We start from the raw sequence: 72,089 nt of genomic DNA on the forward strand, positions 1-72,089 counted from the left end.
TTCAAAGAGAAATGTCAAATGGCCTCAAGTACAAAAAGAGTTCTTGGAAGAACTTTAAAAAAAATTTTTTTAATCAAATAAGAGAAATTAAGGAAAAATTAGAGAATGGGGGAGATGATCCAAGAAAATCAAGAAGGTAAGATATACATATTCCTGGAGTTATATAAAGAAGTTTCTCTCCAGGTGTCACAGTCATTTAGAGTGCTGGACATAGAGTCAGAAAGATCTGAATTCAAATCCTACCTCACCTATTTAATAGCTGTGTGACCTTGGACAAATCACTTATCCTCTATTTGCCTCTGTTTCCTGATATAACATCCAACTCCCAGAGTTGTTACGAGGATAAAATGAGATGATATTTGCAAAACATTTGGTAAAACAAAGTTCTATATAAATGCTAGCTATTGTTATTATTACCTCCAGGATAGTATAACAATGTTGCTTACCAATCATGGTTACAAACATAGTTTCTTGTACCAAATTATGTTGCTTATTCCTGGAGGAAGGATGAATTGAGTCTAATATACCATCTTTTAAGTCCTAAATTTATCTCCTAATTATATCCACTGAAGTAATGAAAAATGTAGCTTTAGATACTAACCATATTATGCAACTGCCCAAAGGCTGAAGTATTATTTGGCTTTATGCAGTTTTTTTTTTATTTCTAAGATTATTCCATTATTGTACTTAAAATCTAAGTACCATGTTAACATATTAAGATATGGTTCCTACTTCTTGAGAGACAGTCTATAAAGCCCTAACTGAATATGTGGGAACATCTGAATAATTGGAAATTATTCACTTCTTTTAATGACCTTAATCTTTTCCCTTAAACAAAGGCCCATATTTGTAACACCAGTCTTCTAATAATATTTTATGGCTGTAAAGTTCAGAAGCAGAGTATCCAGAGAATTTAAATTTCAGATCACCAAAAGGGTAATGGATAGGTGCGTGGTAGATTAAATAAAAAAACAAAAAACTACAGTATATTACCATCTAGGAATTGTACAGGAGAAGTAGTATAAAAGCTATCATCATAGAAATGTACAATGGAAAATAATCAAATAGTGAGAGTGGTAAAAGACCCTTTAACACGAACTCCACTAGAACTCACACAAGGTCAAGAGAATTAGAGGAAAATATCTAGTATGTCAGGCAAACCCCATGAGAATGATATATGGGAGAATATGAACAAGTTTCACACAGGATGGGATAGCCTGATAAGTTATAATAATAGCTAACATTTATATAGCACTTTCTATGTGCCAGGCATTGTGCTAAACACTTCACAATTCTTATCTCTTTGATTCTCACAATAACACTGGGAGGTAGATGCTGTTATTATCTCCATTTACAGGTGAAGAAACTGAAGAAAAAGAGGTGAAGTGAATTGCCCACGGTCACATAGCTAGTAAGTATCTGAGGCTGGATTTGAACTCAGGTCTTCTTGATTCCAGCCCTAGTGATCTATACACTGTGCCTCCTAACTGGCTCTATAATTTTATAATCTAAAAAAAATTAGGAAATACTCATATCAATAAGATCACATATCCATCAAAGTATCAGAGTATATATTGAGACCTAACATGTTAGATATAGGGCAGCAGTACAGGTAGACTGGGATGTATACAAATGTTTGAAATTTTTGGTTGGCCTAATCCATTATAAACTAGACAGAATGTTTTGTGATTGTAGAACCTTGGCCATGGAAAATCAAGCTAATCAAATCTTTCAGTTATTTTGATTATGCTGAACACATGTGAAGGCAATCTGAGTATGTGTACATCTATGTACATGCTTACATATGTGTGCAGAAACATGTGCATCTATTTATAACAAGTAGCTGTTCAAATTGAAGTTTGCTTACAGGATCAATGTACTATGAGGACCAAATTGGGAATTCTAGAACACATGATAGGGGTGGTGCTATAACAAAAGAAAATGTGGGGTTTTCTAGTTATAAAGAACTTTTGAAGTATATTTAGAATATACATACTTTATGATAAAAAAAATCATTCAGGTTTTGTTCTTTGTTAACCTTATTGTAAATTTTCTCATAACACTAAACTCTATCACCCTCTTCTCCCCTCTACCTCCTACCCCCCCCAAAAAAAAGAAAATTGAGAGGAAACTAAGGAATATATGGGAGGTTCCCCAGATTGGTAGTCAAAATAAGCAGTTTCTACTCTTTGCACTAGCACTGTATTACTTTGGTCATGATATTTCTTCCCATTCCAAATCTAAAACTGGACTAACAATCACTATTACCTAACTGAGACTCATTAATATGAGCAGAAAAGCAAAATGTAAATTAATCCTTGGGATTAAGTTAGGTAGGGTTTTTTCCTTAAGTTTTACCTTATATGGTTAGAGTATGTGATTTATTATTAATCACTTCAAAAAATATTCTAGTGGCCCCACAGCAATAAAACACAGTAGCCAAAGATGATATCCATTGCATTAAGAGGAAATGGACAAAAAGAGTTGGGTTGCTGAAAAAGGCATTTATATATTAGCGACAGAGAATAACCTGAACAAAATGTTGGAGTCAAGAAGAGACAGATGAGAGGGAAAGGAGACACAAGTACAAAGAAATAATGAGAGAGATAGTAAATCTGTTACAGATCATAGATTATATACATACTACCCTTTCTTGCAAAGATGCTGTTGTTGAATTCAATCACAATTGATCAAGTCATTAAAAGGTTGCATTTGACAAATCAGTTATTAGAAGTTAAAAAAAGGCAAAACAATTTTATGAACAGAAATTATAAGTGTACACTTGACTCCCATATAGATGAATATGAAGAAAAAATAAATGAAATTACACCTTTAAAGTCTGCAAAGCAGGTACTGAGATGCATGTAAGACCACCCTGAGAAGAGTCTAATGAAGTTGCTGTCCGTGGTACTAATGTTTCAAGCATTTGTGGCGCTAAGCATGTTTTCCCAATAATTGGCATGGGGAAAATCATAAGATTTAAAGCTGGAAGAGACCTTAAAAATAATCCAGTCCCTCATCCCTTGTTTTACAAATGAGAGACCTGATTTTCAGAGAGTTGAAATTATTTGCCCAACAGAAAATACCAGAGACAGGTTTTAAAATTCAGTTCCCTAACTTCAAATGGAATGGTTTTCCCACTCTGATACACTACCTCTTAGAAAAAATATCTCAACCACATTGATGTCTTTGCCTGTTTTTTTCTTACTCCCCAAATTTGACCTCATAGTCCTCATTTCTCCCAAACACTTCCTAGAGTAATAGCTCACATTTACGTAGACCTTTATTGTTCATATAAAACAATTTCATATCCATTGTCTTACCTGATCCTCACAATAACTCTGTGAAGAAGGCAAGAAAATAAAAGGAATTGAGACTTTACAACTGTAACTCACCCAAGGTCATGCAGCTAGACAAAACTAGTCAAGGAATCCAGCTTTTCTTACTCCCTTTACACTGTCATACTTCCTTTCAAAGCAAAATCTTTACATTGGTGTCCCTACATGAGGAAAGTATATTGTGACAATTCAACCTAGATCATTTATTCCCAGCTCTTTTTATTTTGTTTGCATGGTCCATAGAAAACTAAGGCCTAGATTAAAATCCCAGTTACAAGGAAATAGCAGCCTTAATGGTCACATTAGTACTACTGGGGTTCATTAGATGGGATGTCCCAGCAGCAAACTTTAAATCAGCAGCATTAAAATCTTGGTTTCCTCAAGAGAAAAAAGAAACAGCAAAGAAGAGAGTGAAGAGGAGGATTATAGATTTAGAGCTAGAAAGTGTTTCAGAGGTCATCTGGTCCAATCACTTCATTTTATGAAAAGAAAATGATTAAGTATTTTACATTCATGTGAGTTGCAAGAAAGAAATTCTGACAAATACCCAGTTTCTGTGTCTTAATCCCATGAAAACAATCAACTTGTCTTTTAAATCTTCTCAGTCAACACTGAAGAAGTTGTCCTCTTCAGTACACTTAACTACATTGTCATTACAAGCCAAAGCTCTCCAGATGGCCCACCCATAAGTATATTCACTATTATATTTCTTCAGAAAAATGAAATTTTGATCCCAGGTAGCCATAACCTATCATTATCTTCCTATCCTAACTGCACAGACAGTATTTTAAAAAAATATTTTAGGTAATGCATACATTTATGTAACACTAAACCTAATGAGCTTGGAACTGGGAGATGACTGCCATATATACTGGTTCAAAAAAAAAAAAAAAAGTCCTACCAAACACTTGGCCTTTATACTCACAGCAAATGAAAGACTGCTCAGCTGTTTCATGACAGCACCACACCCTGCTTTATTTTTATGGCTATATGTTTAATTATAATTGCATAAATTCCCCTGACAATAAAAATTTAATTGCTTGCCAAAATGGTGGGTTTAAATAGGTGAAAGTGGAAACAAGGAAACATTGAGTGAACACATTGAAATTCTACGGTCCAAGATTTCTTTTCATAAAAATATTCTTCTTCTTAGGCTGCATTTTCTTTTTTTAATGCATTATATCCACCTAGTTGTATCCATACTTCAAAGTAAAAACACATACACATACAAAACAGGACACTCAAGATTTTTCAGTGTTTCTGGCTGCCAGACACGCTCAAATGAGAAAGCTTCTTCACTTGATGCAAGACTTGGTTTCAGGAAAGCCTTTGAAATGCCAAGTCCTTCCTGAAGAGGGTTTGTCCAGCATGACAGGTGCAGAACTGTCACCAATTGGTCTTCTACAAAAGGGAGAACTCCCGGAAAGGAGGAATTTAAACGTATATTGCAAATATCTCACTAAACTTTCAGCAGAAAAATCCGTCGTTTAAACCACAGAGTGGCGCCAGCGGAGCGAATCCCAGGAACTAGGTTTAAGAGTAAAGCTGCTGACTGAGACTGATACAACAAAAGCAATCGAGCTGGCCTGCTGTTTTCTCTTAAGAAAGAAGGGAGCGACTATGACTACTTGAAGATGGGGGGAGTGGAAGGGGAGGTGTTTCTGCAAGTATTTCCAAAGTCTTTGGGTTCCTGCCTTGCATTTGGAATACGAACTTTGGGCGGAATGTTCATGGGAGCACTAAGCTACAGTCTGTTCTTGGGTCTGGGTGGTCCACCTGAATCGATTTGCGGCGCATGCGCCTCAGCATCCACCCCAGCCCTCCCCTTCTCGAGAGTGTGGTCGCTCCTAATTGTCTGTTGTGATGTCATCGGCTGCCGGGTGAAAAGACAGGCAAGTTAGAACAAGTTCAGCGCTAGCCTGGAGCGGAGGTGGAGCCATAGGGGGGTGGGGAGAGTCGGGCACTGTCCCAGCTGGAGAGAGAAAATAATTTCACTCTCCCAGACGCGGATTCCCATTACTGCAACTAGGCAGAGGTGGGAAAGGTTTTTTTTTTGCTTCGGCACTGCCCAGGTGCTCCTGAGTACTGGAACCCCTTTTATTAGCAGAAGCGAGGAAAACTTTCGCTTATTAGATTCACCCCAGAGTCCTCATGGGGGTGGAAATTCCAGCAATTAGCTAATACTCTGGACTGCGAAACCACGGGTCACTGAGGTGGAAAAGGGATTTGGGGGGGGGGGGGGGGGAAGCCCAGCTATCAGCTTTGAGACTCAGTGCAAGAAGACCGCAGGAATAAAAGAAGGGGTGAAGCAACCCTCTCCAGGAAGGAGCAAAGGCCCTGGAGTGAAGAAGGGAAGGAGGAAAGAGAAGTCTACAGAGTGAACCTTGCAGTATCCAGTCGAGACAATTCACGGGTTCTGAAATGACAGAAAAATCAGAAGAGGAAAGGGGTATTCGCCTCGACAGCTATCTCGACCTGACAAGTGTCGCTGCCCGAGGGCAAGTAGAACGGTTGCAGGAGCTCCTGGCAGCTGGAGCAGATCCCAACGGAGTCAATCGCTTTGGGAGGCGGCCCATCCAGGTACCTGGGGCCATACTGGATGGTCGGTAGAGGGCGGGAGAGTAGCAGGAGCTTGGCCTTGGGATGGTTTCGTGAAATACGCGGTACGTGGGGCCAGAGAAGTCGGGTGCTGCAACCTTTGCCCGGCCGGGTACTAGTGCTTTGCCTGTAAGATCCGATGAAACGCATTATTAAGAGAAATGAATTTTTTAAAAATATCTGGATAGTACACATAATGCACCACATGACTTTTTTAAATAGCTAAAAAAAAAATATCCAAGATGTCCTCTTCCCTTCCCTTCTCCCATTCTGAAAGCTCTTTGTGGATTTGCTTTGGGCCATTTTTTTGTTTGTTTGTTTGTTTATTGACTTTTACTGATAACACACACCGGCTGGAAAGTAAATGAACAGTTCCTCAATTCAGAAGGTATGCAAGTATTTCTACTTCACAAAAAATAATCAGGAATACTAATACTAGTTTTCAATTAAAAAAAAAGTTAATGGGGCGTTTATATACGGGTATGTTATATGACAGAATCGGGAAAATAAATTATGCTACCGAGATTTTTATCGGTATTACATACAGCAGGGAGGGTTGTAGAGACTGCATGCTTATTTGAGCGATTATTATGTTTTCAGACACATTACATTTGAAAAGATTTTAAATGTAGGTCGAGCCTTGTAATGAAAGTACTGCATGCTCACCTATTTTTTATACTCATTATTCGTTAACACTACCCCGCCTTCCCCCCAGACTTTAAAACGGCATTGAGATAGAAAACACCTTCAAAGAAAGCTTATTTCAACAATAACTTTTTTTTAAAAAAAATCATTCCTACTTTTTCGTCAGTATCCCTGTGAAAACATTTTGTCTATAGAGGAGCAAACAATTACATGCGTTCCCCTCCCCAATACTTGGAGTCAAAGAAAGTAGTCCGTTTCATTATTGTCTTTTACTGTACTATACTGATTTAAAACTGCCGATTTTAAAAAAAAGTTATCATTCCCTTCATATGTATTTTATAATATACATATAACAGAAGGGCAATAGAAATACTTTTTTGTGTGTTCTTTAAAATCTTAAAATGTTATCAGAATTTTTATTGCATGCTTATACTATATGATTCTGTTGAAAAACCAGTTTTTCCTTTCCAGTTCTCCTTAATTATTATGCCCTTTCTGCTTCAAAGTATTTCTACTATAACTTTGAATGGTAGAAGCTAGTTTCATATGTGTGTGCACGTGTAGGTATGTATGTGCGTTTATGTATGTGTGTATATGTACACATACATATAGATACATAAGTGTGTATGCTAGAACTCAAGTTCTTTAATTGTCACTTAAACATATTTGTTTCCATTTCACCTGACTCCACTTCAAAAAAAAAAAAACCCAACCCACATTATTCTCCATTTGGAAAGTTCCTCTTATAAGGAGTTTATTCTATAAGTCACTTTAAAAATATTTCTGTTTAAAAACTGGAATTGGTCAATCTTTATATAGATGTGTATGGGGGGGGTTGCTGGTAATCTAAAGGATTTTACTGCTAATACTCCAACTTTCTTTTATAATAACTAAATGACACTATTTTTACAGGGCAAAAATACTCTTTGGACATGTATATAACATGTATAACATGTTATACATATGCATGTATCTTTTACATGTATCGTTCCCAATATGAAATTTAATTTAAACACTAATTGTTTAAAACTTTCATGTTCAAATCATGGTTTTCATCTTTTAAAAAAACTGTCAAATTCTGTTTTATAAAATTTTGTAATTGTAAGAAATTAGTAGTTTATCATTTCCTGACTAAAACTTCATCATTTTCTAGAAAAGGTTGCTGTACTAGTTTATCATTATTTGAAATGGGGGGTGGGGTGGGAAATGATGTATAAAGTTGACAGCTGAGAAATTTATTTTAAGTTATTTTCATATGTGGATTTACATAAAATAGACAAATATATACTACTACTATGAAAAATAATTTATGAAAAAATTTCCAGGCAAATAGCAAATTTGTAATCGTGTGTGTATGTGTATGTGTGTGTGTGTGTGTGTGTGTGTGTGTGTACACATATCTCCACTGGCATAAGTTAGACATTCACATCACCTCATTGACCACACTCCAATTATCTTCTAGGTCATGATGATGGGCAATGTCGGAGTAGCAGAGCTCCTATTGAAGCATGGAGCAGATCCCAACGTCCCCGACCCCACCACCCTCACCCTACCAGTCCACGATGCAGCCCGAGAGGGCTTCCTGGACACCCTGATCTTGCTTCATCGTGCAGGAGCCCGATTGGACATTGGAGACTCCCTAGGCCGCCTCCCCTTGCACCTAGCTCAGCAGCAGGGACACCACCAAGTCACCTTATACCTTCGAGCAGTTACAGGGGATTGAAAGCAATGATGAAACTGATCCACCCTTGGGACTTCTTACCCTTTTCCCTTTGGCTTCCACAGCAGCTCCAAACAGATTGAGGAAGGGGTACCTGGAAGGTGACAGAGAGCAGCTTTGAACATACTCCCTTATGCACCTTCTCAGATGGGATGACAAGTTTCTAGTCAGAGACCCACCCAGCAGAAACTCTCCCAGAAGGAAGAAGGTGTATTCATACTCTAGTTATACCCTCAACTGTTTCCTTGATTTTCTCAGTTTACAGTAAAAACAGGAGCTGAGTAGAAATGGAGAAGCAATTTTTTGGTCAGGATTTCCCATATGAGGAGATAAGAACAGTGTAGAAAATCTGCAAATGTGAGACTTTGTAAATATATAATTTGTGGTGGGAAGTTAGTGGGATGGTGAGTAGAAGACTTTTTTTTTCTCTGAAGGTGAGGGAATGGTGGTCTATGGAGTACTGTCTCATCCAAATAGGCATCCCTGGTGGAGGAACCTGTTCGAAAAACCTTCACTAGAGGGTCTGGCAGTACTGTAGGAATCCTCCCTGGCTTAACTGGAGTGGCCTAGAACACTGGTAATATTGGTACAATGTGGAAGGAAGGAAAAAGTTTTAATGATGCAGTTAGATTTTATTATGGGAGAGGGATATTCTCCTGAGTTGCTAAGGGAGCCAAAGATGGCAAATAGAACTGGTGTGCTCACTTTTGGGGGGTCAGATTTATTCAGTCTGGCTTGTAATGGAAGGGAAGGGAAGGGAGGATTGGAAGTCACAGATTTGCCCATAAACTTTAAAAACCACAAGATGCAATGATAGATGGCTCTCCAAAATGTTTTGGCCACTGTTCGTGCTTTTTGGGTCCCTGAAGGTCCATATCACCTCAAAGGTTCCAGCCAGGATGAAATAGCAGAGTGAAAAAAAAAAATGTGAGCGTTAGGGAAATGTTTTCTAAAGAGATTCTTTGAAACCCAGGCTAACTATATTGGGAAAGTGCCACAGCACCATGTAAAGAAATCAAACTCATGCCTAAAACATCCATGTTAATTTTACTATGGTGATTAGATATCAAGGAATTCAATACAGCATCCTGGGAGGTTTCTATTAGAACTACATTAATTACAACCTGTTTACTAGTTTAAACTGAGATAATGGATCCCTTTACAATTCTTTTAAGCCCACCTGGAAGCAGTCTGAATTCAAGATCCGAATTGGCTTTTGTGACCCTGGGCTAGTTAGACTAATCTCTTAGGGCTCTAAGCAACTCTTTAACACAAAGAGAGTTGTTGTTTCCCTCACTTGCAGAGAAGGTGCTGATCTTCATGGGGCGAAGGAACTTCCTCACTGGGGAGCTTCCTAAGTCAGAGAAATCACAGATCTAGTCTCTATCCCTATCCTATTCATCTGTTGTTTTTTAAACTATTTTCTCTGTGGGCTTGTCTCAGGGGATGTATTTAAATGACCATTTAAATATTATAAATGTGGCTTAGCGCACTGATGAATTTATTCAATAAAATTGTCTCAGAATTCAGTTACTAAGTTTCTTGGTAGAAAGAAAAATTTTCTTATAGATTTGCAGAGGGATTGAAATGAGTCTAAAAGCTGTTGAAAATTTCATAGCTCTTGGAATGACCTGGAATAGCTTGTAATATGATAATTTGCCTTCTAATGCATAAGTCATAATGCATGGCTTCTAGGTTTAAATGCTCATTGTAAGTTGATTCAGAAACATAACAGCTGATAATTCTAGGACTTAGGACACAAAGTAAATCCCATAATGTTGTAGGTAGTTGGGTACAAAGTAAATGGATACAAATTCACAATTGACTAAAGAAGTATAATGATCCTGAAATTGCACCATACCAAATATATATTTTTAAAAATTTGCACATTTAGAACTGTGTTAATTTTTGCAAAGATTCAGGTTTTTTTTTAAACAAACATATTGGCAAGTAACTATGCAAAATGATTTATAAAAATGATCTGACAAGTAAAAATGCAATGACTTAACAAAACATCTATCTAATTGATAAATCTATCTCACCTCTAAGATCTCAAGCATTGTACATAATATGTTTAAATGGAGGAAAAACATTGAGGACAAATCAGACAAGAAGGAGTATAATGAGTAAGAAATTACTTATTTAAATGTGAAGTCTCTACTTTCTCCCACTGATCTTTTGGTGGAACACTTGGCAAATATCCGATTGGGAGATTCAGTGAATTTTATGGTCCACAATCTGCTTTATTCCATATTGTTATTTGTCACCATAGTGCTATTAAATAAGCACTTCACTTTAAAAATATTCATTAAATCTCAAGCAGATTTTCTTACCAAAACTTTTTCAAATTTTTCTGCAGTTTCATTAGCTTGGATAGAAGACATTTTAAAGACCTAATAATTCTCCATCTGTCTGTCTGTCTGTCTGTCTGTGTCTGTCTCTGTCTCTCTTTCTCTTTCTCCCCTCTCCTGTCCTCTCCCTTTGTCCCTCCCTCCCTCTCTCCCCCCTACTTCTTCCCACTCTCTTTCATTCTCTTTGTCTTAGTACTCCAGGCAACCCTCTAAAGCTATAAATGGCAAAGAAGGCTCTGACCTGCATTGATAGAAGGAGTTTCCTTACCCAGGAGTTCCCTGTACAGATGAAACCCTAAAACCAGTCCCTAACCCTAAATTAGGGAAGATATACTATCTAACTCACAAAGCTATGGGAGAAAAGTGCATTTTGTAAATCCAAAGAAATTATTATTAATTAGTATACTATCTTGTTATGTACTTACAAAATTCCAAGAAGCCAGAATTTAGTAGTTGCATGATGCTGAGTAAAAGAACTCTTTTGTAGGGTGCATATAAAGTAAATTCAAGTTTGTGTACAAATTATTTCATTTATAGGCCAGTAAAACTTTCTTATAATTATTACTAATGAATAGCTGAAATTGAAAGTAAAACCAAAAGAAAATTACTCCCTTAATACAATAATATTAAGCTTTGTGTTTTTTTTAAGTCAAACTTACTTTACCAAAACCAAAAAGTTTTAGAAAAATTAACTGTTTAGGGACTATTCACTGATTCAGTAACTTATTAATAACCTATAAGAGTAATTTCAAGATATTTAGTAGACATCTATAGAATAGTTTAAACAAAGAGAAGAGTATGGTTCAATTTAATTTATTAAAATTTTAATGCAAGGTTTAATCTAAAGGCTTAAAACTGAACCTATACTTTTGGTACACTTTGCATATATTACAATGGTTTTGGTTTAGATTTGCTTCGGTTCTCACGATACCCTCATTGACCAACCACTCACTAAGTAAAAATGAAAGGGATTTTGTGTGTGTGTGTGTGTGTGTGTGTGTGCGTGTGTGTTTTAAATAGGTCACATAAGTAGTACAACCTAGATCCAAAAAGTTTATGGTTCATAAATCCAGCCTGACTTCAATCCAAATAGTACTCAGTGAAATAAATACTTCTTTGATTTTATTTCACTACATATGTGCTATTTGGAAGAAGATTAGACTGGCTTTTTAGGCCAAGAATGGTTATTAAAACAACAATATAATTGCTCCTGAGTAGCCTTAAATTTTATATTTAATTCAATAAATATTAAGCAATATTATGTTTAAGACCTGAGGATATACAAAGGCATAAACCCTGCCCTAAAGAAATTTATAACCTCTTAACTTTCATTAAAAATTATTTTAATACTAAAAGTGAAATAAATTCTAATAAATTATTAGCTAGTTAATTCACAGCATTTCAAAAGGAGTTACAGAAATATATACAATTTTGAAAAGCCTTGAAAAGTTCATAATCATAAATTTTTTTATTTAGGCTCTCATGTATGTAGAGGTCAAGTATTTGTTCAGCTAGTAAATGTTACAAATTGAAATTCAGGTTCAATCTCAGAATGTTGAAACTATAAGAAACCTTTAGAAATCTAGTCTACCTCCGTTATTCAATCAGGAAGTTGAGGCCTCTGGAGTCAAATGACTTGCTCACTTAGCTAATAAGTAGCAGAGCAGGGTGGGAGCCCAAGGCCTTTCTTGAAAGATATAGATAACCATATTGGTTATCTTATATCAATCATCTATCTATCAACCTATCCATCTACCCCTTTTTGGAAAATGTAAAAAGGTGTATTGGGGTGGTCGGGAGATCTAAAATTTACCACAGTTTTCATGATTTTGCTTTTTACCAGCACATTCAATTAAGACAATCATTTTGCAAAGCACAAGGGCCAAAATTCAGCCAGGTGCATGCACCCAAGCACTCAAATGTGTGCATTTATAACCACACATGCACACACAACACACATACACACACACACACACACACACACACTCTTACACTTTAGTCTTAACAAGAATTTTATTATTTGATGAGATCACATAATATCATGTAGTTTTCATAGATCTAGTACATTGTCTCCTGAATGAAAGACTTAGTAGCAATAGTAGTTTGTATAAAGAGATGGGGGATGAGAGGGAAGATGGCTTTTGAAGTAAAAGTCAGTTTTGGGGACCTGTAATACAGTTTATTCTAATCCTAATTCACAAATCATAGATCACTAGATCTTGGAGAGCCATTAGAGGTTATATAATTCAGTCTCCTTATTTTAAAGATGAGGAAAGTGAGGTTCAGGGAAATTTAATGACTTGTTCATGATCATACAGCTAACTGGTGGCAGAGCCAGTACTTCAGTTTCATATCTTCTGTTAAATACATAGAAGTAGATTCTGAAACGATTTGCAAATTGCTGTTCTTACCTTCTAAAAAATCATCATTTGACAAAGATTCGAGACTTTCCATTTAACTTTATTTTAAAAAGGAAAAATAGTGAAATGAAAGTACATTATTTTCAAGAGATTCTCGTGATCCATTTTTTTTTATCATGAAGGATAATTTTGTTGTATAGTGATCACATTGAGACTTTTTAATTTAAGTTTCACATGTGTTGTAACTGTTTCCTTTGGAGAATTCTTGTGACAGGGTAAACTAGAAGGGAAATACTTTAAATGTATATATGTAATTAAATGTTTTCTTCTTAAGGTGACAGATCAGCCATATTAATTACATAATCTGAGTCCTCAGGAGGAAAAAAAGAGTCATAAGAGGGTCCGCTCTTGTTTTCTTCATTTCAAAATATAACCTTTAATTCCAGAGATTGTGTAAACATTAGTTAAGCCTAGGGAATAAAAATGAAGGCAGAAAGTAAAGGTTTTCTTTCATGCTTTTCTTGCCTTTGTGCATTTTCCCCATGCAGATCAAGCTGAATAAGTGATCTTTAGACTGAAAATTCAGTATTTAGTTAAAGTGGGCATTATATTATATCTCTGATATTTTATGGAGTCTTAGAAGCTTCTTATAATACTCTGTAAATAGCTCTTGTGAAATTAGTACAACTATCCAGTAGGACAGAATATCTTTGATATTGTAACTCCTGGACTGGCTTCAAAGATCATCTTCTTTAGTCCCTTAGTTCCCAAGTCTTACAGAAGCAACTTGGCTGATAGCAGAAAAATAGGGGCACACAAAGAGTCTGGATATTCTTCCACTTAAAGGCGGCTGTAACTGGGAGACAGCTACTAAGATAGGCAGAGAATAAGACCAGGAAAGGAATGAGATAGGCGTTGCCATTAATAAGTCTCAGGGGCAGAATCATACAAATATGGAATTGATCAGAGGTGGAAGTGACTTTAGAGGTGACATAATCCAGACCTCTCATTTTAAAGATGAAGAAACTCAATTTTCAAGATTTTTGAACCTGATGTAAAATTTGATACACAAATGTTATTATTGCTACTTTGAAAAAATAGAAAAGGTTTCTCAGAAATTTCAATACCTATACCATATTTATCCCTTTACTGAAAATAAAATGTTTTTTTCTGTTCATTAAGTAATGTAGGAACAGCTGTAAAATAAAAAGAACAAATTATTCTTCACATGTGAGTTGCACTCCTCCCAGAGAAGGGAATGACATGTCCAAGGTCCCACAGCTGGTAAATAATGGAGCTAGAAGTAAATTATAATTTCTGATTTAACAGTATATTTCCTGCACCATAGTGCCCTCTTGAAAGCTGTAACTAAGAAGGGTGTTTGTGGGAAAGAAGTTGGGATTTCAGCAGAATAATAAATTCAATGCATATTTGTCTCCAGATCTTCACACTGATGGGAATTCTGAAATATTATGAGTCATGTGCCCCAAGTCTTAGGAATTATCTCAAACCCCACTATTACTTGACTCACTGTACCACCTTTCATTTTATTAACTTAAATTATCACAGATGAGTTCATTCTGGGCTTCGTAGCCCAGTTTTGCCTGTTAGAGTACAGTAGTAACAAGGAGAACATTGTGAATTGTTCACTATACACAAAATGCCATATATGTAGAGATGAAAGGGATGATAGGGACCATTTTGTCCAAGCCCATCATTTTATAGATAATGAAATTGAGGACAAGGGAGGTTAAGTAACTTGCCTAAGATTTTTATAGGTAGTAAGCATCAGAAACAGAATCTAAATTCAGGTCTTCTGGTTCCAGTTTTTTCTATTTATACCATGCTGACCTCCCCCACCCTCAACAACTTTTCCTTTTGAAGTACACAGTCTTTAAAGATCAATTCAAATGCACCTCTTCCTCAAAGCCTGCCCTGATTTATCCCATAAGTAGTTAATGTCAGCCAGACGGAACCTGCCGCTAACCTGTGGATGGCCAAGAGGAGCAGAGCAAGTTAAAGACAGGAGAGAGAGGAATCAAACAAGTTTCAAAGTGAGGGAAATAGCTTACAAGCAAGGAGGCGACCTAGACACATGCCGGGACCCCACCCCTAGGTGGGGGACCCACTGAAGTGTGGGGAGATCTCAATACTTACACCAAAGGCTATGCAGTGAGCTGTAGCCCTGACAATGAGGGGGTAACAGCAACAGGGCTTCATGACCAGAGCATGAATACTTGTTATGTGCTTGTCCGAGCTCAAATACCTGGTCCTAGTCAAAGCAATACAATAATTATGTGATTTTGCCAGAGGGTGAGATCATCCAGAGGGTGAATGCAAAGGATTGTTGTTATGCCACGCTCAGGGCATAACTTGCTTGCTGGTCCTCAGCTCTGGAAAGACAGGTGTCTCCTAATATTTTGACAGTAATAACCTCCCTTTCCCTGTTTCTGAACCATGTTGTACTTTTTTACATCTATAGGTAGTATGTCCTCCCAATTCATGCTCACAGGTTGGGTTCCTCCAGGAGACAACTATCCCAGGTTCAAGGTACTCTGTAGATCCACAGTATTCCTAAAACTATAGCTCAAAAGCCTCCACCAATAAATTTATCTTTTAATAGTCAACAAGAGGATACTATTAGCTTAAAACAAAGGCATTTACTGAAATGGCATACTTTAAAAAGGGTACAGTAAAAGACCCCCTCCATAAACCTGGGGCACACTATTCCATAAATAAAGACAGCATGAATGGGAACAGTGGACACACATAGAGGTCACAAGTGAAGGGGAACCCACAGGAACAGTAGTGGAGAGGCAGACTCTATTGGACACTGAAAGATGCTGCTGCACTGGACACAACATCACTTCTTTGCTGTAGTCTCCATCACCTTTAGCTTCTCACTCCATTAGATCTCCTCAGTGGCTTTGAACTTTAAGTAGGCCTCAGGATCAGAACCATGGGAACTATCTCTTTCCAACTCAAATGATCATGGTACATCAGGAAAAAAAATTCCTCTCTATAGAGAAGATCCCAGGCCTAGAATATTTAAGAATTCTAACTTGGGCACAGAAGTTTAGAGTTTAGGAGGCAATGTGCTTGAATTTCCCTCTCAAGCTGTGTATAAGATGCCACCATAGATAGGAAAGAGCAGAAGGAAATTTCACACACACTCTTGCTTCAGTCTCTAATAGGCAAAAGTCCTTAACAACTGAGTCCTTCCTTTAAAGCTCAGTTAAGGGAAGGCCATCTTGCTTTTTATGTAGGCCATAAGAAGCATGGATGATCTATCTGTTCATCAGTTTGCCTTCATCCAGTGGTCATCAACCTATAATTCCTTCAAGTTGGTTCAGAAAATTCAACATACTTTGTGTTCAGGTTAAGTACTGTCAAATTTTATCAGTGACTCCTTTACACCTGCTTAACATATATACTATACTAATTATTTATTATTTTGTATTGTATGGTTATCTTCCCCCTACTAGGCTATAATAGGTTGTAATCTCCATGAGTTCAGGGACCTAGCTTTATGTAAATTATGCATGTTATCTAGCACAGTGTATTAGGTAGAATTCTACAAAAAAAATTTTGTAGAATTGAATTGTTACTCTTCTCTAGGGGAGAGGGGATTATGATACTTTCTCAGATGTGCAATATGTATGTGTATATATAATTCTTACATTTTCACATGTGTATATATACGTGTGTGTGTGTGTGTGTGTGTGTGTGTGTGTGTGTGTGTGTAACTGACATAGGTCCCCTAGATGATTCAGTGGGTAGAGCACTGGGCTTGGAACCAGGAAGATTCTTCTTCATGAGTTCAAATCCGTCCTCAGACACTTAGAAGTTGTGTGATCCTGGGCAAATCACTTAACCTTGTCTGTCTCAGTTTCTCACCTGTAAAATGAGCTGGAGAAGGAAGTGACACAGTTATCCCAATTATTTAATGAAGGAAAACTTACTTTGCAACAGGTGATATTAATGGGATAATAGTAACAGTAATTAGAAGATTATTATGTTAACTACTTTGAATAATACTCAGACTGTAAACTTCTAATCTTCAATTACAAAGCTGTGATTAACACTTTGTAATAAATACATATGTAGGAACGTGTTAGGAAAGAGCTCCTGAAAGAGACCTTAATTAGTTGATTTATTGAAATAACAAATCCCAAATTACATACTCAATTGTTTAATAATCTTAATATAGCCCGTTGACACTGTTCTTCAAAGCCAGAATATTACAAGAACAGAATCAGAAAAAATAAGTATGTCCTGTGATCCTTGTAAAAAAAAATTGAACCAAACATGAAGATAATAAAGAAGTACTGGACTAGGACTTGGTAACCTGGTTTTGAATTTCAACTCAACCACTAATGAGTCATCTGGCTTTGTGAAGGCCCCTTCACTTCTCTAGGCCTCAGTTTCCTTATCTGTAAAACAAAAGGATTGGACTAAATTGTCTCTAGGTTCCCTCTGAGTCTTTAACCACATACCAATGATCAATTAAACAGCTGTGTGCTTCTAAATACATTTGTTAAACCATTTTAAGGGACTGAGGCTTTGTTAGATGGTGATTTTTATATAGAAGGCATGTCTGGATTCCAGACAAACAAGATTATTTAATCTTAACAATAGACAGGTATAACACATCAGCTGTGTATTTGTGGTGTGTCGTCTGAATTTCATCCCCTTCCACGAGACAGCATGACAGTGCAGAGTGCACTGGAATCAGAAGGACCTTGGTTCAAATCTAGCCTCTAAGGTATATTAACTATGTCAGTATAGGAAAGTCAGTTAACCACGCTCAATTTCCATTTCCTCATCTGTAAAATGGGGGTAATAATACCTACAGTATCTATTTTGCAGTTTTGTTGTAAGGCACAAATGAGATGAGGTGTGGGAAGAATTTTGCAAATGTAAAAATGACATATAAGTATTAGTTTTAATTACTCATACCCCTAATCTTACCCAGCCTTTTCATAAACCAGTAAGCTTGAGTTTGGAAGAATTGGTGTCAATAAAAGAAAAGCTGTAGGTTTGTATATCTCTCTGACTGTGTTACAAAACTAAATAGAAGTGATTTAGGAATTATCATTTTTAAGTGTTATCATATATTTTTACGTATTATTATTTCCTCCCTTATCTAGGCTAGTTCGAGAGTTTTATGCATCGTGATTTTTCATCATGACCAAATAATCTGAAAAATAATGAGATTTGACATTTGTCTAACACTCTAACATTTTCAAAGTGATTTTTCATACATTATTTGATCCTCAGAATAGTCCTGCGGAACATATATCACAAGGTCTTCTCCTCATACTACTAATAAGGAAACTGAGCCTCAGATAAGTTAAGCAACTTGCTTATCATCACATGGCTACAAAATATTGGATAGAGTAGGTACAGGGACTGGATCTGTGATTTCATTAACATAGGGAACTCCCATAGGAGAAAACTCCTTCCTCCAATGCATGTCAGCACCTTCTCTGTAACTTACAGTCATGAGAATGGCCTAGCACACTTAGAGGGTAAGTGACTTTCACAAGGCCACACTACCAGTAAGTAACAGAAGTAGAACATATTGGAAGGAGGGAAGTGTTGGAATGGAAAATCAACTCCAGACCTCCTATCTCCAACTCCAGACCTCCTGTCTCCAAGTCTAATATAACAGCTACCTCTCAGCTGATAATAGTCTGACCATAACAGTAATGACAGTTTGCTCAATTCTCAAACATACCAGTTGGTAAGCAAGATGATGATGATGATGATGATGATACTTTAAGGTATGCAAAAAGTTGTACATATGCTGTAGAGAACTTGATAGGAGGGGTACAAAGTGGTCTCACAATATTTTATTCCCACCATCTATGAGTAATATATAAAAGAGCCCTAGATTTGTAGTCAGAGGGTGGAAGTTAAGAACCTGCAAGATTCTGCAAGCACATCCCCAACCCAGGCCTCAATTTTCTTGTCTCCAAAATAAGATGTTTGTTAAATATGAACTAAGGTCTCCCACACAGATCTTAATCTATGACCCTTTGAAGAACCATTCAGTGACAAAACAACATTGCCTAACTGCTCCCACTATATCACTTTTCTGCACATATCTTAAATACAAAAATGTACTGGAAATAGAAAGTAACTGTAAAATACTGTAAACCTGGGATTCAGCCACAGATTAAAGTTATGTCGTCTAGTAGTCTTGAATGGGGCAAAGAGGAGGGTGTTCCCTCTGTATTTTTGGAATACATTCCTTGTGGTCAGGGATTTTATTTATCTTTGTATTTAGCACTATGCACTCTGACTAGCAGGTATTTAACATTTGTTGAATTCTGTGTTCCTGACAGACCACGAAAGAAGGCATGAACAGAAGAATTGGGATCAATAATATCATAGAAACATCCTCTCTTAAAATGACAAATAATTTTTAGAGTTTATTGTGAGTTATCCTGGTAACACAGGGAGGTAGTGGTATAGATAATGCAAAACATCCCATAAATATAGTGTCTGTTGAACCCCAACTTAATGTCCCATAGGCACCTCAAACTCAACACACTCAAATCAGAATTCATTATTTTTTCCCCAATCCCTCTCCCAATTTCATATATCTGTCAAGAATACCGCAATCCCAGTCAAGAGTACTAATCATCTAAATGGTCAAAGGATATGTACAGGCAGTTTTAAGATGAAGAAATTAAAGCTAAAATCATGGGAAAAAATGCTCTAAATCACTATTGATTAGAGAAATGCAAATTAAAACAACTGAAGTACCACCTCACACTTATCAGATTGGCTAATATGAGAGAAAAGAAAAATGATAAATGTTGAAGAAGATGTGGGAGAATTGGAACACTAATGCATGGAGTTGTGAATGTGGAGTTGTGAACTGATTCTGGAGAGCAATTTAGAACTATGTCCAAAGGGCTATAAAACTATTCATACTCTTTGATCCAGCAATACCACTACTAGGTCTGTATCCAAAAAGATCACAAAAAAGGGAGAAGGACCCACATGTACAAAAAATATTTATAGCAGCTCTTTTTGTGGTGGCAAAGAATTAGAAACTGAAGGGATGCCCATCAACTGGGGCATGGCTGAACAAGTTGAGATATATGAATGTAATGGAATACTACTCTATAAGAAATGATAAGCAAGAGGATTTCAGAAAAACCTACATGAACTGATGCTAAGTGAAGTGAGTAGAACTAGAACATTCTATGCTGTAACAGCAACATTGTGTGATAATCAGCTATGATAGACTTAGCTCTTCTCAGCAATAAAATGATCTGAGCCAATTCCAAAAGACTCCTGACAGAAAATGCTAACCATATCCAGATAAAGAAGTAGAAGACTGGATAAAGATTGAATCATATTATTTCCACATTTGTTTTTTTGTTTTTTTCTTTCTCCTGGTTTTTCCCTTTTGTCCTGATTCTTTTTTCACAATATGACTAATGTGGAAATATGTTTAACATGATGGTATATGTATAATCTATATCAGATTACTTGCTGTCTGGGGGAAGAAGGAGGGAAAGAAGGGAGGGAGAAAAATTCAGAACTCAAAATCTTACAAAAATGAATATTGAAAACTATCTTTACATGCAATTGGAAAAATAAAATACTATTACATGTTAAAAAAAAGTAAGAGTACCAATCATCCAGGTTTGCAAACTCAAAGTCATTCTCTTCATGTCCATTCACCTTCCCAAATCCAATCTATTACCAAATCTTAATGGTGTAACCTTCATAATATCTATTCTATCCATTTTCTTCTCTCCACTCATATGGTTAGTTATACCCTACTTCAGGTCCTCAACCCCTCTTCACCTGGTCTCTTAATGAGAATTTCCAGCCCCAAGTATCTCCCCATATCATCAATTCTATTCCTAGAGCACGTCTGATCATATTTTTATACAAAAACCTTGTATACCTTATACAAAAAGTTTGAATACTTCTCTATTGCTTCTAGGATAAGATAAAAACTCCTGTTTCCCTTGGAGGTGCGGGATTGCATCCCAGTTCTAACCGTAGTCTTTTGAGCAGAAGTATAATGTAACAGAAAGAACACTGGGTTTGGAGTGGGAAGCCCTGGGTTCAAATCCCAGCCCTGCTACTTACTATCCATAAGACCTTGAACAAGTAACTTAATTTCCTTGTGCCTCAGCTTCCTCATCTGTAAAATGAACTAGATGGCTTCTAAGATCCTTTCCAAGTCTTATGAATCTGGCCTACATTTCCAGACTTATTACATATCTTTCCTTCTACTCTTCTTCAAGTTTCTGACAGCCTGCTGTTTCTCATACCTAACACTGCACCTCCTTCCTGTGTGTAGCTTTGCAGTCTTGCTCCTCATGCCCAAAATGCACTTCATCTCTACCTCCACCTCTTAGAATCCCTCAATTGTTTCAAGGTGCAGTTAAAGTGCCGTCTCTTGCATGAGACCCTTCCTGATTCCACACCCCTCCAAGTACTTGGATCCCTCCCCAAAAATCTCTTTGTATATATTTTGTAGTTGCTTTTTCCTAATAGAATGTAAGTTCCACTAAGACAAGAGCTATTTAAGTTTTCTCTTGGCATCCTCAGAACCTAGGGGCACAGTTCCTGGCACACAACAAGGACTTAATTTTTTTGATTGATAGATCAATTGATTGAGTAAAAGGCATTTCAGTTTTTCTTTGGAATGCTTTTGCTACACAGGCATCTTCCTAATTATTTTTGTTGTAAGTGCTATTTAAATTAGCTGGAATTCCCCAGCATACATCAACTGACAGTGAGGTCAGGTTCAGGATGGCAGGGAAAAAAAATAGAGATAAAAAATTTTCAACAAGGTGTAATTCATCATTCAGAGAACTAAGAATGAAATGTCTACTATCATCTTTCTACTTACAATAGTGAGGGCAGGGGTAGATATTTCTCTGAATTCATAAGTACTGTTATTTCCCCACCCAGTGAAACAACCTATAGTTCTACAGTGCACCTACTCTTTTTAACTTTTCAGAAAGTTCTACAGGTTAGAACTAACATAGTCTTACATGGATAAGCCCTGTTTCACCAAATAAACATAAAATTGGTATTATAGTATGGTAGTTCAGATTATGAAGGAAAAAAGATATTTGCAATATTCAATATCCTGACTATACAGTAATTGATTGTTTAAAATTTTTTTCAGTTTCACTTTGTGATTATAAATTTCTTGTATCTCTATATGGTACTAGCTGTTCTTTTCTGGGGAAGATATTGGAGGATTTAAAAAACATAGCTAAGAAAAATATCCTTTCTTCCCACCGTCTATGCAGAAATCCCAATAAGACTTGGTATCTCAGCTCATTTAACTCAAAACCTAGTAGAGTTTTACAGCACATGTATGACTGAGTATAATAAAAAGTGAAACAAGGTGTGTGCGTGTATACATACATATATATACAATACACATACACAAATATACATATAAATGTAAATATATATATATATAATAAAACAAGTGCTATTCAAGTTGCAAGGAGGCGGAGCATCAAAACCTTGAGGGAATTGGAAATAGTCACAATAGAGTATATGTCATTTGAGCTGGGCCTCAGTGTTTCATTTATGTATTGATAGGATTTCAAGAGAGCGAGATGAGATTGGGGTTAAGACTGCATTCTAGGTATAGGGAGCAGCACAGACCAAAAGTACAATTTTGGTGAAGCTCAGTATATATATACATGTGTGTGTGTGTGTGTGTGTGTGTAATGTGTGTATGTGTGTATATATGTATATATACGTGTGTGTATTATATATATATATATATATAAAAAATAAGTAATCCAGTTTGGCTAGACCATGACAAGAGAGGAGTGGGTATACAATAAGACAGGAAAAGTGAGGTGATTTGAGGGAAAGACCTTAAATTCAAAACTAAGTAGCTTGAAATTTACTGAATAGGCATTAGGGTGAGAAGAGGAGGGACACAGCCAAAGTTCTGTGCATACAAAAAAAAGAGTAACCCTGATGCCATGTGAAAGATGAATTAGAGATGGAATTAGTATAAGGGAACAGGACAGGTATTTTGCACCATCCTTAACAACAGCAAAGTTCTTAATTTCTAAATTAATATTCAGTGTTCATTTAAAATGACACACATAAAGTCAGGTTCTGTGTCTGGAATCTGGAAATATCACCTGTTGATCATACCTGTGGGAAAGACACTACAGTTCTAAATCTGAACAATATGTGTGTGTGAGTATACCTATTTGGGGGGAGGGGGGCTGATTGAGGGGGGTTGTCTTGCAGCTACAAGATATCAACTAGAAATTTTATAGATTCCTAGTACAATGAAAAGAGTTCTGAATTTGGAGTCTGAAGGGCCTGAGTGGCCTGGGTGCCGATCCCAACTCCTTCAATTTACATAAGTTTGACTATCACTAAATTGCTCTGGGCCTCAGTATCCTTATCTGTCAAATGAGGAAGTTGGACTCCCCTTCTGAGGTCCCTTAGAGTTCTAAATCTATGATCCTAGATTTAGGACACACCCGCCAACAGGTGATTTGGTGTGGGTGTTGGTAGTATGTACAAGTGCCGGAATTATAGAAGACACCTTAGAAACTATCGTATTTAACCATACAAAGGGGGAAGGGAGGGAGGAGTAGAAGTAAATAACTTATATCGAAGACCTCTCCTTTTTTCAGAGTGTTTGGCCTTGCCTCAAAATATCTATAGAGTATTTCCTTACTACCAGGAAGATTTTCTGAGAAGATCTGGTCTGACACCGGGACCCTGGCATATCCAAGTCCCAATTGGACAAGGGGCAATGTAGTTGGCGCTAGCCGAGAGAAGGTGTGGGATAGACTCCTAGTGCTGCGTCTGTAACTGAAGACAGCATGGGGTCTACAATTCTCATTTCCAGCGGATCCCCGTGGGGGCCGGCCATTGGACTGTGCCAGAGAGAGAGACACAGAGAGAAAGAAAGAGAGAGAGAGAGACAGAGAGAGAGAGAGAGAAACTCGATGCTGCCCCGGCAGGGCCGCCAGATACTCGGAATTTGAGTTAGGACTGGGACCCCGAAGAAAGCTATCTCACGACACGTCCTTTGGCCAGAGAAAATACCCTGTTGTTGGGCCTCCCAAGACCCAGCTGTTAAGGGAGCCTTGGTGTCCTGACCTCACCCTGTGGATTTCCCCACCCCCACCCCCACCCCTGCTTTTCCGGTTCCAATTCTTGTAGGAAAGGAGAGACAAGGAGACGTAGAGAAAAAGGACCTTGGAAAGAGGACAAGAGGAAGGGATGCCAGAGGGGTCCCGATATTCCTCTCTGTGCGGACCTATATGTTTAAAACCGAAAATAAAAATGGGTTTGAGGACACCTTCTTTAGTGTCTGCTAAAGGAGCAGAGCAGCAACACAGAATGACACCGGACATCTGCGAGCGAGGGAGGCTTGCAGGAGCTGAAATCAAGAGGGAAATGAAGAGGAGTGGGGCAGAGGAGAATCGTGGGTGATGGAGAGGGGAGAGGAGAGAGGGGTTGCGTGGGGGAAGGGGAGAAAGGCACAGAGACAGAGACACGCCTCGGTTTTCGACTTTGCCTACCTACTGTTTGTCCTTCTCATCAGTCTTTAGATTCCGCTTCTCGGCAGCTGCTGACGCTTTCTCCTTGTGCCTGCCGGAGCCAGCGCAAAAGCTCGATTTACAGCGCCCAGATGTTGGTGCCGCCTCCCCAGGTGAAGTTAATTTTTTATTTATTTGTTCCATTCCCCAACCACTGCCCTACTCCGCGCCTAAGAAATATCAGTGTTTGTGCAGCCGTTTATTTCAAACTTGACCTCTAGCTCCTGATTGGTCGATGAATACAATCTAGGCGAAGCTTTTTTTTTTTTTTTTTTATAATTGTAAGCAAGAATGAGAAATTAGCGACCCTCCAGGAGGGGTGAAAGGAAGGAGAGATGGGGGGCAGGGCGGGCAAGATAGTAGGGGTACGAAGTGAGATGGGCGGAGAAAACAGCAGGAAGGGGCGGGGGGGTTAGCTGAGACTGGCGGAACTAAAACGGGGGGGAGGGGGAAGGATAAAAGCGGGAAGGGGGGGGAATGGGAGGTGTAAGAAGAAGCAGATGAGGAAGGTGGGGGGAAAGGGTTTAGGAGGGAAAGGGGAGGGAGAGGAAGCTAAAGAGCAGCCAGTCTGCTAGTGGGGGATGAAGCGGCCCCTAAGTCTTCTCCCCACCCCCAGGTCCCCACCCCCATCTCCCAACTCTCGTCCCCACCCACCCGTGCCCTTAACTTTATCTTGCCTACTGTCCAAATTACCCGAGCAAAGCAAAGCGGATCTTGAGCAACGGGACTATCTAGAGGTTCCCCGCCCCTCTCCTTCAACTTTGCTCTGAGTCGCGCTCCTGTGTGCGTGCGCGCGTGTATATGTCTCTGTGTGTGCAGAGAGAGTCTGTAGTGCCGCAGGGTTAGCTCAACGGATCAGAGGTGCTGGGCCTGTAAACCCGGGAGAGAGAATGATGCGAAGGGTTAGAGTGACCATCCGCGTGGGCAGAGCTTGCCGATCCCACCGCATCGGCACTTTCGTGGCAAAGATAGTGCAGGCGCTGTGCCGGGCATCGGTCAGCAGCAATCAGTGGATACCCTTCCAAGTGCTGCTGATAGTGAGGAGGAAACGTGATCGTAGAAGACCAGGTAAGCAAAAGCCATGGAGAGAAGCCGTGAAAAAAAAAAAAAGTGTTGTGATTAACAGGTATCCTTTGTACGTAATTGAACAGTGGCTGGAGACCTTCAGAGAAAAAAGTCCCACTTCCACCCCCTTGCTGCCCTTTTATTTCCTCGTACCTTTTTTTTTTTTTTAATCTCTTTGAGTGTCTTTTGTTCGGGGTATATAAAGCCCTGTTCTGCCTTGCACAGGTATCCCCCCATGCTATTCCTATGGGAATTATCTCAAAACTACTCAGTAGGGAATTCTGATGCTATCTTAGTGATTTGGTGACTTCCGAAAGTCCAAAAATGAGTGGGATTCTGACCCCATTTAGTAACGGTGTATTTAGTCCTCTCGTGGTTTTCTGGGTTTGTTGTTAGCCACGAAAATTTGTTACCGTCCCAACTTCTTCATTCTTTCGAGGTGGCGCCTTTTACTAGCATTTCCCCCTCCCCTTTTCTAGAAGTTTTGGAGGGAAATGGGGGCGAAGGGACCCAAAAGATTTAACTCCCCCTTAACTCCAACTGCCCAAGTGAGACAAACCTCGAAGAATGTTCCCCCCTTTGAAACTGTACACACCAATTGTCAACCAGCAAGAGCCAACTTGCTCTTAGGAATGATTTTGTTTTAATCAGTCTGTTCGATGGTACACTCGATCGTATGTTTTATTGGGATGTCATGTTTTGTGCCAGTCCCTACGTTATAAATAAGGAAGGGCAGTTTACCATCTTAATTTGGCGATCTCCCTCTAACCAGTCAGATTACAACACTACTGAGTAAGGAATTAATATATACTAGGCCTATTTGGTCCACATGTTGAAGGCAACATGTTCGCTATCGAGGGTAATTCAGCTCATTTAGAAACTCATTTAGAAAGTAAATTTTAGGGTCCAGATAGCAAAGCTACTCACCCTGTCTTTGATTATAAACCTAAAAACAATGTAGTCAACCCAGTAATGAGGCCTATTATTTGAGTAACTTCCCATGTGGTGGCCACTCTTCCCCATTTAAAAAAAAATCTATGTAAAAATAAGAGGCAAAGTCGAATTTGGGGTTCACTTCATTTCGTATGAAAAATAAATTTTACTTATTGTGGTCTTTTTTTCTTGTGGAAAATAAAACTGAGGTTCTTGATATAAAAATATTACAGTTTCAAATCTTAAGCAAAAAAAATGTGAGATCCTCACATCCATTAGCATACATCTCTATATATAAAGTAATTTGATATATAAGATAAATTGTATCCTTTGAAATAGGTTGAAACTAGAGTGAATATAAGGAAAGGGGGAACGACAGCAAAAAATGCATTATTCTGGTGCTTGGCTTCTTTGTTTAACAACTGTGAGGTCCTGCTTCCTCTGTTGTACTTGTAAATCTGTGTATGAAGACATACAGTTATCTGTTACTGCATGCACAATTTAAAAACAATATAATTGTATTTCTGCATATGTAAATTATAGATATGACTTTTATTCATAATTTAAAATTAATGCACAGCCAATTTGTAACCTATTGATGTTCAAATAATTCCACATAAGAGACTGGGCTGCTTATGAGAATAATATGATGTAGAATAAGAAATGGACTTGTGATTTCATCTATGTTGGGAGGTCCTGGTAAGGCAGTGCTTGTCTGCCATTGCAAGTCAGAATCTTCTCTGCCACTCATTGGTCTTAGAGAGTTTTCTGGAGCACTGAGAGGTTATTAAGTGACTTATCCAGAGTCAAAAAGCCTGCATGTGTCAAATGCAGGACTTGAATCCAAGTCCTTCATTCTCCAAAGTCAGCTTTCTATCCACCACACCATGTTGTCTTTGTTAATATTGTGTGTATGTGAAAATACTATGTTAGTATTCTCAGATGTATTACAGCAGTTAGGTATTTTAGATATTTAAAATATATATATATGGATTCTCTTGGTGAAGCATTGGTGTTTAAAATTAGTTTTTAAGAGAGCATAGAAATGTCTTCATTTAAAAGCATGCATAAGATTTTTTGGGTATTTTTTGAACTTTCAACAAATACATAAAATTATAAACTATGTTTTAGTGGTTGTAGCTAGAGATTCATACACGGGAAAATTCACACATGTATACATACCCAGAGAGATAGACACTTCTGTAACTTAAGGATCTGTATTTCTCTAGGTGTATGTAATTTCTCCACTGATGAAGATCATAACCTTTCTGCCATTTAGTTTTCATGAGATCCTTTAACTGAAAAAAAAAATCATCACCCTACAGAAAACCTGATGGTAGGTTTATTGCATTTAGCTAGACTGGTTAAAATGGAACAGACAGCTCATTGCCAAGCCTATACTAAAAGAATTTCTAGTGTGCTAGGACTGACCACTTACCAAAACTATTTGTAAGATAAGGTCTTAGCCAACAGACACAGAACATTATAGTAGGGCTTTAGTGAAGGTAGATAGGAAGATGTAAGTAGATATACATACTTTAATGTATATATTAAAAACCCCATTTTCCCTGTGACATCTTGAGTAGATTTATAGAAGGTATTTTTGCAACAACAAAAAATACAGTGCTGAAAACTGTATTACATTTCACTCTATAATTAAATTACATAGGTATAAATACTAATGAACATCATTTATTTGTCATGCAAATGTATATTTCACATAAAACATTAGTTTAGATATGCTTGTATCTATATATGATATAGTAGTTTTAATAAATGTATATTATTTCCTTACAACAAAAATACAATTAGTAATAATTGCATTTTATGTGAAATGTATGTAATACAGGCATTATGCAATATGAGGCTCAGAGTTTATAAATACATAAATTCATGCCATTTTGGGAACACATTTTTTTACATTGTATGTCTCAGGTTGAACATAAACATAATAGGATCTAGTTTTATAAACATAAAATATATTTTTATGGATTGGTAATATGTCCCTGTGAAATACTGTGTGGAGACTGATACTTGTATGACCACACCATGATCGTTAAGTATAGACAAGAGTCATTGTCCACAGTGCTTAGATCACTGCTTAGTTAGTAAATTAGGCATGCTCAGGGGTAGCTAACTCTTCTTTTATGTATTCTTTCTCCATTAGAATATAAGCTCCTTGAGGGCAAGGACTGTCTTTCCTTTCTATTTCAAGCTGTTAGCACAGTTCCTAGCACATAGTAAAAGCTTAGTAAAAGTTTTATTTAATTTAACACTCCCCCTTCCCTTCTCCACTCTCCCAGGATAAGACTTTAAATATGTTGTTTTGGCCTGGAGGAACTGATGCACTTTCCAAATCACTTGCCATGCACAGTTCTGACCCTGGTGCATGGTGGTACCATGAGGAAAACCCCCAAATGGAGGGTTAGTGGATTTTGTTTGGTTCAAATCAGAGCTTTACCTGTGTGACTTGGAACAAATTATTTAATGTCTCTCTTCCTTCATTTCCCAAGAGAGGGTTGAGCTAGATGATCTTTAAAGTTCCTTCTAGTCCTAAATCAGTGATGCTTTAGAAGAAGCAATTCAATCTCTAATGGCATGTTTTAGTGTCTGTTGTGCAGGGCTGACTGAGCACTATACTTTAAAAAAAAAATTAAATTTACATAACTAATCTGTATAACAAATAAACTTTCCTATCTACTTTACTTAAGAGGAGTAAAAAGTAAGGAGAAAGGGAAAAGACTCAAAATGCTGAGAGAATAAATCCAAAATATATATTTATATGTTTAAATATATATATGTGTGTGCATATATACACATATACATATATATGTGTGTGCGTGTATATATAGAATATATATGTATATACGCACACACATACATTTGAAACAATGTGGTGTAGTCAATAGAATACTGGATTTAAAGTAATGAAATCAGGTTCAGATCTAATTTATGACCCTTACAAGTAGCTTGATCATGAACAAGTCACTTATCTCTCTATAACCTGTCGAACTCTTCAGAGGGAGTTCCCCATACCCAGGAAATCATAGAAGACGTACATAGATACATTTAGACACAGATTACTTCCTAATCCGGAGGTGGGACTCTAAACTCCCTAGTCATTGGTGAAAGATTAGGTGTTTGTTTGTTTGTTTGTTTTTTGTAATTAAGTCTAAACTTCATTCTCAGAGGCCTTGGAAGACAGCGAGGCTTCTAGAATTTCAATTGTTTTACTCCTTCGTCAGGTCTCTGTGAATCATCACTATTTTTTTTTTTTTTTTTTTTTTAAGGATCTATTCAATTCACTCTCTGTTTCCTTCCGCCCAGATCCCTAGCAACCTTTTGGACCTACAGGTCTGGAACATTATCCCTTATTTACCCCCAGATCCAAGAGCGCCGAAAAGGCTGGGTGCTGTGCTCTCCCAGTTAGGAGAATTACTTACCTGTACGTCATGGAAAAAATATCGGAGACCCTTTACCTCTCTTGTTCTCCATTTTGCACCACTCCTTTCTTGCGACATGATCAATTCTGCAGTAGCAGACTCTTCAACAGTTTCTCTCCTCCCCACCACCAGCTGCTTAACTTATTATACGTACACACACCCACAGCCTTCCCCAGGCTCTAAGCCCTGAGACTAGAATTGTCCACTGAAAGCGTTAGCTGTGATTGTAAACCTTGGTTCCGTCTTCACTCTACTCATGTTCTCCAACTTCGACCCCTTCTTAACTCCCACTTATATTTATTCCTCACTCCTGTGGCTGTCCTACTCTCTTAACTTCCCACTAAGGGCGATGACTCTGGCTTTGAGTGTTCAAAGTATGGGCATTTATATCCACACACATATCCACACAAGTATATATACATATGTATGTGTGTGAAACAATTAGCTCCCTAATGACCTTTGCAGGAAAAGAAGCAGAGAAGACTTAACAGATTCTGAACCTGGGACATTTTTTATCATCAGGTCTAGCTAGGTCTCTGAAATGATTGCAAGTGCATTTCCACCACTCTCCTGTTTTTCCTTTACCTCCTGGGATTTTGAAAAAGGAGAGTTGGAAATGGGAGAAGGGCTGATCCCCTAATAAAAGGAGACAACAAGCTATTGCTTGTTTCCTGTGATAGAGACAGTAAATTTTTTTCATTATGTCTTTTCCCATATTAAAAAAAGTTTTCTGTAGATGAAAGTGCAAAAATAAGAACATAACTACCTTGTCTACCTTGTGAGGTAGACAAGTACACATCTTTAAGAAAAGTCTTAAATTCATTGCTCCCAATAAATAAATGGCTAGAGGTGGAGAATTATGAATGTGGAACTTTACGTGTGTTGTCAGAACTGCATAATATATTGGCTAATTTTGCTGAATTTTCTTTTTCACTTTAAAAAATTGTTTGATTCAAGGGACTGGCTCTCTGGGGAGGAGGTGAAGAGAGTTATTTGAAAATTAATGATATAGGGGCAGCTAGGTGGCACAGTGGATAGAGCACCAGCCCTGAAGTCAGGAGGACCTGAGTTCAAATCCAACCTCAGACCAAACACTTGACACTTACTAATTGTGTGACCTTGGCAAGTCACTTAACCCCAATTACTTAAAAAAAAAAGAAAATTAATGATAGAAAAGCCAAAAAAAATAAACATTTTTATTAAGAAAATTCTGACAGCTAGGAGTATACCTGAACCACTATATCTTATCTGCATTTAAATGACAACTTCAATTAGGATACATTCATTTTCATTAAGCTTTGTATTAAAATCTCCAAAGTAAAAACACATTTTAAAATAATAATTTATTTTTAGTTTTCAACATTCACTTCCATAAGATTTTGAGTTCCAAATTTTCTCCCCATCTCTCCCCTCCCCCCACCCTAAGTAAAAACACTTTGTAATGAGAGTATGGAAAGATCATTGGAGTTGGAATCAGAAGAGCTGGGTTCAATTCTAGCTTCTACATCTTGCAAATTTGTGTTACATAGGGCAATGGCTTAACCACAGAGAACCAAATATATAAAATGAAAGATTTAGATGTTATAATTCCCAAAGTCCCTTCTTGTGCTTGAGACTACTGTTACTATTTAAAAGAATGTAAATAGTAAAACTTTAAAAACCCTATGTGAGTTCTAAAGTACAAAAATGCTTTTTACTAATAATAAACAACTTAGCTTGCATGAAAATTGTTCAATCTATTTTGACTAGTTTTTTAGATGTTGATCTGGCTTACAAATTACAGGAAAAATAATTCATATTGTCAGGTCTTTGTTAAAATGTTTAAAATGTTTTTCTATATTTATGTAAAAAATAATGAATTTGTTTTTTGTTTGAAAATATAACTTGATTCTTGCTCATCTTCATTACAGTGATCTCTGTTTCTGGTTTTGTTTTTTGTAAAATGCTTGGATAATTTGTTCTCCCTTACTTTCCTCTTCTGTCCTTTCCCCCCACCCCCACTCCTTCCATCTTCTCTCCCATCCCCTAACCTCAAAAAAAAAAAAATTTCATTTTTAGCTCTGGGGAATGTTTTAAATTAATGTTCTGGAAATACAGAGTTAAATGCAGAGGTTCAGAATTAATCTGTACATGAAGAGGACTGAAAAAAAAACCTCTTCTAAATAAATTGCAGATCTGTAGGGGAATATAAATAAAGTCATTCCTTTATGAAGTAAAGGTAGTTTCAATAAAATTCTTTGTCTTCACCATCACTGTCTATTCAAGGGGATAGGCTTTCTTCTGTCTTGACTATACTTTAATTATGAGAATATAAAGGAACAATAAAGACATTGGAGATTATGTGATTTTGTTTTTATTTCTTTTTTGTTTCAAAGTGTCTCATGTTTATAGTGTAAAATATTAATAATAATATTAGAGACATATAGTGGTTGGGGAAGGCCTCTGTGATTAGTGGGGAATTTTTTTTGTCAAAGGAAAGATATCCTTTATAATTATGTGTTCACTTCTTTCAATCAGGAAGATTGGATTGTAGATTAGAATCTAGATTTGCATGTTCGAAATTTAAGAAGCTGCTAAAGCTTTCCCTAAACTAACAAACAAAAGGAGAGAAAAGGCAAAACCTAGTATATGTATATCCATTTCTGTCTTACAGAATAAGTGAATTTCCAAATAGGACATGTATGGATCTGTCATTTTGAGTAGATAATACTACCTTATGTCACACAGAGAGAGAGAGAGAGAGAGAGAGAGAGAGAGAGAGAGAGAGTGTGTGTAAGAATGGAACTGTCTACAATAATGTTTTCATTTGGTTTATATAATTCAAATGTAGTCAAGTACAAATACCATCATGAACTTACATAAGAGATATACAATAAAAAAGGCCAAAAAACATGTTTACTAAATGTCACAGTAAGACTACAGAAAATGAGGCCCCAGTAGAATCCAGTACTATGAGAAAACTGGTTAGTCTTGTGTATTTCTATGCAATACACTGACAGAGAAAAAAATAAATTAATATAATGTAAACTAAAGGATTATTTACAGTTTTGAAACACAAATGAAAACACAATTCTTCCAAAGTACAAGGCTAATATTTCTTGTGATCTGTAGTCTTAATTATTCTGTGACAGCATCTCATTTAGGAGATCTGTTCTAAAAATATGCTTATGTTTTGCCCCCTTCTTTCAGTACCACCATTTTCTTGCCTCGTGATTCTTTTTGGCTGCCTGATGATCTGACTCAGCACTTATTCAATAGACTTTTCATTTCACTATTTTTTAAAGAAACAGAGTCACTCAGAAAAGTCACTTCCCCTACCTGATATTCTTTCTCATTCTGTTGAGTGTATATAAAAATATGTTTACTATAAATGATTGAAAAAAATATAACAAATACACATTTTATGCAACTGAATTATATTCTGTGTATATTTTGGATTTTTCAAGTTGTGGTTTTTTGGGGGGTTTTTGCTTTTTAGTTTTTCAAAGAAACCTATTTAAATTAGCATTTTCTTTTCAGAATAAATATTTGGGAGGTAATTTAATGCTGAGTCACAAAGCTTGGGTGGGAATATCACTTTGTCATTTGCTTGCTGTGTGAAATTGTTTCATTCTTCTTAGGTTTTTTTCTGTTATCTTTAAAATGAAGTGTTAAGGTCCCTTTCAGCTCTAACATGCTGTGATTAATGTACATTTTTACTCTCATGAAATGATTAGTTAATGTATGCTGGTGGTTTTTGTATTCTGCTTATGGCTCAAATTTAAAAAGCCACAGCTCACTTTGTTTCAGTTTTCCCTTTGCCAATAACTGATGTGTTTAGCCTAATCATACAAACAATAACATGTGACTTTATATAGTGCTTTAAACTTTATAAAAGACAATATCTACATTACCTCAATTTCCTCATCTGTAAAATGATAGGGTAGAGCTAAGGATCTCTATAGTAGAGAACAACTCTTTCATTAGCACAGTAATCCAGTTCTCAGAAGTGGGTACTAATTCCTATCAACTCATAGTAATAGATTCTTAGGAGTAAAATGCAAATGTACCTAGGAGGGTGAGCTAATCTATTGCTAATAGCTTAGTGTGAATTATCTATCACACTGATTTCTTCCTAGTGCCTAGCTGAGATTAGTTACATTGGGGAAATTTTGTTTTGATTTGGAGGAGTCAATAATGCTGGATCATGGGATGAGTAGGTCTTGGTTAGGGTACTAGAATGGGGGATTGGACAACAAAAACACAAAGTGAAAACACCCATGCGGTCCTGAGAGATGAAAACATGACAAAGAAAGATGTCATTCCCCAGAAATAAGTCATCTTGGTCCTATATCTTTACCACAAATGTAGTAGTTTGTTAATGCCTAGATTAGCAGTACACACAAAGGTGGTTGTAAAATTAAACTCATTTTTAATCATATAGGAATTCCAATTTATTTTTAGAACAAATACAAAAAGTGATATCTAACAATTCTATTCTAATGGAAAACTGCTTTATAATACTTTTAAGATTAATCTTACATTAATTTATGTTGTTTACATTACATTAATTACATTGTTTCTCTAAGTTATATAGAATATTCTGAATATAACTTCTGACTAGTATTCAGAATGATAATCCCTTAAATGATATTCTGTGATTCTAGGTTGCTATTAAGAGTAACTGTAACAAAGTAGGAAGAGCATTGGTGCTGAAGTCAGAGAATCTGGTTTCAAATCTCATCTGAGACTTACCACCAATGTGACCTTGGCAAGTCATAAACTCCCTGGGCTTGATCCAGTTAAGTTTTGGCTTGTTAAAGTTAAATGTTCTGAGTCAGCTTAGTGTCAATAGAAGCACATGCTCATGACCATTGCTGTCATGAAATGAAAAGCTATCAAAATTATTGGTTGACTTAAGTCATTTAATTCCTACTGTAGCTCTTTGGGTTGTCTTGGATTAAAGTCCCATTTCTGCCATTTGGCATCATTTGATCATATGTAAGTGACATAACCTCAATGGACTTCAGTTTCCTCATATTCATATAAACTGAAGGGCTCTTACTAGATAGCTTCAAGATCCCATCTGCTTCTGATATTTTATCATCTAAAATGGAATTTTATAATAAAAATTGTTGGAGTCCAATTAAATAAAGAGTAATATTTCATATAACTTCTTGATACTTGGTTTTTACACTATTTATTCTAAAATGGGCAAAAAGAACTAGAAACCATGGGATCCATAGATAGATTTCAGGGGCAGGGTTGTAAATTTGGATGGGGAAAAAGTACAGTTTTATTTTTACTACCCTTTGGTTTCTTTTTAAATCCTAATTAGAAGGAGCAGCTAGGTGGCACAGTGGATAGAGCACCACCCCTGGAGTCATGAGGACCTGAGTTCAAATCCAGCCTCAGACACTTAAGACTTAGTAGCTATGTGACCCTGGGCAAATCACTTAACCCCCATTGCCCAACCAAAAAATAATCCTAATTAGAGGTAGCTAGGTGGCACAGTGGATGAGAACTGGGCCTGGCATCGCAAAGACCTGAGTTCATATCTGGCTTCATAGACATTTATTACCTGTGTGACCCTAAAGAAGTCACTTAACCTCTGTCTTCCTTGGTTTCTTCAACTGTAAAATGTGGATAATAGCATCTACCTCACATTTTGTAGTGAGGATCAAATGAGATAATATTTGAAAAGCACTTAGCACAGTGTCTAACACACAGTGGGCACTTAATAAACACTTGTCTCCTTCCTTCCTATGCATTTTATTTGATGCAATTAAAAAATATTATTCTAAGAACTTCTAAAGGCATGGTGTGGTTTAAGATATGCACACAAAAGGTTAAGAACCCTGGCTGTAGGTAGATGCCTCATTTATTCATTTGATAATTCAACATGCCCTTATTAAGCACCTACTACAAGCCAGGCACCATGGTCATCAGTTTTTCAATAAACCATGTATTTCTCAAGAAATTGTTTTTATTAATCTTTGTAATAAAAAGGTTTCCAAAATATACTCTTCATTTTCCTATGTTAGTAAACAAAAAAAGCAGAGTTGGTATGGTATAGCGGATAGAGACCTGTCTGTGAAGTCAAATCTCTGACACATACTAGCTGTGTGACCCTGTGTAAGTCACTTAATCTTAGCAGTACTGAGACAACTTTCTATAAGTATTGGCAGAGGGAGTTTCCTCATCTGGGTATACCCTATATGTAATTACAGGTCTTGTCCCTACCTCTAATGAATAGATTGTACCTTTAATGATAAGAAGCACAGTATTTCCTCAGTCATCATTAGATACTCCAATAATAATAATATAAGGCTGTAGGTGTAGAAATGTAAATTATTATGTAATAATGAGGCCATTCCTTCTGTCCTTTCTCCTCCTCAATCACCCCAAAATTTGTTTCCATAGAAACAAATTATTTAAGCTGGGATAACAAATGAACTGAAATTAATGAACACTAAATTATAACCATTAAACAAATTTAAATGAAGAATCAGAATCCTTCCTTTTTTAATAGAGGGAAGGTGTTAATGATCAGAAGAGTATTGAATAGCTGAAGGGGTGGGGATTGCCTCTCCTTCCTACTACTGGAAAAGAAAATGAAATTTTATTGTACTCAATAATATCCCCTGAAGCTGAAGCCATTTACTTTTGGGTCTATGTGAAGTAGTAGTGCCCATACATTTCAGATTTTGTTTAGGAAGATCAAGTGAAACACTGATATTACATGGAGAGAAGACAAGTAAGAGTCACCCTGGTATGGTGGATCAGCTAGGCTAGGAATCAGGAGAATACTTGCATTTAAATTCTGCTGATAATAATAGTCTTTTTACCTCTCTGGGCCTGTTTCCTCAACAATAAAGTTAGGTGATAATACCTTTAAAATCTATTTCATAGGGTTACTGTGAGGCAAATGAAATTATTTATATAAAGTGTCTCAAAAATCTTAGTGCCATTTTAAGCTATTAAGGCTTTTAAAATGCATTAAGACTTTGGGAATTCCCTGTATAAAGCACTTCATAAATTTTTAAAAGCACTATATAATTGTTAGCTATTGTTATTATGCCTCTGGTCCTCAATCTGTCTCTATTGGCTGCTTTCTTGTCCACTATAAACCAGACTAAATCTTCCCCCATCCAAAAAAACAAACCCCCTCCAAAAAAAAAACTTCTCACTAGATCCTGTCTGTTGTCTCACCAAATTAATAATGATCCCTTCATTGCTAAATCCAATGTCATCTTCTCAGTCTTCATTCTTCTTGATCTCTCTGTTGCTTTCGACACTGGACCCTCGTGAACACCCTCCCCTCTTTGTGTTTTTCTGACAATGCTTTCTCTTGGTTCTCCTGGTACCTCTCCAGTTGCAATCTGTCAGTTTCCTTTGCTGGATATTCATCTGTGTTACACTACTAACTGTGGGTGACCCCCAAGTATCTGTGTTGTAAACTTTTATCTTTCTATATATATTCTTTCACTTGGTGAGTTCCTAAAGGTTCAGTTATCATCTTTATATAGATGATCCCAGATTTATATATCCAGACCTAATCTCTCTCCTGAGAGACTCTCACATCACCAGATGCCTCATGTACATTTTGAAGGGATTGTCTCATATGTATCTCAAACTCAATATGTCCAAAACACAACTCATCTTTACTCCCAGACACACCCCCTTCTGAACTTCCCTATCACTGTCAAGGGCACAATCATCCTTTTAGTTACCCAGATCAACAGCTTTAGTGTCATCTTCAAACTCTCAGCTCTTCCCTCAAATGTCTAACCATTTATCAAATCTTGTCTTATCTTTCTTCATTATATTTCTATAATATGTCCCATTCTTTCTGCTCTCAGATAACACCACCCTAGTTCAGGCTCTTATCACCTCATGCCTAGAATATTGCAATAACTTTCAAATTGTTATTCCTGCTTCAAGTCACTCTCCCCTCCAATACATCCTCCATATAGTTGCCAAAGTGATTTTCCTAAAGCATAGGTATGAATTGTTATCCCAAAATCTTAAGTCTTTACATTTGTCAAATACAAAGTTGTTATATTTATTTGCTGCTGTAAATTGTTTATCTACTGTTTTATTGATCTTTCTATTTCTTAGCCAGTACCAGATAGTTTTGATAATTACTGCCTTATAATATAGTTTAAGATCTAGTACTACTAAACCTCTCTCCTTTACATTTTTTCATTAGTCCCTTTTATATTCTTGACTTTTTGTTCTTCCAAATGAATTTTGTTATTTTTTTTCTAATTCAGTAAGATAATTTTTGGTAATTTAATTGGGATAGCATTAAATATATAAATTAGTTTAGGTAAAATTGTTGTTTTTATTATATTGGCTCTGCCTATCCATGAACAAGTAATATTTTTCCAATTATTTAAATCTGATTTTATTTGAATAAAAAGGTTTTTTTTTTTCATAATTTTGTTTATATGATTCCTGGGTGTGTTTTGGCAGGTGTACTTCCAGGCATTTTATATTGTCTAGAGTTCTTTTTAATGATGTATCTTTTACTATTTTTTGTGATATATGGGAATGCTGATGATTTATGTGTATTTACTTTATATCCTGCTATATCCTTATATGTATCCTTTATATATACTTTATATCCTTACTAAAATTAATAATTGTTTCAGCTAACTTTTTAGTTGAGTCTTTAGGATTTTCCAAGTTTATCATCATATCATCTGCAAAAAGAGATAGTTTTATTATCTCATTCCCTATTCTGATTTCTTCAATTTCTTTTTCTTCTCTTATTGCTGTTGTTAGGATTTCTAATACAATATTGAATAATATTGGTGACAGTGAGCATCTTTGTTTCATATTTGATCTTAATAAGAAGGCTCCTAGTTTATCCCCATTACAAATAATGCTTGCTGATGGTTTTAGATGATTTTTTCAATCAATTTAAGGAAAAATCCAATTAAACCAATACTTGCAAGTGTTTTTAATAGAAATAAGTGTTATGCTTTATCAAAAGTTTTTTCTGCATCTATTAATATAATCAAATTATTTTTAAACTTTCATTATTGATAATTATATCAATGGTTTTCCAATTATAGATATGTACCTATTTGTGTCTAATGGTAGCCATCTCTAGGGTGTGAAAGGGGAGAGGGAAGAAAAAAAGAAGAAAAAGAAATTTACATGATAACTTTTATATATTTAAAAGGAATAGCAAGTTGTACATAATAGATTTGCAGTTTCATATGGCATCACCTTTTTAAAAATTATACTATGTTATGGAAATGCTTGTTTTAGTTCATAAATTAAAAGTCAAATAAATCAATGTGAAAAAAAAAAGCATAGGTATGACCATGTCACTGCCCTACTCAATAAACTCCAGTGGCTCCCTATTAATTCTCAAATCAATTTTTTTCTCTTCTAGTTGGCATTTAAATTCCTTCACAACCTGACATTTCTTATCTTTCCAGTGTTCTTACAGGTTACTCCACCCCCGCCCCAATCATTTTGTAATCCAGCCATGCAGGCCTTCTTACTGTTCTTCATACGTTAGGCTCCATCTCACATCTCTGTGTCTTTTAACTAGCTGTCCCTCATCTCTGGAATGCTTTCTCTCCCTCACCTCTTGAAATCCTGATAGAGGTCAAAAAATCTTGGCATGGTCTGGACATACATCCCAATATTTAAGACACCAGATTTCAAAGGGTTCAAAAAACATATAGGTAAAATCTTGTGGACTAAAATTCTCTAGAAGTCAGATCATAAAAGAATAGGAATTTCTCAAGAAGAAATAAGGACACAAGGATGAAAAAATATGTAGAGAAGGTAAACAGAATCTTAGCTCTAGAGCCAAAAGGATCCTCAGAGGCCATCATTTTACAGATGAGGCTCTGAGAGTGTAAGGGATTTCTCAAGATTGCACAAGTAGTAAGCCTCAGGGTTGGTATTTGCACCTTTGTTTCTAAAGCTACAGCCAATATTCTTATTTGATTACACTGCATTAGAGGACAGTGTTTGTTTGTTTGTTTGTTTTAAACTGATATGGAAATAATGAGAACTAATTAAATAACTTAGATTTTTAAAAGACATGTACACAAGAAGGAAACAAGGTAGATGAAAGAAGATAACATTAAAAACACATCATAGACCTGTAAGAATTGTATCAGAAGTGGTAATGCTCAGAATGAGCTGAGGCTGGGCTGTTCAAGAAACCTAAGGACAAGAAAAGAGGATTTTAAGCTTTTAAAGGAAAAGAAGAGGCTCAAAGAAGAGAATGGATGAGATGATGGTAAGAGGCAGTGCTGTTCAAGTCTTACTTTGTTTCTCTCTGTGTGTGTGTGTGTGTGTGTGTGTGTTTCTTTCAAGGAGAATTATCTTTGGACTGGAAAGAACAGAACAAAAATGACTGATGTGAAGTTGATACCCTGCTTACCATCAGGGACTGATATTAAAAGAGTTCCTACCTCAGTAGTCAATTGACTGCCTTTTGGTTCCACTCACCATTTTTGTGACTGCCCAATTAAAATATCCTTCCCTAGCCACAACTGTCCTATACATGTTGCATCCTCATATTAGAATGTGAATCTCTTAAGAGCAGGGATTTTAATCTCTATTTTATTTGTATCTCCAGTGATTACCACAATGCCTAGCACATTATAAGCATTTAGCAATTTTTTTCATTCATTCATTCATTCATTCATTCATTCATTCATTCATTCATTCAATGCTAAAGCTATACTTTATCTTGATTTGCAAAGCATTTGACAGAATCTCATGGTAGAGCCATGTGGGCAAAATTATGATAAATTTAGATGAATTTGGAACTAGTTCAATGTCCAGATCCAGAGGAAAATCTTTGGATTTCTCATCATGTGTGGAGGACCCTAGTGGAGTACCCTGTGCAGTTGATCATTATTGTCAAAGATTTGGTTGAAGATACAGATGACATTCTTATTAGATTCTCATATAACACAAAGCTATCATTGACAGCCAACCTATTGGATGAAAAAGTCATTATCCCAAAAAGATATTGACAGGTAGAATTTTGAGCCAAATCTAACAAGATAAAATTTAATAGGGACAAATATAAAAATTAACTCTTGCATAAAAAAAAATCAACTTCACAAGTACAAAATGGAAGAAATATGACTAGGTATAGCCATGCATCTCAAAAATTCTCAGGTTTTTAGTTACTCTAAGCTCAATATGAGCCTACTAACTAATGTGGCAGGTTAAAAAAAACCCTTCATTCTTATGCTACATAAAGAAAGTAACTTGAAATGATGGGATTCTTATGTAGTAGAAACTGTTCTTAGAAATCCTGATAGAAGACAGAAAGTATTATCATGGTCTGACCTGTTCCCCAGTATTAGTTCTATTCACTTACACTAAATCATAGTTCTACTATATTCTGCCCTAGTAAGATCAAATCTGGAAATTTTCATTCACCCCTGGATATGATATTTTAGGAACAGAATTGATAACCTGGAGAACATCATCCTCCTATCAAGAGGAGAGGGAGACCTGTATGGTGAATGACTTTGAGATCATGCCATATGAAAATCATTTGAAGGAACTGACAGGGGTGAGCATGGAGAAGAGAATGCTTTTAAGAGCAATGACAGCCATCTTCAAGTATTTGAAGGTCTTTCATGTGGAAGAAGGATCAGACTTATTCTGCTTAGCCCCAGAGAGCAGAACCAAGAGTAATGGATGCAAATGACATAGAGGAAGATTCTGGCTTGTTATAAGAAAAACTTTCCAATTATTAAAGCTACCTGTATCTTTTTTTCTCTCTAGATCTCAAAGGATGAAAATATTATACATAGACACATATGTATACTTCATTTTAAGAAAATCTAATATTCAAAAATGAAAACTTTGGAAAAATGCTTTATCTCTTGACAAGATTTATTGTAGTATTACTTTAAGTAGCATTTTTCATATGTATTAAAAATAAAATTTGATTAACACAGATTTCAAAAATACACATATATTTTATAAATTGAGGTACACCTCTATTTATTCTCACAGTAACCTCAGTAAATAGATAAAGATAGATAGTATCATTTTCTTCACATTTTTAAAGCAGGAAAAAACTGAGACCAAGGAAAGTTAGTTGGCTTTTCCACAATTATACAGTAAGTAAGTAACAACAATGGAAGAAGAAATTTTGTAAGTGGAAACTACAACTAACAACCTTTAAACAATATTCTGATGAAAAATGGTGGCTTTGGAGATAGAAGAATAACAGGGAGCCTGTGTAGTAGACATATCTAACATGACTAAAAGATAAAATAGGACCCTACTCTTGTTTTATCATTTATCAAAGGGAATAAAGTATTTGTGATATGAGGCTAAGAATGAAATTGAAAATGTACTTTGTATAACAGGTGCTATCTATTCTGATAGATAATTCTTCATTAGCTATGGCATGTGTATGTTTACTATAATAAATACATATTTATATTCAGATACTTTTCCCTCTGCCACACCACCTTCCTTGTATCAAGTATTGCTATACATAAGAAGGCCTCAAATGTAAGCAATATTTGAGCAACTAGCATTCTTTTTAATATAAAGATATATCTTTTCATCAATAACATCTATTTAAAATAAGCTGTTCTTTTGAGTTCTACAAACCATACTTCAAGTTTAAAAGTAAATCATATCAATAATTTAAATCAATTCAGCTCTGGAGGCTTTTGATGACTTTTCCTAAACCTATGTTTATATAGCAGCATTTTGACATCACTGTCTTTTTCTAGAAGTGTTTCTCAACTGGCAGCAAATGATCAAGGTGGAAAATTGTGATCAAATTGTTCAATATTATGAACAGTTCTGGGTTCTCTTCAGTGCTGTTTTGTTGGTAATATAACAAATACTTCTCTAACAAAATCATCAAGAGCACAAAATCTTTAAATACATATTTTAACTGTTATCTGGAGAGAATTAATTGTCAAGGATGAAAGAGATCTGTGTGAGGCACACAGAGAAGGGACTAAGAGAATGAACCACGTCAGGGAGAAAAGAGTCTGAAGGGACATTGTGAGAGAATTTAGTTTAGCCTTTATCCTGTGGAAAAGATATCCTGAAGAGTATACTTGAGAGACTGAGCACTGTCCTAAGAGAACTGTGCTTCTTAACTTTTCTTTTTCTTTTCTTTTCTTTTTTTGGTGAGGCAATTGGGGTTAAGTGACTTGCCCAGAGTCACACAGCTAATAAGTGTTATGTGTCTAAGGCTGGATTTGACCTCAGGTCCTCCTGACTTCAGGGCCCAGTGGCCACCTAGCTGCTCCTGCTTCTTAACTTTTCAAGGAAGAGTTTATAAAAGTTTTGGTGACAGTTATTCTATTCAAAGTTTCTTCCTCTTTTTTGTAAAGAACACAAGGTTATAAACTTTACTCAGTGTGCTACATTGTTACTATTCATTTGTTTCATTATTTGCTACTGTCATAAATAATTTAAGCCTATTATCAAGAGGAGCAGCTAGATGGTACAGCAAAATGTGGCCTCAGACACTAACTGTGTGACCCTGAGCAAGTCACTTACCGTTGTTTGCCCCAGTTTCCTCATCTGTAAAATAAGCTGGAGAAGGAAATGGCGTACCACTCCAGTATCTCGGCCAAGAAAATCCCAAATGGGGTCATAAAAAGTCGAACACAATTGAAAACAACTAAACAATAAAACAAATGAGACCAAGGATTTAGGAGGGAATGGGGTGAGGGGGAGGGGAGAACAAAAGCATATGGGGAAAAATGTTTCCCCAATTTATGTATAATGTGGCAACTCTGAACCAATTGATTAATATGCTTGTAATTATTTTTAGGAAATAATAGAATATATCCCTTGATTGCCTTAGAATGCAGGATGAGAATTATTAAGGAAATGAGTCCATAAAAGAGAGAGGGGTGACCACCCCATATAGGCTACATAATATAATCATTCCTAAAACTTTCTGTGCTTCAAAAATCTTTGGTAATTAATTTTAAATTTCTTTCCTATTGAACTTTTAACTAAAATGGGTAATTAGCAGCAGGATGGACCTTCTTTATCCCATTCCTCCCCAGAAATACCTTAGATAGTTAAGAAATTCTTAAGTAGCTCCCCAAATAACTTAGGGAAGGATGTGATTCCTGCCTTCAAGTATTTGAAGGGTTATTGTGGAAGAATGAATAAACTTGTTCTCTTCTTGTTCACAGAGGATAGAAGTGTAATGGGTAGAACTTAAATAAAGGCAGATTAAGGATATCTGATATAAGGAAAAACTTCCAAACAATTACATTTATCCAAAAGTGTAATTGGGTAACAATGGGTTACCCCCCGAGGGCAGATAGGTGGCACAGTGGACAGAGCACCAGCCCTGAAGTCAGGAAGACCTGAGTTCAAATCCAACCTCAGACCAAACACTTGACAGGTACTAGCTGTGTGACCTTGGGCAAGACACTTAACCCCAAATGCCTAAAAATAAATAAATAAAACAATGGGTTACCCCTCAACTATATATCTTTATACAAAACTTTAGATTACTACTTTTCCTTAACTTTGTAGAGGGGATTGTTGTTCCGGTATGGGTTAGACTAAATAGTGTCTAACATCCTTCCCAACTTGGAAATTCTGTGACAGTTAAGGTTTAGAAGTAGGTTTCCATAACTATCAAATCATTGGTCTCCCCACTATCCTATACTTTTTTTTTTTTATCAATATATAGTTTCTCCTTAAGTATGGATATATACAGAGTTTTAGTTTTTCCATTCTAAAGAAATGAATACAAACAGAAGATAAGCAAAAGGGGTTGGGGAGTTATTAAGAGAAGGCAGAATAAAAAGACAAAGAGAAGTTAGAAGGCTAAAGAATCTCCTTCTTACCCTGAAATTCCTTTCCGAAGCCCACAACTTCTATAGACATATGGTGGGGGATATTTTCACATTTCTGTAAAAAACAAAGAACATTTTACAGGCCTATGCCTCTTTTCAGATATCCTACTTTTATACCATAAAATGCCCTTTTCCAAAGGCAATCACTGGAGGACAAAGCATAACGATGAAAATTTGGCTGAAGGACAAATGAGGGATAAATAGAAGTGATTTTGTCATTGGAGTATGCAACAGATCACTTATGTAGAAAGAAGAAATAAATGAGAAGTTTGGAAAAGCCTGCAGAAAGGTATAATATGGTAAGCATGGAGTCTTTACCCTGATATCTACTGGAGCTCTCTCCACTAAAAGCAGAGCAGCTAATAGTTTCTTGGTTTGCTGTAGTGGCAACTTCATCTTTCAAAATATGGAGAAACCAACAAGGGAAAATTTTATTCTGCATCTGATTCTCTCTAAGAAGGAGGAATTGGTTGCTAGAGTGGAAATGATTGAAATCTTAGGAGGAAAATGACCACTCCATCCTAGAGTTGATGAAAGACAAAGAAAGGAATCTAGACATAGTCTGACATGTACCCTAGATTTTGAGAAGGCAAATTTCTAAAGGCTTGGAGGAAAGATGGGTATGATGCCATAGATTACATCTGGGAAAGTCAGCCCAAGAATGAAATTCTGAAGGCACAAAAGGAAACAATTACAATGAAGAGGAAAAATGGTCTTTGTTCAAGGAGACCAATGTGATTAATAGGAAACTTACTAGCTTACTTAGATTTAAAAGAGAAATGTACAAATTATAGAAAAAAGGTCAAGTAACTACAGGTGAATATAAGAGCATGGCACAGCTTTGTAAAAAGATTATCATGAATGCTTTTTTTAAAAAAAGATTATAATGACCTTAGGTTGATGAAGGAATCTAAGAATAATACTTGACACTTATTTTGTTTTTTGTTTTCTCTGCTAAGGAGAATTACCTTTATGTTGAAAATAACAGAACAAAAATGGCAAACATGGAGTTGATACCCAAGAGCTAATGAAAAACTAAATTAGTGAGTAAGGAGTTAGAAACTAAGTAAAGAGTAAGTGAGAAAAAGTCTACATCTTATGGTTGTGAAAGAACTGCCAGAAATGATTGTTGAGCCACAGTCATGGATATTTGAAAAACAGAAAATGAGAGGAGTCCCACATGATTGGAGAAGGACCAATATCCTGATTTTCCCAAAAGGATGAGAATAGTCTGTCAACTCTATTAGACTAGTGACCTTGGCTTTGATTCTTGGGGAAATGATTAATAGCTAACATTCATAGAGAGCTTTTAAGTTTTGCAGAGTGCTTTACAAATATTATTACTTTTTAGCCTCATACCAGCCCTGGGTGGTAGGTGCTATTGTCATTTCCATTTTACAAATGAGGAAACTGAAGCTGAGAGGTTGTTACTTACCCAGGGTCACACAGGTAGTAAGTATCTGAAGCTACATTTGAATTCAAGTCTTCCTAACTCAGGATCCAGTGCTTCACCCACTGTCTCATCTAGCTGCCTCATTCTAGAAAGGATCATTAAAGAGATGGTTGGTGAACAACTAGAAATAAGTGTAGTGTTTACAAAGAGTCAAACATGATTTCATTTAGAATAGGTCATGCCAGTCTAACCTCATTTACATTTTTAACAGATTTACTAAACTAGTAGATGTAGGGAATTGCAGTGGATATGGCTTACTTATATTTTTAGCAACACTTTTTTTCATTAAATTTTATTTTCAATTTATGGAATAAAACAAACATTTTCATAGTATAGCATAGTACAACAAAAAAGATGATTGCATATGAAACTGCAAATCTACTATGCACAACTTGCTATGCCTTTCAAATACAACAAAATTATCATGTAAATTTCTTTTTTTTCTTTCCTCCCTCCAGATGGCTACCATTAAACACAAATGTGTGTGTGTGTGTGTGTGTGTGTGTGTGTGTAAAATTATTCTATACATACTTCTATTTATCAGTTCTTTCTCTGGATGCAGATAGTGTCTTAATATGTCCTTTATAGCTAATTTGGGTATTTGTAATAGTCAAAATAACATATTCTTTCGAGTCATTCTTAAAATACTGTTGCTGTTACTGTATATAATGTTCTCTTGGTCCTGTTCATTTTGCTCTTCATTATTTTGTGCACATCTTTCTGTGTTTTTCTAAAATGACTGAGCTCATCATTTCTTCTATCACAGAAGTGTTCTATCACAATCACATATCACAACTTGTTCAGCCATTCTTCAATTGATGGGCATCCATTCAATTTCCACTTCTTTGCCACCACAAAGAGAGCTGCTATAAATATTTTAGAACATATAGGTTCTTTTCCTTTTTTCCTAATTATCTTCAAAAGTAGGCCAAGTGGTGGTGTTGTTGGGCCAAAGGATATAGATAGTTTAATAACTCTTTAGGCACAATTTCAGATTGCTCTCCAAAATAGTTGAATCAGTTCACAATCAGATAACATGGAGAGTTATATATTATATAATAATACAACCATATGGATTCAGAACCCATTGGAGAGTAGTTGTTAAAGATTCAATATTAGTATGGCAGGAGTTCTCCAATAGAGTGATCTCCAGGTATTTGTGCTTGATCCTCTACAGTTTAACATTTTTATCAATGTTTTGGATAAAAGTATACAGATAGTATGTTTATCAAATTTGCAGATGACACAATATTAGGAGTAATAGCTAGCAATCTGCAAGCTCAATCTGAATCAGTAACCATGGTGGGGCATCCCTCTCTCTCTACCTTGACCCCACCAAAAAAAAAAAAAAAGCTAATGCAATCTTGAAGCAATATTAAGAAGGTCATATCTGGGGCAGCAAGGTGGCACAGTGGATAGAGCTCCAGCCTTGGAGTCAGGAGGACCTGGGTTCAAATGCGGCCTCAGACATTTAACACTTGACTCCTACTAGCTGTGTGACCCTGGGCAAGTCACTTAACCCTGATTGCCTCACCAAAAAAAAAAAAAAAAAAGGAAAAAAAAAGTAAGAAGGGCATACCTACCAGCAATAGGGAGCTAATGGTTCCACTATATTCTGCCCTTTTCAGACCTCATTTGTAGTATTGTGCTAAATCCTGGAAAATGCCCAGAAGAAAGCAGCCAGAATGGTGAAGGGACATGAATCTGTGACATGTGAGAACCAACTGAAAGATTAATTTTTATATGAAGAAAGGATTAGACTTGATCTCTTTGGCCCCACAGGGTAAAACTAGGAGTGATGGAAGGTAAAACTTCCTAATAATTAGAGTTGTTCAGAGGCATTGAACATTCTCAAGCAGTGGAAGTTTCTCTTCTCTTTAGAGGTATTCAAGCAAAGGCATTAGAATCTTTTTTTTTTTTTTGATGTGTTATAGTAAGGATTCCTTTCATGTATGGGTTGACTAGATGGCCACTAAGGTCCCAGGACAATTTTTTCTTTCCATCTCTATTTTTCATGCTTCACCCTATCCCAAGAATAATTTCTGTCTCACTTTAAGAGCTCTGTTTCACTCTAGACTGGACATAAATACAATCATCATTGTTACCCACGGACACTTTCCAAGGTAACTGCAATTCCCCAGTATATGGAATAGTACTACATTTGTACAGCATTTCCATTTCCCAATCTGGTGTTCCATGAGCATCCAATTCTAATAATCCTTATACATTTAGGCTACACTATACTCTGATATACCCTCTTTGAGGGGAGGAGAAGAAAGTATATAAATGCCACCTCCTACACAATACCTTTACAGATACCCCACCATTTGTAAGTGCCCTCTCTGAAATTACTTTGCATGTACTTTTTATGTATTTGTATTGATTCATCTCTATGTATCTATGATGTCTCTCTCCATCGGTATATAAGCTCTTTGAGGGCCAGCACATTATATAATAATATATATTGTGTTCCTCATTGCCTAGGATAGTAATCTTAATTAATACTTGATGAATGAAAGATATGTACTGAGGGAATCCCCCAACTCCCAAGGCAACTAATTTCACCTTGGGACAGCACTAAATATTATTAAGTTTTTGCTTATATCAAGTTTAAAATTGACTTTCTGGACCTTCCTTTGCTTGAAGTTTTGCCCTCTGGGTTCAAGCAAATCGAGTCTAATCTATCTCCCACATAAGAACTTTCAAAAACTTGAAGATTGTTATCGTGTGCCTCTTAAATCTTCTTTTCATTAGGTTAAATAGCCCCAGTTCCTTCAAGATATATGCCTGTGCGTACATGTGTGTATGTATGTGTATGTATGTATATCATTTTCTCAAGTCTGTACAGGGTCATAAGATTTGGTTCTGGGAAAAGGACCATAAAACTTAGCTAGTCTAATTCCCTCATCTCTCAGGTGAGGACGCTGGTGCTCAGAAAGTTAAACTCACAATTATTAAATAGCAGAGCCAGGATTCAAATCCTTGTCTTCTGACTCCAAAATCAAAGTTCTGGTCACTACATCACATTGCACTCCCATTTAATGGGGATGTGGGTTCTGACGAAGTAATAAAGTTGATATAAGCAGTATATAGAGAACCTGAACTACCTCCATTCAGTAAGTGTCTCAGAGCTGAGCCCAGCTTGTTATTGGGCTCTGGTACAGTCACAGAGCCCAAGCATTTTTCTGTATAGAAAGCAATGAAGAAGGGGGGGGGGTGTCGAAGGGGAACGGTTATTCTCTTTTTGCTTCTTACTTCCCGTCACGCGGTCTACTCACCCTGATCATTGCCAAGTTCCTCTATAGTTAGTCGTCAAGGTAGAATTTTACCCTTAGAAAAGAAAGAAGATGAAGGGTGAGATTTCCTAAGCTATCACTGTAGCTGGCTTCTATATAAACCCAGTAAAGAGAAGTTAGTGACCCAGGGGACAAAGCCTTACATTTCTGGCAAATTTCCCCATCTCCACCCTTTCAATCCTGACTCACCCACCTCCCTCCTCCCTGTTTTGCTCCGCCTAGCCCCGGTCCGTCCCGCCCCCCTTTAGGACCGGAGGTAAAGGATCAAAAAAAAAAAAAAAATAATGGTGAAAGAGTTGCTATGTTCCTCAAATCAGAAGGGACTGTTAAGAAGGAAGGAGGGGTTGAAAAGTTAACGGGGGTGGAGGAGGAGGGGGAATTGGAGGGAGAGAGAAATCAGGCTTTATTTAATTCGGAGGGAGTTGTGAGGGTGCAGTGTACTGCAAAGAAACCAGGATGCACAGAAGACACAATCCAGAGAAAAGTATGAATCTGTCCGTAGAGAGACTAACAGAAGCTGCTGCTATGGGTCGGACTGAGGTAGTAAGGGAGCTCCTTGAATCAGGCACTGACCCCAATGCCGTGAACCGCTTCGGCCGGAGAGCCATTCAGGTAGAGGGAAAAGGAAATGTTCGAGAATGGGGGTGGTGGAAGGGAGCTAGAAGGAGAGGGGGGAAGGAGTTTTACAGAGCTCCCTATAAAAGGGAATTCATCGTAGGCTTTAAAAAATGAAGTATTGATTCGAATTATTGTCAGGGGAAAAAGTTTAAAGAAATGGTAATTTTAAAAAAATGCATTCGTTATTGAGTGGTGTATGTTTTTAAATAATGAACTACATAGTTAAGGATTACAAATGATGAAATGTATAGCATAATTCTTGTATACATATAAATTCGTATATATATATACAAATGAAACATCTTTTCCTGATTCCAAACCTAAAATATTTGAAAATATAGTTCATAGGGGAGAAAATTAACAATGATAAATATAAAAGTTATTTTTTAAAGCCTAACTTATTGTGGATCTGAGGTGTGGGGTGGGGCAGTATGAAGATATTTTAGTTGCAAGATGGATGACAATGGTAAATGATCAAATATTGGGGGAGGGGCAGAGAAAATGCTTTCCTTTTCAAAATGTGACCTCGAAAGTAATAAGTGTGTGTGTGTGTGTGTGTGTGTGTGTGTGTGTGTCCCTGCATGTATGATTGAAGCTATCTCCAGTCTACAAAAGCACTAAATTTCTTCCACTTATATCTCCTGAAATCTAAAGATAAATTGTTACCCTTTCAGGATCCCAGGATTACGCTAGTCCAGAGTTTACTAATTTCGTGTGAAATTATTTCGGCCTCTGCCCGAGAAAACAGAGAATAAAAACAAACAAACAAACAAACAAAAAAAAAAAAACCAAAGACTCCCCCTCACAAATGAAACCTCTTTTTCCTGACTCCAAAACACTATAGGATAGAAAAATGCAGTTCATCGGGCACAAAATTAACAATGCCTAGCTTATTGTGGGTCTGAGGAGTGGGGTGGGGGTGAAGATATTTTGGTTTCTAGGTGGATGGATAATCAGACATTGGGGGAGGAGGAAATAAAATGCTGTGGTTATATTCGTTCCTTTTCAAAATGTGACTTCGAAAGTAATAAACGGTTCACCTTTAAGATAGAAGCTGTGTCTATTGTCTATAAAAGTATTTTATAGTTGTCATTTCCCACTTATAAATTATTTGTCCCAGTAAATGCAGGATTTTAAAATGTGTCTATATATTTTAATATTTTAATATTTTAAGTATGTCACTGAAACAAAATGGTGTGTTTCTTTTAGAAATAATTTTTTTGAGAACTTTGAAAAATTGCTTTTGAAAAAAAGGAAAGTGAAGAACAGAAAATGGCTAGGTTTGTGTTTTGAAATAATTGATTAAAATACAATCTTCAAAAAGGCTATATTTAAATGGCCTTTTTGAAAAGTAGGCATCCAGAACTTGGATACAATCCCTGTGGTCAGCTTTTTGGATTCAGACAAGAGGTAGAGCGGGTTAGAATTGGCTGCTTTCTACATTGTTGTAAGCAATTAATGAAAGCAAATATCTTTTGAGTTGTTTTTAGACACTTCGAGTTTTTAAAAAAAAAAACACTTCCAACAAATATTGTATTGTTTCTCTCTTACTTATGAGGTGATTGAATTACGACATCAAATATTTTACATGATAGTAATTAAAGCATAGCATTTTTTTCCTTGAATATCTAATTGGGTTCCCCTAGATTACCACCTAGAATTGTTGAAGAAAATTTTAATGAAAATGTTCAATAATTTTACTATTTCCAATGAATGTCTAAATGAGTATTTTCAACAATTTTACTACTATTTGCAATGAATATTCAACTCCTTTAGTATAATTTGTAAACCATTTGGGATTTAATTGGTATTTAAATATGCAAATTAAAGTATTAAGGGGGTTGGATTTGATGGTCCCTAAGATTTGGTCCAACTCCATATCCCCAAATCTCTTGATTTTTGTAGTTGTTGTTATTTGTGAGTATTGTATATATTACAATATTGTATATATACAATATAATATATATATTGTAGTTGTTGTTTTGTGAGCTGTGTATGAGTGTTGAAGTTAAAAGCTACAAAACTGGTTTGTAAATGAACTCATCAAGCTAAAATCCATGAGTATTGCCCTTAAACTTATCACCTGGGGAGGTGATATTTATTCTATTGATGTGGCCATAACTCAAAGCACTTTTCTTTGGAAATTATTTTTAAAGACAGTTTACAAGTCTTATGCATCATAATCATTTCTGCTGTCTATGAAATAGATGTGTGCCTGGGATAAGCCAAACTAGCTGAATAATAAAAGCTAAAGTAAGCTAGGTTTCTTTCTAAGTTTCAGGATTTCCTTTTTTAAAATCAGATACCAAGACAAACACCAGCTGTAGCAGAGCTCAGAACTTGAACAGCCATCTGCTGCATGAATATAGCAAAACCCCAAAATTCATCTTGCAACTTGCTATTTATGAAAAAATTATTCAAATTTTAGCATTTTCAGACTTTTAAAAAATATTAGTTTTACTATCCACCCTCCATTATAATAGCCACCCTCTATTATAATAGCCAGCCTATTTTCCAAACGTGTGCCACTTGTACAAATGCAGTTATTTTCAAATGTATAAAATCACAACTGGGACAGTATATTTTTATTTGAAAGTTCCGCAGAAGAATTTGACTATTGCAGACCTTCATATGCAAGCCATGACAAGTCATTTTTTTCTTCGAAAAAATAATTAAAGCCAATTTTAAATGGGGTTACCCACATATCAGTGCAATACAGTAAAAGTCAGCATAATACCATAATGTATGTATTTGACAACCGAAAAATAAATTACTTCAAATAGTCTCGTATCTGCTCTGGCCTCATACTTCTATTTCATGGCCTGAAAGCATTTGAATGGCTGGATTGCGGAACATCCTTGGGATAAGGAGTTTCACGTTAGGACTTAGAAGTCCTCTAGGGTTGGGATTCCATTTATTAACAAGGAAATTGGAGCCTTAGAGAGTAACTTGAATTATCTTAGACCATAGGGGTAGTAAGTAGCTGAGCCTGGATTCAAATGCAGATTCTCTGACTACAAATCTGTGGTTCTTTTCACTAAATTTTAAACTGAATGTAATTCTATTTACATGAATCTAGATTCCTCAAGGACTCAATAGTCTGATCTGTTTTCAAGAGCCCTACACCTTCCAGTTCCTGTAAGTGTGATGAGATCTTGGGGGCAATTCTTTGCCACTTTAATGGTTCTGTGATCTCACCGAAGTGTATTCTCTTCAGTAAGGCTAATTGGAACTAATTCATGCCATCTTATCTAATATTGTCTAGGCAACTCAGAGAGTGTTGTCACATCAAAATTAAAATTAACTAGCATCTTTGTTCTGAGTTGTAAACAACGCCTCAAGCAAATACGTTTTCCCCGCATATATCCATGCTTAAATTTACTTCCCCTTTCCCGTTTTTTTATTGTAGTACTGACTTTTCCCAACTTTCTCCCATACACGCTAAGAGCTGTGCGATGCCTCACCCCATCCGTAAATTAAATTCGACTTAATTTTTTTTCCAAAGCACCTTTTTGTATATAAGACACTGTGTTAGGTGCTGGGATACAGAGATAAATAGTACATAAACCTCACTTCTTGCGCCTTATCGTGGGAATTTTCCCAAGCTGCCTTGTTAATGTGTCCAACCCTGCCATTTGTTCTCTAGGTCATGATGATGGGCAGTGTGCGCGTGGCAGAGCTCCTGCTGCAGCACGGAGCAGAGCCCAACACCCCAGACCTGACAACCCTCACTCTACCAGTCCACGACGCTGCCCGGGAGGGCTTCCTGGACACCCTGATACTGCTTCACCGGGCAGGGGCACGGCTGGACGTCAAGGACGCCCTGGGTCGCCTCCCCTTGGACCTAGCTGAGGAACAGGGACACCACCTCGTGGTCACATACCTGCGCGAGGTGGTGAAGGGAGGAATGAAATCCACGACCCGGGATGTAGAATAGGATCCTCCAGGTGAGGCCAAAATTAAAAAAAAAAAAAAGTGTTTACGGAACCTCTTTGGTTAAGACTGCCATTGCTTTTTCCCTTTCCTAGGACCACCATTTATTAAGTATATATAAAGTATAACATATATTAAGTATATTAATATATTAAGTGTAATGATAACTGCCATTTATGTAGCTCTTTAAGGTTCGCAAAGCGCTTTACAAATTTCTCATTTGTTTCTCACAAAAACCCAAGGAGGTAGGTGCAATTATCCCCGTTTTACAGATAAGAAAACAACCTGAGGGAAGTTAATTTTATTTTATTATCATTTGCCCATAGTCACATAGTTTGTAAGGGTCTTAAGCCAGATTTGAACAAAAGTTTCCCGGACTTCAGGTCCAATACTCTACCCACTATAAAATATAGCTACCGTGGAATGCACGCAGGTTGCTTCTGTGGGTGCTGAGGTCAGGTGTGTTCAGAATTGAGTGCAGCCAAAGCAGAAATAATACAATTCCTTTTCACAAATATGTTAGGAATCTATTCCATGTAACAGATGATTTTTAGAGATTGTGGGGAGTAGTGAATAGAGAACCCTGTTTCAAAAAGACCTGGGTTCAAATGCAACCATTAAAAAAGACTCAGTGACCGTGCTCTAGTAACTTCTAGTTACTAGTTACTAGTCTAGTAACTTCTCCATGCCCTCCAGGCAGCGCTCTAAGACTATAAATTGCAGCTCTTTTACTTTGGTAGATTAACTTCCTCAGCGAAAATTTCCTTTCAAGGTCTGTCCCACGTCCTCTCCACTATAGAAATCCCAACTAGTGTTTCCCAGAACCGGTTTTCCCTGCCTTGCATCTTCCTTCCATAGCTGTGCACAGTGAGCGGATAGATTCTATGCTCTTCGCAAAGTCGTGGAAAGGGATCTGTAGCAGAACCGACACCGTTTGTAAAGCCGAGAAGAAGAGAACTAGGTGCAGCTTTTCCCCGGCCCTTCTAAATCAGCATCCTTGGTTTTGTCCGCTTTCCCCCAATGACTAAGTGGAAAACTTCACAGTGGGGGTGGGAGGATCCATAAAGACGCATAGCCCACAGAGGGACCGCTATCTAACTGAAGGACGAAGAGCTGCTCCAACTCAAGAGCAGCAGTTAGGGACGCTGTGCTCTGTTAGAAACCAGGATTCTCTTATTGCACTGGAGGGGATAGCGCGGGGGATGGCGGGGAGAGGCAAGCTTCGGAGCAGTGGCGTGCCCTATGGCAATTGTTTATGAGCCGCTCTGGTTGGTCAACCACCTACTCTGAGCCAAGCATGGTGCTCAGCGCTGAGATTACCCCACCACCTCACTACCTAATGTAAAAAGCTCTGCCCTTAGGGAGCTCATAGTTTAATGAAGGAGACAACATTCAAACAACTTTGCACAAATAAGATATATACAAGATAAGTTGGTGATAATCAACAGAAGGACAGCCCAAGTATGAAGAGGAATTCTTAGCAGGACACCGACACTGATATATGCAGTAGTCCGTAGATGTTTTCAAATCCCGTGAAAAGAAAATGACTAGCTCCTGGCAGACAGTAAGAAGAGCTAGTATGAGTTAAATGAAAGCTAGTTCTTTGTAGTACTTTTGAGATTTTGAGAATTGGGATGGCATGAGGAATGGCTGTTAGTCTTACGGAGTTTTCTTAGACTGCTCTTTTTCTTTTGCAGATTTCGATATTCTCCATAAACTTAGAAGGCTTACTAGAAAGTTGGAAGACTGAGGCCCAACAAAGGGGTTCCTGCCCTGCAACTTCAAAAGGCTTAGTTCTACATACTTATACTGCCTTGCTTTGTCTTCAGCTAAACCTCGCTTAGCGTTTCCATACTTGGTCGGGGTAATTTTTAAATAAACTTGCTTCTCTCTGAGGCCCTGAAACAGCAGTCTCTATCATTCTTACTTTGGCAGCCGCCCAGTATACAGTGGTTGGACTCAATAAGTGTGTGTGTGTGTGTGTGTGTGTGTATCATTCAGTCTTGTCCTACTCTTCATGACCCCATGGACCATGGTACATGTTGTTTTCTTGGCAAAAGATATTGGAGTGGCTACATTTCCTTCTCCAATGGATTAAGGCAAACAGAGGTTTGGTTAAATGTGTGAGGTCAAATTTGAACTCAGGTCTTCCTGTCTGCAGACCAGTGCTCTATCCACCCAACCACCTTCTAGGCACAGAGGTTAAATGACTCGTCCAGGGTCACACAGATAGTAAGTATTCTGAGGCTGGATTTGAAATCAGGTCCTCTTAATTCCAGTCCCAGTGATCTATCTATCAGTGGATAGAGCCATCTAGTTCCTTTATTTATATAATAAACATTAAAATTATTTCCTTGTCTTTTAAATTTGAATTATTTGTTAGGGTTTTCTTGCAAAGAGGGTCATAGACATCAGTCTTTTCTTTGCATTCATTTTTACTCAGCATTTATTTTTTTAAAAATTTATTTAATATTTTATTTTTTCCCAATTACATGTAAAAACAATTTTTAACTCATTCTTAAAACTTGGAGTTCTAAATTCTCTCTCTTCCTCTCTCCCTACCCCATGCCCCTCATGGAGAAGGCAAGCATTTTGATATATGTTATATGTGTGTGGTCATGCAAAACATTTCTGTATTAGTCATGTTGTGAAAGAAAACATAGGTAAAAAAAAACCTCAAGAAAAATAAAGTTAAAAAAGTATGCTTCAATCTGTATGCAGACATCATCAGTTATTTCTTTGGGGATGGATAGCATTTTTCATCATAATTCTTTCAGAGTTGTCTTGAATCCTTGTATTGCTGAGAATAACTAAGTCATTCACAGCTGATTATCTTATAGTATTGCCTTTACTTTGTACACAGTACATTTCACTTTGCATCAGTTCATTCAAGTCTTTCCAGGTTTTCCTGAGAGTATCTTGCTCATATTGTGCTCTTATAGCACAATAGTATTCCATCACAATCACATAGCACAATTTGTTCAGCCATTCTTCAGTTGATGGGCATTCCCCTTAATTTACAATTCTTTGCCACTAGAAAGGAGCTGCTATGAATATTTTTGTACATATAGGTCCTTTTCCATTTGTGGTTTTTTTTTTAATCTCTTTAGGGATACAGACCTAATAATGGTATTGCTAGGTAAAAGGGCATGCATGGTTTTATAGCCCTTTGGGCATAGTTCTAAATTGCTTTACAGAAAGGTTGAATCAGTTCACAACTCCACCAGCAGTGCATTAATGTCTCATTTTTCCCACATCTCTCCCAACATTTCTCATTTTCCTTTTCTGTCCTATTAGCCTATCTAATAGGTCTGACTGGTAGTACCTCAGAATTATTTTAATTTTTGTTCTCCAATCAATAGTGAATTAGAGCATTTTTTCAAATGGCTGTATGATAGCTTTGATCACTTCATCTGAAAATTGTTCATATCTTTTGATCATTTATCAATTGCGAATGGTTCTTACTTTTATAAATTTGACTCAGTTCTCTATGTATGAGAAATGAGGACTTTATCAGAGAAACTTGCTTCAAAATTTTTTTCACAGTTACTATTGCTAACCATTTCCCTCCATCCTATCCCCCCCATTTATGCTATTCTTTCTTTTTACCCTGTCCCTTCTCAAAAGTATTTTGCTTCTGACTACCCCCTCACCCAATCTGCCCTTCCATCACCACCCCTTCTCTTATTCCCTTACCTTACTACTTTCCTGTAGGGTAAGATAGATTTCTGTACCCAACTGAGTATGTATGTTATTCTCTCTTTGAGCCAATTCTGATGTGAAGTCCCTCCTCTTTCCCTCCACTGTAAAAACATTTTCTTGTCTCTTTTGTGTGAGATAATTTACCTCATTCTACCTCTCCCTTTCCCTTTCTTCCATCACATTCCTCTTTCACCCCTTAATTTTATTTTTTAAAGATGTCATCCCTTCTTAGTCAACTCATATCTGTGCCCTCTGTATATTTATACTCCGTCTTATTACTCCACTAATGAGAAAGTTCTTATGAGTTACAAGTATCATCTTCCCATGTAGGAATGTAAACACTTTAACATTATTGAGTCTCTTATGATTTCCCTTTCCTATTTATCTTTTTATGCTTCTCTTTAATCTTGTATCTGAAAGTCAATTTTTCTATTCAGCTCTGGTCTTTTCCTCTAGAATGCTTAAAAGTCCTCTGTTTCATTGCATATCCATTTTCCCCTGAAGAATCATACTCAGTTTTGCTTGGCAGGTGATTCTTGGTTTAATCCTGGCTCCTTTGCCCTCTGGAATATCATATTCCAAGCCCTCTGATGCTTTAGTGTAGAAGCTGCTAAATCTTGTGTTATCCTGATGATGGCTCCATGATACTTGAATTGTTTATTTCTGTCTGCTTGCAATATTTTCTCCTTGACCTGGGAGCTATAGAATTCGGGTGTAATATTCCTGGGAGTTGTCATTTTGGGATCTCTTTCAGGAGATGATCAGTGGATTCTTTCTGTTTCTATTTTACCCTCTGGTTCTATAATATCAAGGCAGTTTTCTTGATAATTGCTTGAAAGATGATGTCTAGACTCTTTTTTTCATCATGGCTTTCAGGTAATCCAATACTTTTTAAAATTATCTCTCCTGGAACTATTTTTCAGGTCAGTCATTTTCCCAAAGAGATATTTCATATTGTCTTCTATTTTTTCATTCCTTTGGTTTTGTTTTATTGTTTATTGATTTCTCATAAAGTCACTGGCTTCCATTTGCTCCATTCTAATTTTTAAGGAATTATTTTCTTCCATAGTTTTTGGACCTCCTTTTCTATTTGGCCAATTCTACTTTTTAAGGAGTTTTTTTTTTCTTCAGTGAATTTTTGTAACCTCTTTTTCCATTTGGTCAATTCTGCTTCGCATGGCATTCTTTTCATCTTTGGCTCTTTGTACTTCTTTTACTACTTGGCCTATTCTATGTTTTAAGGTGTTACTTTCTTCAGTATTTTTGTGTCTCCTTTACCAAGCTGTTGATTCTATTTTTTTTTCATGATTTTCTTGCATTACTCTCATTTCTCTTCCCAATTTTCCTCTACCTCTCTTATTTGATTTTCAAAATCCATTTTGATTTTTTCCATGGCCTGAAACCAATTCATATTTTTCTTAGAGGCTTTGGATGTTAGAGCTTTGACTTTGTTATCTTCTTCTGAGTGTGTGTTTTGATCTTCCTTATCACCACAGTGACTTTCTATCATAGGAAATTTTTTTCTGTTGTTTGCTCATTTTTCCAGTCTACTTCTTGACTTTTAATTCTTTGTTGAAGTGGGGCTTTATTTGCAGGGTGGAGGGTACACTGTCCCAAACTTCCAAGGTTTTCGGCAGCTGTTTTCAGAGATACTTCTAGGGACCTGTAAGTTTTCAGTTCTTCAAAGATGGTATGATCTAAGGAGAGACGTATTTACTACTCTCCTGACCTGTGCTTTGATCTGTGAGTGACCACAAGCACTCTTTTCTCTTCTGGAACTGTGACATGGTTCAGCTTCACTGAAGCTACAGGTTCTGCTGTGCTAATTCTTCACCTCACCCTGGGTCTGCCACCCGGGCCTGCAACCCAGATCTGAATATGGGCAAAGCAATAGAGCCCTGCTCCCAGTGCCAACAAAGAGACTCCTGTAATCTCCTTCTGATCAGTTGTTTGACCCCCTTACCATCTGTGGACTGAGAGCTCAGGAAGCAGCTGTTGCTGCTGCTGATTCAGTGACTCCCAAGGCCTGCTCCTTGTTTGCTGGCTCTGGGTCTGTGCTGGTGAGACCTGCAGTAAACTGTGCTTCCCTCTCACTCATGTATGATAGACCTTTCCTGCTGAGTTTCTAAGTTGTCTTTGGCTGGAAAATTATTTCACTCCATCCTTTTGTGAGTTCTGCCACTCCAGGAATTGTTTTATGTCATTATTTAAAGGTGTTCAGAGGGATTTTGGGGAGAGCTCAGGGGAGTCACTGTTTCTCCACCATCTTGGCTCCACCACCCCTTCATGCAACTTTCAGCATTTATTAAATATCTACATTTTACTAGTCCTGGAGAAGATGCAAAGATAAAATTTGGTCCTTCAGTTCACTTAAATAAACATTTATTAAGTGCCTACTCTGTTCAAGGCAAAAAACTACAATCTTGCCCTTAAGTAGTTTATCTTCTATTGGGAGTACAGATCTTTCTCAAGTAAGTAAATACAAAATAACTTCAAGAAGGAGATAATGCCAATAGCTGGGGGAATCAAAAATGTGTTGTGTAGGCTGTGATATCTGAACTGTGCTTTGAAAGCAGATGGTGATTTTAGGAGTGTGAGGTGAAGAGGGAATGCATGCTAGGCAAGGGAGATGCCTGTATAAATCACTGAGGCAAGAAATGGAATGTTTTGTTTGATGCACAACCAGAAGACCAGTTTGTCTGGAGAGGAGACTGCAAGAAGGGGAAGAGTATGAAGAAAGACAAGAAAAGTAATTAATATCCTGATTGTAGAAGACTTTAAATGCTATGTGGAAGATTTTGGACTCCTAGGGGCAAGAGAGGTAGCTTGGTGTTGGCCTTGGAGTCAGGAAGACCTGGGCTCAAGTCCTTCCTTCTGACTCATACTTGTCATACCCTGGACAAGTCACAGCTTCTCAATGCTCCCAAGAGGCACCAAAATTCCCAGGAAGTTCTTAAGATGATCAAATCCAGAACAAGTGCTGATTTCTTGAATTAAAAACACAGGCAGATGAGTCACCATGACCAAAAAGTTCAGAAAGCATTGAGCTTCCTCACCTCACTCCTTTTTTTGTTATCTGATCAAGTGTACAATTGCTCTATTTTTTTTTTCAAAGACATTCCCCTTCTCAACTCATACCATGTAGCACCACTTGTATTCAGCCTCTATGTGCTGGGCAGGGCAAGTAGAGGTGAAGTTGCGAGAATGAGGGCTTACTTACTTTCCCACTCCCACTCCCCCACCCAGTTTCAAAACAAAATTTTCTTTGTCTCTCCCAATCAAGCACGAGATAAAATAAGACACTACTTTTGTCTTCGGAATCTACTTCAGTTCTCACTACTCCCCTACTGAGTGCTTTGAGTAAGAGTCAATGGCTCTCCTCCTACAGTATCTCTGGGTGGCCTCTATTAGTATGGTGCAGAGGAAATAAGGAAGATTTTTACCAGTCATGGTTAGCCAGCTGGAGACCTCAGGGATCTCATCTTAATGGACTTGAGGCACTCTTGGGCCTGTGCTGTTCATAGGAGAAGCTCATTGACTTAATTTTAACATCAAATAACTAGCACATGAGATCTGTAAAAGAATGTTTGAGTTCATGTGTTTTAGTCCCTTTGGCTTTTTTTTCAAATTAAAAATTTATTGATATTATACACACATATATTTACATAACCTTTATTTCCAAATAAATCTCCCCTACCCTATTCAGCCAAGTAGGGTGAGGAATGAAGGGGGTGGAATTACAGAGACAGAGAGACAGAGATAAGGTTCAGACAGAAATAGAGACAGAGACATTGACAGACATAGAGTTTTGGGGAAGCAATATAGTGAAATTAACCCACACAACAGTTCAACAGTATATGCAATGTTCCACACCCATAAATCCCCCACCTCAACAAAAATAGGGGGGAAAGTGAAGCACATTTTTTTCATTTATTCTACAACTGTTGCTGGGAATTGATGACTATGAAGCTTTATGACCTAGGAAAGCATGGAGACTATAATGATCAGGTCCATAAATGGTACCAGGGACCAGGCAAGCTGATATCTTCATGCAGATGAGGAACAAGGGAACTGGTGGCAAAGGCAAGAGTAATTTGTGAGCAGCAATGGCAAAACTGTCTATACTAAAAAGCTTAATCCCCTGTTTATACTGGAGCCATGAGTCCTGCAGATCCTGGAAACTTTCTCAAACCACTCTGGAGAGGAAGGAGAACATGGGCTTTTATCCACTGTACAATGTGAATGAGGTTGATTCCCTGAGATTTTACTATTTGTTTCAGTTCTGATTAAATATCTTCCTAATTCAATGTTTACCTAGATCAGGTTGATACCATAGGCAACTGAAAGTTTACATCTAAATGCCTTTCAAAGTACCCATTATCAATCTGGGTGAGGGCAAATGAGCCAGGCAGGCCAAGTTATCATCCAAAATACCCTCCAAGATTTAGAGTCTAGTTCACATGAATTTAGCCATGGGTAGAATCTAGGTTTATACTATAATTCTTATGTTATGAGTCACAAATAAATAATTTTGTCAATGTGGTCTTCCAATCTTTGGCCTAAAAAGGTAGTTTAGCATGCCACAAATCAAACAGGAACAGAATTCCTGCCCTAAGTATTAGAAGGCTACTTGAGTATCCTGCATTCTGTTAACCTGAAACAGCATAATCATTTCAATGTTTTTCCTTAAAGGACCTTTGACGGCATTAGCTTTGTATTTCATACTTCATACTTCTCTAGAGCCCTTGTTTACCCTCTGACTTATTTGTTGGCACTTCCTTGTAAAATAACTAGAAACTGTGCTACTTGAGTGTTTGTTGACTTTGAATTTCTAAGGTTCCTTTCAGTTCTAAATTTATGATTCTATGACAATGCTTTGCATGTAATAGGCATTCAATAAATATTTGTTGAATTGGATGGTAGCTGTAATACCTGACATTTTAAAAGAACTAATAATTTTCACATACATGATCTCATTTATTAACCATTTGAGTATCAATAATGTATGTCCAAATCATTCAATATAACTCCTGAACCAGGGTTCTCACAATCACTGGGCTAGGCTACTTAAAAAAAGAAATGCCTTAAGAATAACTGAAGTTTACTTTTTCTACCGTGTTATTTGTGAAGTCATACTCCCAGACACTCCCAGGTCACCTTCAGGGACTTCTTATTATAGATTCTATAGGATAGAATACAGAATCCTTAGCCTAACCCTTCACAGTCTGGTTCCAACCTATCTTTCAAGCAATATTCAGGTGCTCTATGTTACTGCCAAGCTGTTTCCCGTCACAAGATGATCTGAGCCCTAGAATTTAGAAATGACACACTACAGAATGAGTTCATGGTTAGAGACTTTACGAATGATTCAGAGAAGATAAGTCATAATACGACGTGACTGGAGAGTATACAATATGGGAATCAGGTTGGAGGAACTGGAGATATTTAGCATGAATGAGAGAAGCTCAGGAGCTTATGGTATCTGGCACCATCCATGGACCTGATCACTGTATCCACATTGTTGAAGAATTATCATAGTGAGGATGAGTTAGATTTTTTATGTTTTTGTTCAAGAAAAAAATGAGAGTAATGATAAAAAGTTTCAGGAAAGAAAATTTTGAGTTGATAAAAATAAAATTTTCCTTAAAAATTAGATCTATCCAAAAGTGGAATGTACTGCTTTGAGAATAAATCTATCAATAATTATTTATTCAGTGTCTGCTATATACCAGACATTGTGCAAGGTGCTGGGAAAACAAAGACAAAAATGAAAGTCTCTGTCCTTAAGGAGCTTTCATTCTATCAGGAGAAAGAATAAGGAACACTGTGTACATAAATAATCAAAAACAAAATAAATACAAGGGAATTTTTGAGGGGAGAGGTAGGATTTGGAGGGATAAGGAAAGACTATGTATAATAGATAACTTAAGGATAGTTTTGAAGGAAATATGGGGGTCTAAGAGGTGAAAATAAAGGGGGAATTAATTCTAGTCATGGGGAACAGCTAGTACAAAAGTGAGGAGATGGGAGATAGAGTGTCATATTGTGGAACAGCAAAATGTCCAATTTGGCTGGATTTTAGAGTACAGAAAGGGGAATAATATGTAGTAAAGTTGGAAAAGTAGGTTGGAGACAGGTTGTGAAAGCCTATAAAGCTAAACAGAGGACCTTATGTTGATCATAAAGGCAATAGGGAGCCATTGCAGTTTGTTGAGTAAGGCATACATAAGCTTTAGGAAAATAATTTTGTCAGCTATATGGAGGATAGATAAGAGGGAAGACATATGAGGCAGGGAGACCAATTGGGAGGTCAGTATTTCAGTTGGGTAGTTATGAACAAGACTAGCAATTGATTGTATATATGAGATGAGAGTGAGGAATCAAGGATAATACCAAGCATAATGATTCTGGATGACTAGAAAGATGGTTGTGCTCTGGTCAGAAGTAGGAAAGTTTGGAAGGGGTGGGATTGGGGGAAAAAACATGATGAGCTTAATTTTGTACATGTTGAGTAGTGAGTTTTCTATCACTGAAGAGATTCAAGCTGAGACAGGATGACCACTTGTTGGGGATGTAGTGAGTAGGGTTAGTGTTCTGAGTGGTAATGCCCTTCAAATTGCTTTATGATTCTGAGATTCTGTGATATAAATTTTCATTGAGATTATGACTTAATCCCTTTTGATTTTAGAAAAGCAGTATAGTATGGAACATTGAAAAGAAGGCTGAATTAGAAGTCATTTCCCCTGAGTTAAATCCTGGCTCTGACCCTTGCAAACTGTGACAGATCATGAGCAAGACATTTAACCGTGTGAAATTCAGTTTCCTTATCCTTAAAATGGGGTTGTGGCTAACAATAACACTTGCACTTCCTACCTCACAGGGTTGTTGGGAAGGTGAGTGCAATATGAATGTAATTTATTCTTAGCTAACACATCTGAAAATCAGAGATTCTAAGCAATTCAGAAAACAATGTTTATATCATTGAAAAAGTTTTTTTGATAGACAATATAAATAGTTCATATGTTCCTCTAAGTTCATGATTTTAAAGCTTGATACCGGTAAATATGAATAACAAATCCCCTGAAGTGGTAACATGTATTCAAGTTTGCATTATTTGAAATTGTAATTATGTAAATATGATCACTGGCTCTAGCCCAACAGAAATATGCAATGTGAATTCAAGTAATTCACCCATATTCCTTAAGAACTATTGTTACCAATTTTTAAAATTTTCTCACCACCATTTGGTGATAAATTTAGTTAAATATAAGATGACTTTACAGATTTTAGAGATGAGGAAATTAAGGCTCAGAGATATTAAATGATTTGTCCAGGGTCACACAGTGTCTAAGGCTGAATTTGAATCTGGGTATCACAGACTCTAAATTCAGCATTCCAGTCACTATGCCACAATTCCTCTTTTATAGTGAACACTACCTATATTACAGTCTGTTCTATTTCCCTCTTACCCCATTCCCCTAGGTACAATTCTTTCTCCCTGTCTATCTCTATTCTTCCATTCCTGGATGTCACTCTTCCTATTTCTGCCTGTTAGAAAGCCTAGTTTCCTTCACGACTAATATCAGGCACTACTTCCTTGAGTGTGTCACTTAACCCCTATCTGCCTCAGTTTTCTCAACTTCAAAATGGGGGTAATAATAGCACCTACCTTCCAAGGTTGTTGTGAGGATCAAATGAGATATTTGTAGAGAGCTTAGCACAGTGTTTGACACATAGTAAACACTTAACACATTCTAGTTATTGTTACTACTATTCTTATTATTCCCTCCTACCAGAAGCCTCTCTCCTGCCCTGAACGATAAATGTTCCCTCTCTCCTCTGATTATTTTGTATTTATTTCTGTATATGTTCTATTCTTCACCTCCCCCCAGGAGGGTGTAAGCTGCTCAGGCTTTCTATTATAACTCACTGCCTCTCAATGCAAAAAAAGGGCATTTAAAAAATTGCAAATAAAGTTTTTATACTTCATGTGAAGATGAGACTGACTAAATAGTAGGATGATGGAGGATTTCATGGAGGGGATGATATCTGGGCTGGATCTTAAAGAATGAGTAGGATTCTAATCCTAAAGAATGGAAGAGAAAACATTAGAAATATGGAAAAAATGTGGCAGAAAAGTGTTGGATATTGTGGAAGCAATATCTTAATATTCCCTCCCTCCCTTAGCAAGTAAGGTTAACATTTTTTTTTTCTTAAAAGATATTAAAGCTATCTTTTAGTCTTGATTGGCTCTGGGGACAAAAAGTGAGGCTGCTAACATCACTTCTTGGATGTCTGAGGACAAAATAGAGACCAGGAGCTGATGCTTGTCTGGCAGATCATAACAGACCATTCAGACTAGGAGGTTCCACCCAACTGAATCATCTCGGATTGTCCTCAATGTATATCCTTGTTGAACATCCTTCCTCTACTGTGGCTAAGTAAAATATCCCTTTGTTAACTGTTGAATGACCTACCAAAATCTCATTTCATTCCAATGTCAAACATAAAGCTCTCTTTGTTAATTGTTTTATTTTTGTCTCTGTGTTGCCAGCATTTATGACAATGTTTAGAACAGGGTAGGTGCCCAATGAAAGTTTGTTGAATGGAACTGATGTAATTTGGCTTCACTAAGACATTAAAAATAGTTTGAGATAAGTCTAAAAAGGTATGTTGGAGCTATATTGGAACTGTTTTTGAACATCAAACTAAGGAATTTGGGAAGTGCAACATAAATGAATTATTTGTTAGATAATGGGGAACCACTGAAAGCTCTTGAGAAATGTGATGATGTGATCAGATCTGCACATTAGTTAAATTATTCTGGAGTATATAGGATGACCTGAAGCTAGGGAGAGACTAAAGCTGTAAGGAACATATTAGAAGGGTCTTTCTTTAGTCTAAGCAAGAGGTAATGAGGACCTGAATCAATGATGAAGCCAGCAATGGGCACCAGAACCAAGTGTCTGTGGACTATGAGCCATTTGTTCCCTTACTTTCTCCATCCTCAAACTACCATCCCAGAATCTTCTATCACTCCTACCTGACTCACTGCATTGATGCTACATGTAGCCCTTCATTACCACCAAGCAAAGCCTCCTTTGTGGGCAATGGACCTAGCCCCCAAACAGAGCCTCACATGTCACACCTCTCACTTCCAATAGGTACTTGTGTAAGATACATGGAGTAGATGGATAGTAACCTTGGAGGGGAAGGCATTAATAGCCAAAGGAACCAGGAAAGGCCTCCTGAAGAAGCTGGGCCATGATCTAAGTCCTGAATGATTCTAAGAAGTAGAAAGAAGTGAGTCAGCACAGAGAAACAGTGTGTATGTAGAACAACAAATAGGCTTAGTATGGCTTGATTGTAGTGTGTGCATGGGAACTGTGTGTAAGATTGGATAAATAAGAAGGTAAAAAAGTTAGGGTAGCTAGGTGGACCAGTGGATAGAGTCTGGAATCAGAAAGACTCACTTTGTTGAGTTCAAATCTGATCTCAGACACTTATCACTTGTGTGACCTTGGAGAAGTCACTTAACCCTGTTTGCCTCAGTTCCTCACTTGTAAAATGAGCTGGAGAAGGAAATGGCAAACTGCTCCAGTATCTTTGCCAAGAAAACACCAAATGGGGTCACGAAGAATCAGAAACAACTGAAAACAACTGAACACCAACAAAGAAATGCACCAGGCTGTAGGGACAGGGGTAAAGACTGGGCCTGTGATTTCAATGGTATAAGAAACTCATGTGAGGAAGCTCCCACTACTTAAGCATACTGGTACCTTTTCATCACCTTATAGCCCCAAAGAGTTGTCTAGAACACTGAGAGGCTACATGACTTCCACATAGCCAGTTTCTAAAGTGGGACTTTATGCAAATGTTCATGGCTTTGAGACCAGCTCTCTATCCACTGCACCGGGTAGAACTATACTACACCAAATACAAATGGGGCCTCTGAGCCATTAATAAGGATCCCTGCAGACTACAAATTGACATAGAAAACCATATGTTAACATTATCTGTGTTCTATTGTATTTTATTTATTTTATAAAATATCTGTCAATTATATTTTCATCTGGCTTAACAGCATTCTGACCTATTGCTGGCATTCCAACCACATATTTGACACTTCTGCACTATAGCACATTGCCTTGTTCAGAAGAGGTTTAAATTCCAAACAAGGGAGTTTTTATTTTAGCCTAGAGGTAATAAGGAGCCACTGGAGTTTATTGAGTAGGGAGTTGGCATGGTCAGACTTGAGTTTTTAGGAAGGTCACTTTGGATGGATTGCTATGAGGAAAAATAAAGTAAGGAGACCAATAAGAAAGCCATTGAAATAGCCTAGGCAAGAGTTGATGAGGGTCTGAACTAGAAGGTCTGTGTTAGTGGACAGGACAGGACATATGTGGAAGGTTGTTGTGGAGGTAGAAATGACAAGATTTGGCAATTGATTGGATATATGGGATGAGAGAGAAAAAGTAAAGAGTCAAGGATGACGCAAAGGTTTTGAACCTGGGTGATTGGGAGGATGGTGGAGTAATAAGGAATGAGAGGAGGATGGATTTGGAGGGAAAGATAAGAAGCTAATAACCAAATACTATTGTGTTTGACTTTCACATTTGCTCCATTGTCATACAACTTTCCTCTTTTTTTTCTCTAAAATAACTATTAATAAGTTTAATAAAAGGTCTTCAGTAGTCTCCTTTATATTAATAGAGCAAAGAGATATATTTGCTAATATACATTTATTTTTCACAATCATGAATAATATTTTAATATTGATAAAACTTTTGTCATTAAATATACTTGGTATACAATTCATTTGTATTCTGTAGTTCTTACCAGTTTTCAACTGGTAACAATTCAACAATTCATTTGTCATTATGTTAAGAAAATCACTATGAATATCTTCTAATTAGAAAGATAGTGTAGTATATTAGGAAGAGTAGTATGAATATGGAGTTCAGGAAGGGCTGGGTTCAGATCCCACCTCTGACACTTACTAATTGTGTGACCATGGACAAGTCAACTAACCTCAGTTCCTTATCTGTAAAATGAAGATAATACTTCTAGAATCTTCCCTCAGGGTTGCCATGATACGCTAATGAGATTAATATATATAAACTGCTTTGCAAAACTGAAAGTTATTATTTGATAACAAATTATTCTTTGGGCAGAAAACTGATTGAAATCTCATGAAGAGGGTAGGAGTAAAGAATGATATCGGAGAGTACGATTTCTGACTTCCTTTTAAGTTTGGGACTAAATCCTAATATCAGCTTTCCTTGGGGGAAAGGAAAATGGTAAAGACACAGAGCATTGCCATCCCACCCCACCCACATCACAAAGCTTCCAAGGAAGAGTCTAAATATTTGGATAGCTCTACTCATAACTTTAATGTCTCCGTAGCACAAGGCTGGAATCCAGGACTCTAAGCTCCTGATCCCCTCCACTTGTACACACTGAGCTGTTATGGGAGAGGAGATAAGGAGAGAAGGGCAAAGACTTCTTCATTAGAGGTTAGTAAGAAACTATCATTGCCCTTCCTTACACTGCAAGTGCAGAATGGTAAATATGATGTTAAATATATTTGGTTTTGTTGAACTTTTTCCTTGTTATAAGAAAGGCCCTTTGGTGCAGGAGTCGGGGTGCATATCTAGAAATGACCATGATGTAAAAAAATAAAAGTCACCATAGGCCTTATTTTTAAAAAGAAAAAGAAACAATGATGGGCATTTTTATTGGCCTGACCTTTTTGGGCCATTTCTGGTCAGGGTTCCTCCTTTTTCTCTTGCTCTTCCCCTAGCCGGATATCAATCTCTCTTTCTGCTGAAACATTCCTCCAACTTCCGTCAACACTATATGCAAGACCCTGTGTTAGGCCCTGCAATGCAAAAATAAAAATAGCATGGACTCTGCTCTCAAGGAATTTACAATTTAATTGTAATTAATTGTGAAGACTAGTACACATATAATGAGTATATGTGGGAAAATGTTATTCAGTTGTTTCAGTCATGTCCAATTCCTCATGACCCCATTTTGGGTTTTCTTGACAAAGACACTGGAGTAGTTTGCTATTTTCTTCTCCAACTCATTTTACAGATAAGGAACTGAGGGAAACAGGGTTAAGTGACTGGCCCAGGGTCACACAGCAGCAGGTGTCTCAGACTAGGTTTGAACTCAGAAAGATGAGTCTTCTTGATTCCAAAAATGAGATAAGCACAAAAGAAAGATCCAGGCAATGTGCTATGAGAAATTTAAAGAGGGAGATTTCATGATCATGATAGCAGTAATACTTCACTTTGCCAGGGTATATCAACCTTGATGTCATCAGTGTGGGGAACTCCTTCCACAGAATAAGATCTATAACTTGTCTGCAGCTTAGAATCTTAGAGAGTTGCTTGGGGGCACTAAGAGGTTAAATGACTTGCCTATGGTCATAATAGCTGGCATATGTCAGTGGCAGAATTCGAACCCAGATCTTCTTGACCTCAAGGCCAACTCTGTATCCTCTGTGACATATTGTCATAGCCAGAGGCCACTTGTCTATAATGTTAGAAAGGGAATTCCAGTGAGTTTCTTGGGCCAAATGTTCACTGTGTCCCTTTTAAATCTTGAGATTCAGTGATTTTGTGAAGTAGCATTCCTAACTTTTTTTTCCAAGCTGGATTATTCACATCCTTTTTTCCACCTGTTTCCTCTTCTTCTGCCTAGATTCATGAATTCACAAAATGTTCATCTGGGAAGGCCTCTTAAACTTAATCTGTTCCAGTGTCTACATTTGATAGATGAGAAAACTAGTGGAATAAAACTTCAAGTGGAATGAACTCCAAGTTCAATTCATGCTACTTTAACTTGTATTGCCTTGCTTAGACATATATTGGGAAGCTAGGTGGTGCTGGAGGATTTAGGAAGACTCATCTTCCTGAGTTCAAATATGGCCTCAAACACTTAGCAACTGTGTGACCCTGGGCAAGTCACTTTATCCTGTTTGCCTCAGTTTCCTCATCTATAAAATGATCTGGAGAAGGAAATGGCAGACCACTCCATTATCTTTGCTGAGAAAATTCCAAATGGGGTAACAAAGAGTTGGATGTGACTGAAAAACAATACAACAATAGATATATATTGCTGCTAAAGCAAAATCTACACTAAAAAGTGAGTAGAAAAAAATAAAAAAAATATATAATAGGATTTAAAGCTGAAAGGGGCTTAAGAAATTGCCTCTGATACACTGCTCCCATTCCCAGAACACCAAGCTGCTTAGTTTACTGCTACTGTGAATAGGCACAGCCCTTTCAGGAAACAGGAGAGACAGGCAATCAGATCTTGTATGTTGTAGTTATCTGCCTTCATCAGCAGAGCTCCTCCCATTCACTGATATTCTTCCTGGGCTTATTGCCATATGGTTAGGAAACTTCTACCCCCTTTCACCTCTTAACTCCTATATTATGAATCCATAACTGCCAAAGATCAAACTCTCCATCTCCAACTCTTGCTGCCCCATATCTCATCCCCACCTCCCTAGATCCTACCTCTATAATGTCTCATTCTATTTCTTTCCATCCTTCCCACTAACTCCAGAATACTCACCCTATAATTAATTTACTAACATTTCTTCATTTTAGACCTTTTCCTTTTACACTCCTTTCAGCTTTTTGCTCTCATTGAGACTTGGCAATCCCAGATAACAAGGCATCTCTGCCCATCCTTTCCACTACTGGTTACATTTTCTCTTATAATCCCTAACTCACTCGTCTTGGAGATAGAATCAGAATATTCCTTTGCTCCCTGATGTGCCATCCAAACTCTCCCTCTGCTGACAGCATTCAGTAACTTTTGAGGTTTGCTCTATACAAATTTATCAGTTTAGATCTTTTGTGGCTGTTATTCTTTTTCCTGAAGACATTCTCTCTACTTTCTCAATGACTTCTACTCCTGAGTCACTCTGCCTCCTTGACCCCAACTTCTGCCATCAAATTAGAAGGCTTTAACATACATGTTGATGTTCCTTCAAATAACCTAACTTTTGTGTTCCTCAATGTACTCAAATACCATGATGTATTCTACCTTAGTACAGAGGACTGGCCACTCATCTTGCCTTTAGCCAAAATAACCTATTTTTTTCCATCATAACCTCTAATCCTTCCACCCTTTAATACTTTGCCAGCCCACCACCTCTGCTCTAGCTACAGTCTCCTACTTGTGTAATTTT

The 72,089-nt window shown here is 37.0% G+C and overlaps 2 protein-coding genes across 3 annotated transcripts; both read left to right on the top strand.

Annotated features, from left to right (window-relative positions):
- The first annotated feature begins 4,313 nt into the window (after positions 1-4,313).
- On the top strand, positions 4,314-9,838 carry CDKN2B (cyclin dependent kinase inhibitor 2B). Its single transcript, XM_027839467.1, has 2 exons — positions 4,314-5,918; positions 8,044-9,838. The coding sequence occupies exons 1-2, from the start codon at positions 5,760-5,762 to the stop codon at positions 8,302-8,304; spliced, it is 420 nt and encodes a 139-aa protein (XP_027695268.1). The 5' UTR covers positions 4,314-5,759; the 3' UTR covers positions 8,305-9,838.
- A 15,437-nt stretch (positions 9,839-25,275) lies between these two features.
- LOC114025930 (cyclin-dependent kinase inhibitor 2A-like) lies at positions 25,276-56,080 on the top strand. 2 transcript variants are annotated; one of them, XM_027839465.1, is made up of 3 exons: positions 50,021-50,236; positions 53,889-54,189; positions 55,873-56,080. In XM_027839465.1, exons 1-2 carry the CDS (start codon positions 50,081-50,083, stop codon positions 54,177-54,179), a joined length of 447 nt encoding a protein of 148 aa, XP_027695266.1. In that variant the 5' UTR covers positions 50,021-50,080; the 3' UTR covers positions 54,180-54,189; positions 55,873-56,080. The 2 variants fall into 2 exon arrangements, with proteins under 2 accessions (XP_027695267.1, XP_027695266.1); XM_027839466.1 differs by lacking the exons at positions 50,021-50,236; positions 55,873-56,080 and adding an exon at positions 25,276-25,662 and having other exon boundaries at positions 53,889-54,183.
- The last annotated feature ends 16,009 nt before the right edge of the window (positions 56,081-72,089 follow it).

The sequence above is a fragment of the Vombatus ursinus genome, unplaced genomic scaffold (genome assembly GCF_900497805.2).
Source record: "Vombatus ursinus unplaced genomic scaffold, bare-nosed wombat genome assembly UNPS02014832.1, whole genome shotgun sequence".
Taxonomy (NCBI): domain Eukaryota; kingdom Metazoa; phylum Chordata; class Mammalia; order Diprotodontia; family Vombatidae; genus Vombatus; species Vombatus ursinus.

What these genes read in the sequence shown, in the direction of transcription:
- LOC114025930 (XM_027839465.1), top strand. Translation starts at nt 50,081, where the DNA reads ATGCACAGAAGACACAATCCAGAGAAAAGTATGAATCTGTCCGTAGAG. An exon ending in TCGGCCGGAGAGCCATTCAG is followed by an intron (nt 50,237 to 53,888) that starts GTAGAGGGAAAA and finishes TTTGTTCTCTAG; the next exon opens with GTCATGATGATGGGCAGTGT.
- CDKN2B (XM_027839467.1), top strand. Translation starts at nt 5,760, where the DNA reads ATGACAGAAAAATCAGAAGAGGAAAGGGGTATTCGCCTCGACAGCTAT. An exon ending in TTGGGAGGCGGCCCATCCAG is followed by an intron (nt 5,919 to 8,043) that starts GTACCTGGGGCC and finishes ATTATCTTCTAG; the next exon opens with GTCATGATGATGGGCAATGT.